A 72,089-nucleotide genomic window follows, 5' to 3' on the forward strand; every position below is an offset into this window, starting at 1 on the left:
CGTGTTCGTACTAAACGTGTTTTACTGTAATCTGACCTTGACTTCTGATATTTAAATATTGTAAAAATACCTTTTTTATTTACATGTAATTTAATCTCAAAAGTCTTCAATTCAAAATTTTTTTGGCTCGCTTCGCTCGCCATTTTAGAACCAATTAGTATTTAACATGCATTCTCTGTAAGCACCAAAAAATCTTGGAAACGACATATCTCCGATTTTGATGAAATTTGCACCACAGGTGCACCTTGGTACAAAACCAGCAAATATGGTGTTAGAAGTTTCCCACGTGCACCCGGTTGCCATGGAGACGGATCCATTGAATTTGGCCATTTTCGGCCATTTTTGACCAAACAAAAACATGAAAATTGAGGAAATATGAATGCATTTTTATCTTTATGTAGTGAACTCAAATATAAATCTTTGTATCATAAGAAAACATCAACTGTTAAAGAATACAGGGCATATAACCAGTTATTCCAGAATTGACCCCACTCTTAGAAAACGGTTCTGCAAAATAGCATAGTTTCTCAAAATGTGAGAAATGGAAAATTTGGCATTTTTTGAGAAATTTAAGGTTAAATAAAAAAAATTGTCTACGGAAATTTTTCAAATCATATGCGTGTCGTCAAACGTCAGTATTAGTAGTGTTCCCTCATGAAAAAATTGGAGTGGGATCTCAATGCTATCTTTAGTAACATGTATCTAAAAATAGACATATTTCAGAAAAATCCAAAAAATGAAATTTGGGCAGAGTTTAAGATGCCATTGCTAGGTAATTATGAAATATACTGTAAACCTCAATATGCTAATGTCAGAGACTGGACACCAATAACTACCATGCATATTATTTTCAGGGATTTCCGTTTTCTATTTATAGCTTCAAATGCCTAAATATAGACATGTCTCATAAAATGATGAAAAATGTCAATTTTCCATCATTTTGAAGCTCCACTGAATCATAAATAATAAAAATATGGATCTCTCCAATATTTCATCAATAAGAACAAGGAATAGTATAATATCTCACAAATTATTGAGGACAGGCTCTCATCTCTATAAATAGTACAAATATCTAAAAATAGACACATATGAAATTAACTGTTTAATGTTGATTTTCTACCAATTCTCAAATTAGAGATGGGAAATTTACCGACTTTCTGTCATTAAATGTAACTGATATTATGTGACTGACAAGAACAAAAGAACATTCAATGGAATGCAGCATGATAAGCAGAGGTTTCCATTTCTATTTATAGTAACACATGTTTGAAAATATACGTAATGCGAAATATCGGGAAAATGTCGTTTTTTGTACTTTTTTCTAAAATTTTGGATGAATAATTGCTGACTATCTGTTTTTAACTGCTATTGGCATATGGTGACCAACAAGTAAAAGAAAGTCTTATATCAAATACAAAATGAGAAGCAGTGGTTTCCATTTCTATTTATAGTAACACATGTTTAAAAATAGACGAACTGCAAAATATCGGAAAAATGTCGTTTTTTGTACTTTTTTCTCACATTTTGGATGAACAATTGCAGACTATATGTTTTTAACTGCTATTGGAATATGGTGACCAACAAGTAAAAGAAAGTATATACGAAATACAGAATGAGAAGCAGAGGTTTCCATTTCTATTTATAGTAACCTGTGTTTAAAAATAGAAGTACTGTAAACTATCGGGAAAATGTCATTTTTGACTTTTTTCTCTCATTTTGGATGAATAATTGCTGATGATTTGTTTTTAACTGCTATTGGCACATGGTGACCAACAAGTAAAAGAAAGCCTTATATCAAATACAGAATGAGAAGCAGAGGTTTTCATTTCTATTTATAGTAACATGTGTTTTAAAAAAGACATACTGTAAACTATCGCAAAAATGTCATTTTTGTACTTTTTTCTAAAATTTTGGATGCATAATTGCTGACTATCTGTTTTTAACTGCTATTGGCATATGGTGACCAACAAGTAAAAGAAAGCCTTATATCAAATATAGAATGAGAATCAGAGATTTCCATTTCTATTTATAGTAACATGAGTTTTAAAATATACTTACTGTAAATTATCGGGAAAATGTAGTTTTTTTCTACTTTTTTTCTCACATTTTGGATGAGCAATTGCAGACAATATGTTTTTTACTGCTTTTGGCATTCAGTGACCAACAAGTAAAAGAAAGAATATATGAAATACAGAATGAGAAGCAGAGGTTTCCGTTTCTATTAATAGTAACACATGTTTGAAAATAGACATGCTGCAAATTCTCGAGAAAATGTAGACTTTCGCACTTTTTTCCTAACATCAGGGATGGTCAAAGTGCAGACAAACGGCTTTTATTTGTTATTGACAAAATATGACTAACGAGTATGAAAGAAGCTTTAGCTAAAGTGTAGAAGAATAATGTTTAGGGGTATTTTTACATTTCTGCCTATAATAACACATTTATAAATAATCAGGAATATAAAGAATCGTTCGTTTTTCTCAAATTAGGGATATGAAATTTGCGGTCAAACTTTCATTAGCTGTAACTGACATGGCTAATTGTATTCGGCGCTCCAACACGTCCACCTCATTCCAGTACATGTATCACAAAAATATATTCTCCCTGCATTAAAACACTCAAATGACAGCGATTTTCTTAATGAATTAAGCATTATCGTTTATATTCAGGTCGACAGCCCGAGCCCGATTGAATTTTTTTTGTTAGGTGCATCCAGAAAATTTCACTAGGAGGCGGTGAATCAAATCACTATGTCAGTTTAAACTAGAACTGTCAAACGGGACTAAATACCCCCGCTGGGTTTTTCCAGAGGTGTTAAATCATGAATATTTAATGGATCTTAGAGAAAAGTGAAATGCTAAAACATTTTAATGCAAATGTAATTTCTCATAATATTTTCATAAATGAAACGAAGGCTCATCCTTATGAAAAAAAAACCAGACTAAATATACGGACCAGACATGAATTATGAACTTTTTCTGTCAGTGACCTTGGCCTTGCATTAATGACCTTGGATCAAAGTCATGACAGAAAATCAGATAATAAGCAAGGTTTGTGTGAAGTAGTAGATTGAGGTTTAGCCATAAAAAAGATATGGACCAGACACATATAATAAAATTTTTTGTGGCTTTGAACTTCCCATAATGATTTTGCGTCAAGGTCATGACACACTCTTAGGTCATGAGCAATCTTTGTGTGAAATAAGAACCTACCAAGTTCATCCGTAAGAAAGATATGGAGTGGACACGAATTATGAAATTTTTCTTCAATGACCTTGAATTTCCCAAAATGACCTTGGTTCAAGGTCATGACATACCCTTAAGTCATGGACAGTCTTTGTGTGAAATGAGAACCTACCAAGTTTATCCATAAGAAAGATATGGACTGGACACGAATTATGAAACTTTTTCAGTGACCTTGAACTTCCATAAAAGACCTTGGGTCAAGGTTATGACACAATCTTAGGTCATGAGGAATCTTTGTGTGAAATAAGAACATGCCAAGTTTATCCGTAAGAAAGATGTGGACAGGACACGATTCAAATTTTTTTTTCAGTGATCTTGAACTTCCCAAAATGACCTTGGGTCAAGGTCATGACACACCCTAAGGTCATGGGGAAATTTTGTGTGGGGTAGTAGATTCTAATGTTCCTCATTAAGGAAGATATGGACCGGACACTTTTGCACAGACAGATGAACTGATGGACAGACGGACAAGCTGATTCCTATATACCCCCAAACTTCGTTGGGGGGTTAATAAAGTTGAATATTCCAGGGATTCAGATCACCTTTGATCCATGCATGCTTTACCAGAATTTGTTCAAAAGAAATCCGAAATTTGCCCAAATGTTTTGAGTTGGCTTACTTTCGATTCTCTCTCTCTCTATACATGCATATTTCTCTAGAATTTAACTAAAGCATTTAAAAATATTTGTTGTTTTGGTTTTATAAATTTATTTTACGTATAAACATACATGTAGTTGCTGAAACCGGGGGGGGGGGGGGGGTTTCAAAGATAGACATCATATAGGTAATAAACATTTGGGAGTAGATTTAGCCCCCCCCCCCCCCTTTAAGCAGGCATGTTGCAGTGTAGTCGAATTAGGGTAAGTGGTAGTGTTTGAAAGAAAAAAAATGGTACTGAAAGAAGTTCGATCCCCCTCCTATGAAATAGGATTTCATGTTTGGACCCCCTCTTCACTTTTAATTTGCTTCCGACACGAATTTTGTTATGACCCTAGAGTTTTATCTCCTTTTTTAAGACTTTATTTTCATGTGATTGTCATGGCAATAAGCTGTCATACATTGGTATCAGTGTTTGAAAAAGATTCCTTGTTACGTTTTAAAATACTACTACTACTACTAAAAATTAACTTGTCTTTATGAGAGGATGGGGAGTAACTTTAGTTACAGAAATGGCTTTGATATTAATAAGTGTTTAAACAAACTAATATTGATCAGAAATATAAATTATTAGCTTAGTGAAAAATCGAACAGAGAAAAGGTATTATTCCTTCATTCAAGGATACTTTGTGGCAAGTTAAATTGAAATTGACCCAGTGGTTCTTGATAAGAAAATGAAAATATAAAAAGTTTACAATGAGAACGACAACGACTGACAAGGCACAAATGATCATAAAAGCTCACTTGAGCCTTTATTTTAAAACATATTACTATAAATAGAAATGGAAACCCAGCTTATTATGCATTTCGGTTACTGCTCTTTTGTACGTGTCGGTTACATTATGTCAGTTACAGCTAATGAAAGTTTGACTGCAATTTCCTATCCCTAATTTGAGAAAGTAGAATGATTCTATATTTTCTTGATTAATTGCTGGATGTCTATTTATAACTATACGTTATTATAGGTAGAAATGGAAAAATACCTTTACACATTATTCTTATACATTTTTGCTAAAGCTTTTTCATGCTCGTTAGTCACCTTCTGTCAATAACAAATATCAGCAGTTTGTCTGCACATTATCCATTCCTGATGTTACGAAAAATGCAAAAGTCTATATTTTCTCAAGAATTTGCAATATGTCTATTTTCAAACATGTGTTACTATAAATAGAAATGGAAACTTATGCTTCTTATTCTGTATTTCATATATGCTTTCTTTTACTTGTTGGTCATTGAATGCCAATAGCAGTAAAAAAAACATATTGTCTGCAATTGCTCATCCAAAATGTGAAAAAAAAGTAAAAAAAAACTACATTTTCCCGATAATTTACAGTATGTCTATTTTTAAACTCATGTTACTATAAATAGAAATGGAAATCTCTGCTTCTCATTCTGTATTTGATATAAGGCTTTCTTTTACTTGTTGGTCACCATATGCCAATAGCAGTTAAAAACAGATAGTCAGCAATTATGCATCCAAAATTTTAGAAAAAAAGTACAAAAAATGACATTTTTCCGATAGTTTACAGTATGTCTTTTTTAAAACACATGTTACTATAAATAGAATGGAAACCTCTGCTTCTCATTCTGTTTTTGATATAATGCTTTCTTTTACTTGTTGGTCACCATATGCCAATAGCAGTTAAAACAGATAGTCAGCAAGTATTCATCCAAAATGTAAGAAAAGAGTACCAAAAAAATGACATTTTTCCGATATTTTGCATCACGTCTATTTTCAAACATGTGTTACTATAAATAGAAATGGAAACCTCTGCTTCTCATTCTGTATTTCGTATATACTTTCTTTTACTTGTTGGTCACCATATTCCAATAGCAGTTAAAAACATATGGTCTGCAATTGTTCATCCAAAATGTGAGAAAAAAGTACAAAAAACGACATTTTTCCGATATTTTGCAGTTCGTCTATTTTTAAACATGTGTTACTATAAATAGAAATGGAAACCACTGCTTCTCATTTTGTATTTAATATAAGACTTTCTTTTACTTGTTGGTCACCATATTCCAATAGCAGTTAAAAACAGATAGTCAGCAATTATTCATCCAAAATTTTAGAAAAAAGTACAAAAAACGACATTTTCCCGATATACCGCATTACGTCTATTTTCAAACATGTGTTACTATAAATAGAAATGGAAACCTCTGCTTATCATGCTGCATTCCATTGAATGTTCTTTTGTTCTTGTCAGTCACATAATATCAGTTACATTTAATGACAGAAAGTCGGTAAATTTCCCATCTCTATTTTGAGAATTGGTGGAAAATCAACATTAAACAGTTAATTTCATATGTGTCTATTTTTAGACATTTGTACTATTTATAGAGATGAGAGCCTGTCCTAAATAATTTGTGAGATATTATACTATTCCATGTTCTTATTGATGAAATATTGGAGAGATCCATATTTTTATTATTTATGATTCAGTGGAGCTTCAAAATGATAGAAAATTGACATTTTTCATCATTTTATGAGACATGTCTATATTTAGGCATTTGAAGCTATAAATAGAAAACGGAAATCCCTGAAAATAATATGCATGGTAGTTATTGGTGTCCAGTCTCTGACATTAGCATATTGACTTTTACAGTATATTTCATAATTACCTAGCAATGGCATCTTAAACTCTGCCCAAATTTCATTTTTTGGATTTTTCTGAAATATGTCTATTTTTAGATATATGTTACTAAAGATAGCATTGAGATCCCACTCCAATTTTTTCATGAGGGAGCACTACTAATACTGACGTTTGACGACACGCATATGATTTGAAAAATTTCCGTAGACAATTTTTTTTATTTAACCTTAAATTTCTCAAAAAATGCCAAATTTTCCATTTCTCACATTTTGAGAAACTATGCTATTTTGCAGAACCGTTTTCTAAGAGTGGGGTCAATTCTGGAATAACTGGTTATATGCCCTGTATTCTTTAACAGTTGATGTTTTCTTATGATACAAAGATTTATATTTGAGTTCACTACATAAAGATAAAAATGCATTCATATTTCCTCAATTTTCATGTTTTTGTTTGGTCAAAAATGGCCGAAAATGGCCAAATTCAATGGATCCGTCTCCATGGCAACCGGGTGCACGTGGGAAACTTCTAACACCATATTTGCTGGTTTTGTACCAAGGTGCACCTGTGGTGCAAATTTCATCAAAATCGGAGATATGTCGTTTCCAAGCCCTATAGTAAATTTTTTGGTGCTTACAGAGAATGCATGTTAAAATCAAGAAATACTAGTAAATCAGTTAAAAGTATTCAACAGTTAGAAGAAGGTAGGTGTTGAATGCTTTGTAAAGGAAAAGTTGCTACCTAAGGTACCTTATATTTAAACCTTTTCTTGGTCTTTCTTGCTTATATATGCAGAAATATGCTGCTTTTTACCTGCATATGGTTAACATCTCCCAACTTATAGATACACAAGGGCATACTCTGATTATTTACATTTTTATTTTTACTAAGACCGGATTCAGATAAATAATTTGAATTTGCATGGATTTTAACAACATCACCCAAAGCCAGCATTCTGAGAATGCCAAAATTGTTATATTGACTCTGTAAACAAATATAATTTTCTATGAAGGTTTCATCCTGGCTCTATGGCCTTTTAGCTCAACGGAGCCAAGTGAGCTTTTCTGATCAAAATTTGTCAGTTGTCTGTCCTTGTTTTAAAAATCTTCTCGAAAACCCCTTGGCCAAGAAAGATGAGACTCATGTCGAAGCATCCTCAGGTAGTAGAGATTCATTTTTTTTCTTCAACTCATGACGCCCGGGGGTAAGGTTGGGCCACAATAAAGGATCAAAGTTGAAAATAGAAATACATATGAAAAATTAATTCATTTAAAAATCGTCCCAAGAACGACTGGGCGAGAAAAGATAAAACATGCAGAAGCATCCTGTTGTAGTGTAGAATAAAGTTTGTTCAAATCATGAACTCCAGAGGTAGGGCGGGGCCACAATGAAAAAATCAAAGTTGTACGTAGGAATATATAGGAAAAATGTTTTAAAATCTTCTCCTCAAGAACCTCTGGGTCAGGAAAGACAAAACAGCCTAATCTCTTCGCCAGTTTTTCCTTGTTCAATTGGATGTCAGCGGATTTCTGCTTTGGCATTTCCAGTAAGATGATCCATTACGAAGTCAGCGCATCCATCTTTTGATGTTGTCTCTCATCAATGCCATCCAGTCTATAACATCCGGATTTGTCTCTCTTTGTTGGTACCCACCGAACTTTGGGAAATTTCTTTCAGATTTTACGTACAAGTACACTATATGTGTGGGTTTTTCTTTCAACTTTAAAAGCTTTTGATGACAAATCTTTTTCTTGTAGATTTTCTTGTTTCATTCTCCTGTACATTTGGTCTTTTCTAGTCTCCAAAATTTTAATTTTATCAGTGATGAAGAATGTTTTGATATTGAAGATGTAGCTGGGTGTGATATGGTTTATGGAGTTGAGGAGCCAGAGAATGAGGATTAGACATCTGAATACTACTCTGGTCCAGGAAGCACCCTAATGCTGACAATGGAAAGGTCAGATCAAGTTTTCAAGGATGAAGAATTTGTGGCATATGAAGGTCAACTCCTTACGTTGGCTTAAACAAAGATTGACGAAAGATGTTAAGTGAAAGGATCGATTCTCAGAAATAGATATAATTTCTACTAAATATGTTGGATCTACATGAACATGAACATGAACATGAAATATTAGCCTTTCATAATACAATTGTGTGGTGGATTACGCAAGTCGCTTGCTGAACACACCCCCGTGTCTGCCAAATATGTGCAGCTAGCTATCATAAGAGACAGTGCCTAGAGTTTAAACAACGTAACAAATTTCTGTCACAACTCCAGGCAAGGCTCAAACACCAGTACTGAATCAACAACCCCTGTTAAAGAGCTATGATTCTATTGTCACTCCTATTATATAATGTTCAACAAATTTAGAATTATATAGCTGGATATTATTATTCTATCTCACTTTTTTTCATAGAAGGTTCTCAAGGTTTTGAAATCCCTTATATGGGGGAGCGTAAATTTATGTCTTCTCGGAACCAATCTTCTATCATAGGCAAAGAAAACACAATACAAAATTAAAAGGAAAATCGAAGCCAAATGAGTCTCTGGTCCTTTTCTTAATCACCACCTCAAATTTCCCCTTCAGGCTTGGTCCCTAAAAAAACCTCCATGGACTCCAGGACGAATCAGCATTTGTCTTACCCGGAAGTGGATTCGATCAATTCCCAAATCCCTAAAGAAATGCCTACAGTGAGTTTCTATCAAGTGACAGTCATCGCAATCATCAATCAAGTAGACGGGGGGGGGGATTGTCTTCTAGCAAAGACTGACGTGGAAACGCCAACAAAAAATAAGCATAACATGAATGTTTTTCCTAAAGTCTGTGAAAATGTACTTAAGTAATTCTTGGTATTTTTGCTCGATATGGACATAGGGCTTATGAAAGATGCTCTTGATTACTTGAATGGCGTGGAGGAAAATAAATATTTCGAGGTTTTATCACATGTGAAAATCACTTATTAAAAGATTGAGGGACAATGTGCAATATGAAACCCATCTATCCTTATATTTGGAAAAGAAAATCCATAGTTAAATAGAGTATAATTCAAAGAAATTAAACAATATGAATCCGAAATATTCATGACTGAATATCGGGCTAGAGAACACAAGAGTGCTAAATGATCCCCAAATCTTTGATGTCTGCCAGAGAAGTAAATTGTCCCTCTGATTTATTAGTAGGAAAACCATCCAAAGCTCCCAGTGAAGAATGCCCAATCAGATATGTTGAATGGCTAAAAACCTCTCTTGTAAATGCTTTTGAAAAAGCCAGTGAAAATTTAAAGAATCAGCAAAATGACAGAAAACCGATCATAACAAAAATGCAAAATTTAGGGAAATTAGTGTAGGAAAATGGGTACGGAGATAGAATCCTCCCTTTACAAATGAAAAGTTAGGGTTGGGTTGGATAGGACCATATTTAATCATGAACAAAATTTCAGATCTGACCTATCGAATTCAGAAATCTCCCATTTCAGAACCAATTTCAGCACACATTGTAAAGCATATTTGGGTTTAACAAAACCTCAAGCCTGGAATACACATGACATTAATGTGGAAGTTTCCACTCCAAACTCGGAAACATCAGAACCAAATGACTCTGTAAAATATGATCCCTATTTTGGCTCAACTGAAATTTCTACATGCATTACGCCATAACAAAATGAGTTCAGAAATAGGGCAGGGAGATTGATAAAGCGAAAACAAATTTTAAGTCCATCTTAGTTGAACTAGTATTACTAGTCGTTTTTAATAAATTGGTGTACATAAATGAATAGCTTCAGTACTGACAATCAAAAATAAGGATTGATGGAACTGAAAAAGTTCTAACTTTCTAAACAAGTTAAATTATGACTTGTACAGTTAAACTGGAAAAAAATTCTATATTTTTATTTGTTTATGACCTTTCAAATCAAAGATCATTTAATTAAAGTCCATTTTAATCATCACCTGGTTACAATTCCAAATACATGTTACATAGGTTACACGATTAATGTGTTATTTCTAATGTCATTGATGGAGATTATCTTTATTTTTAAGTTATTAAAGATGGATGTTCTTGAACTGGAAGTCCCAATGCAGGAGATCCACACAATAAATCAGGACATAAGACCACAAAGGAAGGAAGGAGGCATGACGTGTGAGGCTCCACACGCCAATAACACTTTTACAACTTTCCGTTCTTTCATGAACCATTGGACCAAGTTTCACCAATCAACCAAGAAAATTCTAAAATGTTCTATCTGTCACAAACTTGTTCAAACGAAACAAAGTACAGCAAATTAAAACTCATGCCTCCACAGAAAATGTCAACTTCACTTCTCTTCAAGTTCCAAACAAAGCGTTATTAATCCATCCAGCATTCTTCCTCCTAAATTAAAACCACTTTCTCGGAGAAAAATAGCACAACTAAAAGGAAAACTTGATGTCGAACAATCACTCTCAACTACTGCAATCCTTTCAGAAAATCTCGATCCAGAAATTAATAATTTCAGAGACGAGAAATTATACATTCTAGAATCTTCAACATATACTATTAGTCAGTAATTAGAGTCATGGGGAGATTGCTAGATAATGCCCTTAGTAAATTATCATTAGCAGCTGTATACTGTAGGGAAGAGATTCAATTCGAGTTGGAGAGCTGTGTGGTATATATGCCAGGATAATATGGGAAATTAAGAAAAAGCTCATTCTGTGATTATGTGGTGTTTATAGTAATGCACTGAAATAAAATATTTTGTATGACTATACGGTATTACTTTGATGTTTGAAATGCAGAATGATGTTTCAATATTGTAGGTTGTAGACTAAGATGTCTGTTCTACAAATACAATACACAATGACATGTATATATAAATAGAGAGAGTAAAAGGTCTATGTACTTTGCACATTCCAATTTATATACACATGATACATGCCTACTGTACAAAAATGTGATCAGCATCACAACAAACAGCTCCACTGAAATGTATACACATCATTACCTGTATCAGAGTGTACGACTGGTTTTTAACACATCCACAATTTAGCCTTCGACGATGTTGTCACCTTCAGATGCTGTGAGGGATAAATGGCTTCGAAACAAAGAACGTTCTTCTGGGTGCGTCTGTATACAACCGCTAAAAGTGATGCTGCTGAATGATGATGCAAGTTAATAGTTTCGCATACTTTCCACGCCGGTATTAATAAAAAAACATCCTCTGAATGTTACACAGGTAGAAGAAATAAATAATGATATTACATACTTTTAAAACCAAAATATTTCTGAGTTTACATAGAATCCAAAACCACACTCACACAAAATTCTGACGCCTTATTTCGATTTTCATTTTGGTAAAAAACACCGACAACAAAGTGCAGAGAAAAAGCAGAAGGTAATTGTGAGCTTCAAAATTTGTTAAATATTTTTTAATCGGTTTATAGCTACTGTACGGTTAGTAGACTATTGTTATGTCAAAATCAGATAATTTCAACGAAATCATGGATGATTCGGGAGATGAATACCGTCCCCCAGCATCCGACTCGGGGAGCGAGAGTGGCACACCTGAACGGGAGACGACAAATTATCGAATAAACAGCGCCTGTCAACTGGGATTAGAGCACGATCCAATCCCAGGTCTAGGCCCAGACTGAGCAGAATTGTAGGAACCCATATTAAAGAACAAGATAATTTCTCTATTTTTACTTATTGTATTTAAAAAAAATGGAGTGGTGCAGGGTGAGTTATGAGTAATATTACAATGCAATGGTGTAAAACTATTATGCCACCCCCTAAAAAAAAACACCATTTTCATTCCAGTTGTCATTTGCTTACAATTTGGACACATAATCCATAAATTAATATCTTTGATCATAACAATGAATGGAGGTAACTGATATGGAGAGGGGGGGGGGAATATGGTGTAACATGCACGTAAATATTATTATAATAGATACAATTAGTTTTCAATTACTCCTTATATCAAGACCCAAAAATAACTAATTCCCAGGCCGGAGTGGAATCCAGAGGGAATGAGCTGCCCTGTGCCAAAATGTAATACGAGTATAACATTTGCTACCTTCAAGAGATGCATGACCTACTGGACAAAGACACATGTTTCCGTTAAAAAAAACTCCATAAGTCCTCCATATGCCACCAACTTATTCAGCTATAACACAAGAAACAACTTGAACGAAAACACCCTACTGTTACATCTTTTGAATTCATCACCATATCGGCCCCCAATAAAGAATACATAGCTCCTGAATCCGCCGTCCCTCCAAAACTCACCGGCAAAATTCCATCACTTCCTTTCTCTCCAACAAAAATCGCACAACAGAAAAGTAAACCTGAAGTCCAAAGATCATCATCAACTACAGGAATTTTATCAGAAAATCTCGAACCGTAAATTAACAACTCCAGAGATGAAAAATGATACTTTTTTAGAATCTGAAACCACCATAATTGTAACAAAACCACAAAAACCCAAGATATTCCAAAGATAAAGAAGTGGAGCCCCTTAGAACAAGGAAACCTATCCAATATTAATTTGATGACATTTATTTTACCTTTTATAATCTATGTTGCATTATTTTTGGGTGATTTTTTTTTTACATATACCCATGTTTTATGATGATGTAAGTCACTCTGTTGTTGCTACTATACAGAAATACCCGATTGATTCATGTCATTTTGATGCATATTTTTATGACTACTATATATTTGACATTATATTTTGGTCATCGAATCATGCATTATATTTTTGCAGTTTTCCTTTGATTATTATATAACTACACAAATGTTAACACATTTGTTTCCTAAGGAGGGAAGAATGTAGGAAAACTGGTTTTTGTTCAGCCAGATTATCTACCTCAATTATCTTCACATCTTTATACTTGATAAGTATTGGTTTACACTTAATTATTTTGATGCTTTTAACTCGTATTTAACTTAAACACAACGCGAACGCAAACACGTTTCCCGGTGTATTCACATACCTTAGTAACACTATATTGTAAAATGAAGTCGAGAAATAAAGAAATAAAGAAATCTATACTCAGTGGTCACATTCAAGATGTCAGTGGATTAGCAAAGTTATGGCCACTAATGATTAAAAGATTGTTGGAGTCCCACTTTGCACTTTCAGAGAATCTTAATTGCAACTTTTGCAATTGTGAACGGACTAGATCCGGAGACTTTTTTTGCATTGAGTACAATTGATGCATTAAGGTAGAGACTGCTCAAAACCATTTCTCAGCCTTGTTCAGGTAAATTATGTCTTAAATCATGCATAAACGGTGTTAGTAATTTGTTAATAATTGTTCAAGTAATTAAAATATATAACGTTAAAAGGAATAAGTAATAAATATTAACATTTTCAGACTCTTTGAATGGGGAGGAACTATAAGCCGTATGCATGAAATGTTGCCATGAAGCAATATCAATTCCTCGATTGAAGACCAAGGAAATATGTTTCAAGAATTAAAAGAAATAAAAAAATTATGCACTTTATTATTCCCTTTATTATTCCTTTCTTTTCCTTTTTAAGATTTATGTGTGTATTTTTTTTCTTAAAATCTTAGATCCGCTGGTACAAAGACGCCCTGGGTGCATTTGCATAAATTGTTTTTCTTCGTTAGCGAGTAATTGTATGTCATTTTCAATCACGAGAAATCATGTGCTAGGTGTGTAGTATTTAAAGCAGTATTTCACTTTACGAAATCTGTACATGTTTCAACATTGCTAAAGTATGGCCGAGTCTAAAAAAAAAGCGGGGGAAACTTCAAAGGGAGGAAAACGGAAAATTTAATGGAGATGACACCCGCGGGACTTTAACAATCCATGGAATTTTAATTCCCTCATGATGCTACCAGATTGTCAAGTATACATGTACCATTCCATGCAACATCAAGGAATGCGAGGGAGATATGGTACTAAGGTCATCTTCTAGAAACGTCGGTGGTGCCGTGTTTAGATGCCTCACCAATAGAATACATACCAGGGCCTGTAGAGCCAACTCCTTATTTGAGAAGAGCAACGTAACGCTTCAAGATATTTTTATTAAGACGTACTTGGATGGTTCCTCCCTGAATCAATGAGCCAGATTTGCAGGGGTGGCGTTTACATCAACAGCGGTGAACTGGGGATACTTCATCCGAGAGCTGTTCAAAGAGGAATTTGAGGTAACCATAAAAGCAGACAACTGTCAGCTAGGATAGAAATTGACGAGTCGTTGTTTAGTAGACGGGTTTAACATCATAGAGGAGATCCAAATAGAAGACTAATGGTAAGATTATTCACACACTATGTACATTGTACATATTATTTATATAGATATTTACTTCTGCAGAAAATTACAATATTTACAGTTGAAGTATTCAAGCTATGTACGAGTATAATGGTATTTAAATTTTCATATAATATAAACAAATGAACCTATTTACAAAATGAAATGTTTTTTTCCTCAGATTTGCAATGGCGGAGAGGGAGACCAGCACCTTGAAAATATATCCAGTGGGAGACAGGGGCCCGTTTTACAAAAGAACTTACGACGAAGACCAAAAACTTCAGATTATTGTAAAATTTTGCAAAATAAATATTACCCTTTGAAATTGTTTGTGTTAAAATATCTTACCCCATACCTTTTAAAAAGTTTAAAATAATTTTCGATATAATGTTAATTAAAATGTTTTATAAAGAATTAAATTTGGTCTTAAGCCATAAGTTCTTTTGTAAAACGGGCCCCTGAAGTGAGGAGTTGCTACTTCCGTATTGAACGACATGTAGAAGTAGGAGGCACCACCTTCAGCGACGGGTGGCCATCATATTGTAGTTGAATGATCGATTGTGTGATCATTTTACTGTAATCCACAAGTATGCGTTCAAGAAGACGCATATCACACCACGACACAGGAGGAGTTAGATGTTCATACGAATCGAATTTAGGGCGCATGGAAACATGCCAAGGGCCACTGCAAGTACCACTGCAAGAGAATGCCTGGTACGAAGATAACTCAGTTCGAAGGACACCTCTCAGAAATCATGTGGAGGTCAGCTATCAACTCGAATGTTTATTACTCCTGTTTTGATCTCGTGAAGACGGTATACCCTGTTGGCAAGCCTGCCACTTGCGTAAAAAAGACCTCATTGTTTGACACATGGGCCTGTCTCCCAGCCTCCACAATGAAAATTTTATTGTCCACTGGAACTGCCTATTCCATACAAGAACATTATATATTCTCTTGATGAAAAGCTAAGAGTCAAAAAATGCTCAATTTCAAACTATATACTGCCACCTTCCTCCAAAATTAATTCTATCATGACTGTTGAATCAAAAGTTGGACTAACTGTAGAACTGTAACGTTATGGTATTATATACATGCATTAGTCTTTGACCATAACGCTACAGATCTCGTAATGCAAAAAATGTGTAATTTACGACAAATACATAAATCCATAACGCTACAGTTCTACAGCTAAAGTTGGAACTGAACATACAGGATGAATTCTTTCCTGTCTGCAAAAAAAAAAAAACTGATGACTGTAAGTACGATAATAAACAATGCTGCTATTTCTACTCATCCTGGCTACACTTGACTCACACTAGATCAAAATTCTAATGCAGTTTTAAATTTGGGTGAACAAAGTGTTTATGACGGACTTCCTGTGTCAAATACCAATTCCGACGACATTGAACGAAATACATTTGAACCATCAGCTAGAAAATATAATCACTTTCTCTACTTTCAAAAGAGTAAAACAAAATATTTTGAAACTTTGGCAGATGCATTATTTATAGGAAATAAAATTCAAACAGCTGCAATGAAATTTAGTTCTGAACAGGAAGCAGCAGAAGCATATGCATTTAGGAAATAATGTCTTCAAAACCGGTTTTCTTATCAAACCATCATGATTTTATTGAAGGATTTCATCTGACAGGGAAGTTAAAGACCCTAGTGCCATTCCAATGTATAGGTTACTAGAAATCAAATGTCAAAATGCAGACTCAATCACAAATTTTAAATTTTTAACTCTGGTGAATAACAGTAACACACTATAAACGAAAGTGTTCCCATGAGTATTGTTACCAGATAATGGGTCAAATGGATTTGACTGGCGCTCTGTGGTGTGATTTGTTCGATTGGAGTCGAGAAGACTACCATCTAGAAAGAAATAACTTTGTACCCGGAAAGTGGCAGGAAATGAAAGAAAAACTTGACACACTTTACTTCCATTACTATTTACCAAAATGTGTTCAATACTGAATAATAATAAGGGATCACAACTGAAAAAGCAGTGCATGTGAGTACATGCATGCTGTTATTTTTGTTTGTTTGGATTGTTTGTTAAGACAGTCCAAAAGTTCAAACAATCAACTCTTTTTGGAGAAATCAACAGAGGGAAGTAATCCATCAGATGGAAGTCTAGAGTATTGTTGCTTTAGGTTTTTAAAGCATTTAGAAAATATATTTAGAAAAATCAAAATGTAACAAGGTTGAATATAGTTGCCGTATATTATTTTATACAATGTAGGAGGTAGGTGGCAGAAATGACAGCCCTGGGCACTCTGCACAATGCTACACGTACACCGTGATGGAAAATTCCACACAGAAGATTGTATCCATAATCACTTTGAATAAGGAAAACTGGCAAGAGGAATACAAACATGGAGAAAGCATGTTTCATTAAAGCGATGGAAGAGATTCATGATAATCTGAACGAAGAAGTTGTCAAGGAAGCATACCTGCAAATAAGAGCACTGCTGAGTAAGCAGACATTTCATTTATTTCAAATCAGCTCTTGACTACTAACAGACCAATTGAAAATTGCAATAACTACAGTATTTAAAAAATAAATTATTTAAACAATACAGTAACTTTATTTTCCAAGACAAAACTAAATAAAGCATTAGTTATAAGTCACAGCATATCAAGGAAATCAATTTGATCCTGCATTTCTAATATGGTCATTACTCAATTAACTTCTTGACATTCTCTCCCCCCCCTTCTCTCTCTCTCTCTTTCAAAATATATTTAATTTCATTGCACTACCATTACATATGGAAAAACAAAAAGAAAAAAAAAATATGCGAAAATGATCCGTTGAAGGATTCGAACCCATTCTCTGATAAAAGTACTAGCCGGAAGCCCACCAGCATATCCACTAGACCCAATCTAATTAAAATTAGTTCTTTGATCCGCTTCAATTTTATCGCTACACAAAGATCTAACGAAACCCCATTTGTATGTCAAACCCAGTAACCTTCCGGACCTGCACATTTATTGTTCAGATTAGCCAATCAGAGAGCTTTTTACAAACGCATTTCGTTGAGAAAATGGCGGCCGACGTAGAGAATGCTACTGAGAAAGTATTGCTATATTTCAAGATTCAAACGTTAAAGGAGGAGCAAAAGGATATTTTACTGACAGCTTAGAGCAGTACATAAACAATGAGATATAATACGTATATACAAGTATTTGATAGCAATATGTGACAAGAATAGGGCAACTGTAAACGTATTGAAAAATGTTTAACTTAGCTTTGAGAGAATATAAAAAATTCTGAGGGGCTTTTAAACATAAATATTTTATCTTGTGAATTTTTAACATGAACAGAAATCAGTGTTGGAAATTAAATGGACAAGCTATAGCAAAAAAAAAATTACTGTTTATAGTCATTTTGTATCTATTAAATTATGTCCAATACAATAACATAAAGGTTCTTTACTCTGACAAGGAAAAGCACCTAAATTTAACATATGATTCTCATTTGATACTAGGGGTATGTTCTAAAATGTTTAGCTCCTGGAGATCCTGAAGAATTTTTCTGACATCCTGTTTGTAGGAAGGAAGCTGATGGAATCCCTTCTTACCCTTAATGCTACTTATAATGTCATAGTGTTTTGCAATGTAAATAAGAAGTGGATACTCTTTCGAATGCTGAACAATACTGTCCTCTGTTTCGTGCCCCGAGCAAATTACTTCGCTGTCTCCATTTTGCATCTCGACAAATTCATCCAGAGCTAGGTTGTTATTTGGACCACCTTATAGATTGATGAATCTGTTTGCTTTCAGTCTTTCTTCTTGGCTTGCAGGGAGTAAGCCAGATGTCAGGGCTGTCAGATGGATTGATCCAATGCTGTATTTTGTCTTATTGGTCTTGTTGTATATTGGCAGTTCATACTTGGTTGATCTTACAGATCTTTCCCCATATCCCATGTCCATAGCACTGTCAAGATTCTTACGTAGTATCACAAGTTTGAAGAGCATTAACACGTAGTCCTGAAGCTGATCTGCTTTGGTATCTTTCTTTCTGGACACTTTGGACTGTTTTGCTAGGGTGACGTTGTGCACTTTGCTCTCGTGAGCTTCTAACGAGCCTACAAAAGCATATGTTTTTGGACAAAAGTGACATCGGACTCGACCATCTTCAAAATTTTGTACCCATTAGTTCTCGGGATGATCTGGATTCCCTGTAATTTCACGCAATTGTTCACAAACATCTGATGAGCCATCAAAGAAATATTTCTTCAGTATTTTACTGCAAATTTCATTCAACCACTGTATTTTTTCATCATTTGTCATGTTGTTGAAGTGGCTAGACAAGGGTACATCTGAATTCACATCAATATTCAATTCTTCAAGAAACATTAGAAGACAAAATTGCATCCAGAATTGTGTAGTACAACATCTTGTGCGGACGATATGCACTCTTTACTTTCCCTTTCACGTCTCTTGCATTAAGTAAATTGCAGTAGTAGTAAACTGTTCCTCTGTCTTGTGCACTTTCAGTTGAGAATGTCAATTTGTATATTGCCTGAAAAATATTCACAAATAAGAGCAGAGCAAACACGGACCCCCAAAACATCAGAGGATAGATCAGGTGCCAGATTTATCAGATATATCCGATTTCACCTGGTTCAATTCGTCTATCATTTTTTGTTATCTGAATATCAACAGTCTCGCAGGAAAGTATGAGCAAGATTCAAGACTGTAATCTTGTTGATATGCTGTTCCTGGCAGAGAAGCTAAACTCCTGATGCACAGTTTGCAACTGACAACTACATCTTATGGCGGGCTGATCGAAATAAGCATGGTGGAGGAGTGCTAGCATACTTAAGATCTGATGTAGAAGGAGACCGTAAACCCACCCTTGAATTTAAAGACAGAGTCCCAGTAGTGCTAGTGTATTGAGTGAGCTTGGATTCATGTTTTTGTGACTATAATCGTGTGAGCGATGATTACCTAGATTTCCCTTGCAGACATGATACGTACAAAGTTCTCTAGCACAGACAAGTCACCATGTGATAAGGCGAACTTACATGGAAAGGGTGGAGATCCTTGCCGTACTATTACTAAGCGACTTAATAATGTATGCTCTCCTGTTCCATTGAAGACATCGTCGTTAACAGACGCTCGTTCTAACACTGGATGAATACACAGACGTCGTTTGCAAGCAGCAAAAGTTTATCTGGATTTCGTGAAGAAAATGAGCCAATACAGATGGTACTTGATATATAAAATAAGATACATGAGTAGATTGCAGTCGCAAACCAGTCTATGGCGGAGGAAGATGATAGCTCAGATTTATCTGACTTGTTCCACCTTAGTGTTGACGCCTTCGTTCGTGATCTTTAATTTTATGATATGATGTGGAAGTATTCCTCACAACAAAGGCCAGAAGAAATAGGGACCACAGAAAAATTGAATGTTTGCATTTAAGGATGCCAAGAACCGAAGAAGTGAGATGAAGTTTCTACGACCCGGGCCAAGTGATGTCCAGTCAGTAGACACCTACATGGAATCTGTGTCAGATGACCCAAATTCAAAATTATACAAAGTACTTCATCAAAAAAGACTGCTAAATTGTGGAACAATGCATTTAAAGAACACTCACGTAAGTTCCACTGTGAAGGTCCACTGGACTGGATCTTTTCCATCCGATGTAAATAGAGCCACTATACCAGTCACCGAGAAATGCTTTACGAAGAGATAAGAAGATCTGGCAGGGGAGAGGAGCTACAAAGCTGAATGTGGGCATTACTACTTGTCACTTGGGTGTCCGTCTTAAAACAGAGGGTAAGCGTCGTATGCTTCATGGTGCAACAGAGTGGGGAAAACTATAACCGATGTAAATAAAAACAGTGTGAAGAAAATTCGGCAGAACATTCAAGAACTTAATGAAAAAATTTGGACTTCCGGATACCCCCTCAGACCGGGAGGAGATGCTCTGTTCAATACCACCTTCAGTACCATTGGGAAAACCCCATTCCATGCTGCCACCCAAGTGACTTAAACCGTAAGTGTGGGAATAAATTATGTAAGAAAGGCGCACAGCTACGAAGCAAAGGAAAGGACGTTACTTGCCCAGGACACGAAGACTGCACTGCAATCATTCCTCAGGAGACCAACATTGGAGATGAGAAGAGATAGGCCGCTAATTGTGTTGGTGAGTTACAAAGTTTTAAGTTAAATTACTTGAAACCAAACTTACAAATAATGTTTTAGAGGTATTTGGTGGTCAGTATTACCATTTTGGAATCATTTCAAGTCTTTTGAACAAAATATAATCTTCTCCCCAATTCATACCAGAAGGATTTTGTTTTGTAAAAATTCAACTCAACATCGATGGCTTACCACTCTTCAAAAGTACAAACCATCAGTTTTGGTCTATACTTAAACAACTCCAAAATGTTGACGGAAAAATGTCAACTTATTATTGGCCTTTTTTCTGGCATGAGCAAGCTAGATACAGTGTATTTAATATTTAAGGCCTTTCATTGATGAATATAATGAGTTGAAGAGAAATGAATTTGAGTTTGAGGGAAAACAATGGAACCTAAATATACATTCAGTCATTTGTGATATTCCTGCTAGGGCATTTGTAAAGAAAGTAAAAAGTTTTTCTGGTTACCATGGTTGTGACAAGTGTGTTCAAAATGGTGAGTGGATAGGGAAAATGACATATCCAGAGATCAATGCAGGACTGAGAACAGATCAGTCATTTGTCCAAAGACTGGATGAAGATCATCATGCAGGTCAGCCCCCTTTTGCTAACATTCAAATAGGAATGGTCAGTCAATTTCCAATAGACTACTCGTATATGCGCCTTGCGTGCCTAGGAGTAATGAAACGTTTATACTTCTGTTGTGGATTACAGGTCCTCTTCAATGTAGACTAATTTCAAGAGTCATAGAAGACATTACCCAGGTTTTGCTGAATTTGAAAGGTCACATACCAAGTGGGTTTGCAAGAAAACCTAGATCACTTAAAGAAGTTGACAGATGGAAGGCAACTGAATTTAGGCAATTCTTCTATATACAGGACCTGTTGTTCTTGCTCAATTATTACACTAAAACTTGAACAAAAACTTTTTATTATTGTCTGTAGGAATTTATTTTCTCATAAACAAAGGCCTTTGTCAAACATTCAATGGTTATGCAGAGCAATTACTTAAAACATTTGTGACTCACTTCTGTCAGATGTATGGTGACGACATGGCTGTCTATATTGTTCATGCACTAGTCCATCTTGCCAAAGATGCTGCTAAATATTGCAACCTTGAATGAATTTAACCCTTTAAATTTGAAAACTTTCTGTCAAATTTAAAGCACTTGGTTAGAAAAGCATATTATTTTCCTCCTCAACAAGTTATCAGAAGGCTATCAGAGCAGATAAATGCAGAGAAGGACCCCAGAATATTTCCTGTATTGAAAGGGGTTCATAATCAGGGGCCTCTACCAGATTCCTTGTTAAGTGGAACCCAACATAATTGTGTTAAAATTGAAAACAAAGTTTGCAAACTTAATCAGAAAGACAGTTGTGTAAGGATACAAGGGAACATGTGTATAGTGCAAAATTTTATACCTGACGAATCTGAAGTACACATCGTCTATAAAAAAAATTAGGCATGCAGAAGACTTCTTCACTGTTCCACTTCAGTCTAGTCTTGGCATTTTGAAGGTACAAATGTATCCCAAATTAGCGACTGAAAACATACAGCAAAGCTGGAGGATATACAAGCAAAGTTAGTGCTCCTTCCCTATAGAAGCAGTTACGTTTCACTACCTTTTTCTGATGCTGTGTGGTAGGCGTATTGGTATTTCTTTGTTTCAGCGTTAGAAGAATTACCAGATAATTTACTATGAATTGCACATTGGATAAATTAGATGTTTATATATTTGCTGATTTTCATTTATGTACATTACTGTGAGCACAAGGTCAGCATTCCCAATTTTGGTTACAATTCAAGTTTTTCTAATCCAGAACCAATTAAATTTATTTTTTTTCAGTTAAATTATTTAATTACTTAGCCCAGGACTGTGTATAGGTATGCAGTTGTTGAGTTTACTGATGAGAAGGAGGTGGAAGTGGTTTACAGTGGTTGACATTGAACCATAAACAGTGTTTCTGGCCAGTTCTTAAGTCAACAACAAACGTCACTATGGCCATCAAACAAATAATGTACCAGACAGGTATGGCTGCATTTTTGAAGGGTGATTCCTATCATTTATTATAAATTTAGTCTTAAACACATATATATTTGTCAAGGACAAAGCGGCCTTAAAATTTTTTTAAAAACCATATTTTGTTGTGCTTGTTCTGGGAGAAGGTGCTACTTAATAATGATTTCATGTGAACAGTTTATTTAGTTAAAGTATTTCGGAAAAATAAATGAATCGTCCGGGAATCAAACCCGGGACCTCTCACATGTAAAGCGAGAGACAAACCACTAGACCACTGGGCCGCTCTAACAGGAAGTAAACTATATGCAATCATGAAGTCACATACATGTACATGTATGTATTGACGTTCAATATTGTCCACAATGCTTGGTGTCTAATTTAGCCTTTATCAAACAATATTATTATAATAGATGTAATAAGGATATGAAGTCCGCCGAAAAACTGTTTTATACGTAATAACTCTCCTCATGCCCCTGTGCTAAAAATAACGACATGTAATACAATAAATACTAATAAAGCAAACGGGGCGAGACACTTTGAGAGGGGTGAGAGAGGTCTTACGGAGTTTTGTATTAAATTACATTTCAAAAGCTCAAAAGCTACTTGAAATATCGCCCGGAAACGATAGTGTTACACATAGACAGAAAGTATAAATTTACGACCTTGAACTTCGACCTTTTGATCTCAAAATTTACAGGGGTCTTCTTTAGGCCACAGGGAGTTGATATGTAAAATTTCATTGCAAAAGTTCAAAGGGTTCTCGAGATATCGCGCGGAAACGAAAGCGTTATAACGGACAGAATTTGCGAATTTTTTACCTTGACCTTTGGCCTTTTGACCTCAAAATCAAAAGGGTTCTTCTTTAGTCCATGGGGAGTTTGCTATGCAAAATTTCATTCCGAAAGTTCAAAGGGTTCTCGAGATATCGTGTGGAAACGAAAGCGTTACAGACAGACAGAAAGACGGACGGACGGACGGACAGACCCAAATAAATATCCCCCACTTTTCAAGCGGGGGACAAAAATGTCTTATTCAAGTTCGCTTTAATTCTTTTTGTGTAAATAGATTTGTATGTTGCTGAAGTGTTGTACTTCACTCCTACCCAACGATTATATTTTGGACGATATTACATTGTAAATTAGTTTACATGTTCTCGTTTCCTTTCCCGGATGCTTCAGTTCAGAATTTCATCAATCAATTACGTAATGTACAGTGTTAAGTAGAGAATCATTGTACATTAGATGATTTAGAAGCAATGAAAGGTTTCAAGAACAGCAGGAGAATGGTCAACATGTGTAACGCTCTGCCAAGATTGTTATCGCCAGGGTTAGGGGGTTATACGCACCCATTATGTGATCAAAGATCTTCCCATTGATTTCATCATTTACAACCTTCATTTTATTCTGTTTTTTGAATAAAAAATCAGTTAGGTCACTTAACATATAAATCATTACTTGAAAAATGCTGATCCGGGATCTTGAAAGATCTTAAGCGTAAGTCGATCAAAATCTTTATTTTATAATAAAATGTTGTAAAAGTCAAGCAGACCAGAAGGGTTAGGGTTAGGGATATTTTTAATATTGTTTCACAGATATGTTGTAATGTGCAAATGAAGAAATAAATTCCATAATTAATAAATACTTTATCGGCGATTTAACATTTCACTTAAGTCTTAAATTGTTTCATGATCCAGGAGCTTCAATTTAAAGTTCTTTGTACATAATTGTATGCAATATTGATCACGCATGGTCTCTTGAAGAATATATTAACGAACAAAAGAAATTATATATATAATATGTTATTTCTTTCGGCTTTATAAAGCTTTTTAGGAAAGCTAATACTTGTAATGTAATAGATTTAAAAATACAAAAACATCAACGATTAAAAGGCGTCTCAATCAGTTCCCGTGGGAATTTTCATATGCACAAACTAGTTTAACGATTTGTAAGTAGTAAATGGCAAGTCGTACTTAAAATATTTCGATTTCAGAGGTCTGGACACTGGTATTGCAGGGCCACAAGCCACAGAAGCGTCTGAATTTATTTCCTTCTTCAATATGTTGAACATACAAATAAATACAATGAACATACGAGAGTGAGTTATGCAGAGTTAATAACCCACCAAATGAGTTTCCAGATCTCACAGGATTAGATACGACAGTCTGCTGGGAGGTACCTAGTGTAACCGGAATTCGCTATATGGTATCAAGGCAAGTTAGGAAATTCCACGATACCAGTATAACGAAAATGACCGTATGAAAATACCTCTTAAATATCACACACTCTCTTTATCAATGATAGTACAATATTTCGCGTTTTATACAACCTTCTTACTAACCAATTAACCTTTTGTATCTCTTATAGTAACGAAAGTGACTTACTAACCCAAGAATTTTATTAACAAGAGTTTGCAAATTAACAAGGATTTATTGTGACGCGGTCTCTGTTACGGTTTTTAAGTGCGGAAGCTGCAATCAAAGTACTTATCCCACCAGGAGGTCCCATCTTCCCATTTAGCCTGCTTGCTAAGATTCCGGCTGACCAATACACAGATCTTATCAATGCAACTTTTGTGTAAAGCTAGGATTATATTCTATCTTAGAATTAAGATTGTTTTGCTTACTTAATGTCTAACAAAATTAATTATAAACTTTTAAAATATTACCTAAGTTTTATATGACTGTATAACAATATTATGGCAACAAATTGTGTTTTATTAACAGCACAAAATATTTACATTTATATATTTACAACGAAAACTAATGGACTAACGACCTTCTTAATTATATACTTGTGGGCCTCAATCAAAAAATTGGTGCCTATCTAAGAAATCCATCTTACCCAGTGCTAGGTCCAAAGGAAAGTAACCCACCCCTGGTTACATTATATCGTCACCCAATGGCGGCCGCAGCAGACGTTGAGGCAGCCCTTGTACTATGCGCGGTATACACACACGTGTCCACGCCACTCTGCTGTAGAAAGTTTCTTAACCATCGCGCAAGGGTTGTCAGATGACACCGCCGCATGTGTTTTTTTATAACTAATTAGAAGTTGATCAGAAGTTCTTAGATTTGCTGTCTCTTTAATATACCGTGTTAAATGTGAAATAATACACAAATTCCTATCTTCTTGATAACATGAAAAAGACACAGCTTGTAAATGATAACCCGGTCGACTTTGTTTCCGTAATGTTTGTATTCGAAATGCTGCCGTACTGTCTGTAATTTGCAAATTGTCAATTCGAAAACTTTATAAAGTTTGTATCCTCTGTCCTGATAGAAGAGCAAGTAACATGACTAGTTTCCATGATAACAATTTCAAACAAATTCCATTTAGGTCTATATTCTTCATCCAATTTAACACTTAAGATACATCCCAAACTTCACTGTATCGTGGTAAAAAAGTCTTTGATTGAATATGCCATTCAAAAATCTTTTTACAACAGGGTGTTCACCGATTAACACATTTAAGTTATCAGCCAAAGTAACTGTATTTGAAGGAGCACTTTTAGCTGTGTTAATGCCAGAATAGCCCACACCTTTGTCCGAAAGTTCCGTAAGAAAAACCAAAATGTCTGTTAATTTGCACAAAACGGATTAATCCTCCGTCCACCACAGAAAACTTGCCATCTCCGTAATTAGCTTTTGTATGGTTTATATGTAGATGATCTCCATGACGTTAAAAGTATTTTGGTAACGTTTTCCGGTAATTGTCTACTTTCAACTGATCTCCTGATAAAAAGCAAATCAGTAGATCTATCTTGTCCCATATTTTGTGAATTTGTTCGGAATTCGAAATCTGCAACAATGTTTTTCTTTGGTGAACATACAACGGATGTGCAATGAGCATTTTCATAACAGTTGAATAATAATGCTGAGTTTGCCAATTTGGTAACACAACTATCCCTGTAACTCTTTCTACTGACATCTTTTGTAATACTGCTGGTAGGACACTAAAAGGAGGAAAAAGGTAATATTTTAGATCTGTCCATGAAATAGAAAATGCATCAATGGCAAACGATTCGGGTTCTGGCGTCCAAGATACATATTTTTCAACCTGTTTATTGACTCTAGTTGCTAATTAATCGCATTCTGGTTCAAACTCCAATTTCTTAATAGCACATTGTAAAACTTCTTTATCTAACATCCATCCATGATCGATTTTAAAATGTCTACTTTCATAATCTGCATCACAATTATCTTCACCTGGAATATGTGATGCTGATAACTAAATATTTTCATCATAAGCCCATAACCATATTTTTCTGGCCTTCTGGCCAATTCATTACATTGCAAAGATTTGCTGCCCCCAGTTCTCTTTTGTAACCCACAGCTGTGTTGTTGTCAATCAAAATTTTCACAAGAGAATAATACTTGTCCCGGCCAAATTGAACAATAAAATCTATCCGGTCAACACCTTTTCCATCAAATTTGTCAGGTTCTTTTTCACGTATTGTCATTTATGATGATCTGCGAACCGGCACTTCGGGTGCTTGATAAAGATATTCACTTGCTCTAGAATCACTAGAAGACATTGATTGAGAAAGGGGGGTAGTGGAATAGTAAGACATGTGAGAGGACTGAAAAAAGGGGGCTATATATTGTAGAATAGCTAGGGACGTTTGAGTAATAATTACGCGATACCTGTATGAACAAAGGGCTGGTTTGGTGTAACTCTTGTAGTGTAGATGGGGCTTATTTTCAAGCAAATAATCTGAGACTGTCGTAGAAATAATTCGATTTACGCATTAGACATGCCAAACTTTGATTATATCCATGTACAATAAAATATTAAATATTATTTTTGCGTGTAGGTTCTTGAGAAGGTGAAATGAAAACACGGTCATTAATTGTATCGTCATATTGACGTAGCAAAGTCATTCTATCTAATAAGCCTTTGCATGGGGAAGGTGGAGAATTGTGACCCTCCGTGTCTGAAAGCATGTTATTGTCACGCATGAAAAGAACCTCTCAGGTGTTTGACTCAAATCGTAACCACCACTCGCGCCCTCACTCGTGCGTGGCTGACTAGTGACTTTGGGTTCACCCCAAATTACCCGTGATTTTCGTTTTGTCTTATTTGGTAACATTGTTGTAAACAGAAATAATGAAAAAAATTACTTGCAATATTAAACAGTTTTATTTATTTTTTCCATTAACAATAACCCATGCTCGTCCCTGGAAGGTTAAATACCTATCAAAAATAAGAATAGAAAAAAAACCTTCAATTCCAAGGACCCTCACGGCACCAATGTAACCGGAATTCGCTACATGGTATCAATGCAATTTAGGAAATTCCACGATACCAGTGTAACGAAAATGACCATATGAAAATACCTCTTATATATCATACACTCTCTTTAAAAATAATAGAACTTCGCGATACCACTTCTTACTAACCAATAAACCTTTTGTATCTCAAATAGTCAGGAAAGTGACTTACTAACCCAAGAATATTAATAAGAAGAGTTTGCAAATTAACAAGTATTTATTATTGCAACAAAGCGATTCAAGTTCCTTGGGTCTAAACAAATTCTTACTTTTCCATTGGGTTTTTCTACAATGACAATCGGGTTAACCCATGCTGTTGGTTATTGTCCCGCTTGAAGAGTAGGGGAAATTAATTTGGGTCCGTCCGTCTGTCCGTCTTTCTGTCTGTCTGTAAAGCTTTCGTTTCCACACGATATCTCGAGAACCCTTTGAGCTTTTGCTATGAAAGTTTACATAACTCCCTGTGGCTAAAGGAAGACTCCTATTGATTTTGAGGTCAAAGGTGCAGGACATAAATTCCGTCTGACTGTTCTAACACTTTCGTTTCCGCGCGATAAAGGTAAAACAAGAAATCTGTGAGCGAATGCTCATTAGTAATACCCCCGCTCTGATGTATACACAATATACACAAGTTCAAGTACAGACAGATGCACAGAAAAATATGAAGTTGACATCAGATTCATATCAAAATTAATCCCACCATATGGCATGCCACAACACAGAGTGTAATAAAATTTCAAGCATCTGCTTTGAATAGTTAATGGGAAAACTGCGACGAAGATTTGTTATGTATGAAACGGACAGACGCACAGACAAACAGGAAGTTGATATCGGATCTAACTAAAAATGTATCCCACCATTTGGCATGCCTCAGAGAAGCTAGATTGTGTTAAAGTTTCAAGCATCTGTGATGAGTAGTTGCTGAAAAAACTGCGCCGAATTTTTTTTTTAATATATGAAATTGACAGACGCACAAACGAACAGAAAGTTGACATCGGATTTGAACAAAAATGTACCCCAATGTATAGCATGCCCCAGAGAAGATTGTTTTAAAATTTCAAGCATCTGCGATGAGTAGTCGCTAAGAAAATTGCAATGAAAATTTGTTAGGTATGAAACGGACAGACGCACAGACTAACAGGAAGTTGATACCGGATCTAACCAAAAATGTATCCCATCATATGGCATGCCTCAGAGAAGATTATGTTAAAATTTCAAGCATCTACGATGAGTAGTTGCTAAGAAAAGTGCGACGAAAATTTGTTATGTATGAAAAAGACAAACGCACAGACAAACAGGAAGTTGATATCGAATCTTAACAAAAATGTATCCTACCATATGGCATGCCTAAGAGAAGATTGTGTTAAAGTTTCAAGCATCTGTGATGAGTATTTGCTGAGAAAACTGCGACGAAAATTTATGTATGAAACGGACAGACGCACAGACAAACAGGAAGTTGACATCGGATTGGAGCAAAAATGTATCCCACCATATGGCATGCTTCAGAGAAGATTGTGTTAAAATTTCAAGCATCTTCCAAGAGTAGTTGCTGAGAAAACTGCGACGAAAATTTTTTTACGGACGGACACACAGACAGACAGACAAGGGTAAAACAGTATACCACCCTCTCCTTCGGAGCGGGGGTATAATTACTCATTGGGAAAATTCAAGAATCCTTAACCACATGTTACAGCACCAAACAGTACTTTGGATGTTTGTTCGGCTGGTGCTGTTGGTCTTCCAACAATCTTGCTCATCGGAACGTCTAACATAAAAAACATTAAAGAAGACAAACTCACTGCTTTCGCAAAAAATAATTAAAAAAAAAATATAACACTGAATGAAACATACCAATACATTGAATCAAACTTTGAGGTGATGACATCAGATTTAGTTCACACATACCGGTTTATATTACATAAAGAGGTATACATTTCATAAGAAATTTATCGTAAAGATACGTTATACCGATAATGATGGAATAGATAAGCTCTAAAGGTGACCAGACGTGTTTTTACAGTGCTCTTCCTTAGCAGTAATTACCCTTGCTGATTATCATGGTAAACAATGGAATCTATTAATCTGATTTAAAATACAAGTCTCATTAGATCTATTTTGGATACTTATGTATTTTAATTTTTACACGGTAAATCCAATGCTGATGATCAAGATTCTTTTAATGATGTACAAGGTTTTATACCAGTGAAGTTCAACCAACAGTGCATCACCTTGAAATATGATGAGGATAGGACTAAAGACATCGTAACCACTCTAAACAGTGAACTTTGTTTACCAAAACTGGAAATATCTATAAATATATATAATAGCAATATTACTGTGACGCTATACAAATCAAATCAAACAATCCATGTTCAAGGGAGTGAAAGATTCACTTGCTTCTAGAATTCATTAGACAGTTGAAGAACCCTATCATCAAGAAAGTTCTTTAATGATAATCGAATATTTAAAGAACAATCAGACAAGACCCTTCTAACAATTTAAAAGCTACGTCGTTCTTAAACTCTCTCGTACAGACAATTACTCCCATTGCTCCATCATTTGCTACATGGCAACGGTAGACTATGTGACAAACTTCCAACAATAAAACGGCCAATATTGAAAGATACTTTATATAGAGCAATAACCACAATTCGCGAAAATTTTGTCTCGCTAATTCAGAATCAATGACTATCTTGCCAAAATCAGGTATCGCTAAAATTGAGTGATCTACAATTTACATTAACTTTACAATAGTGTAGGCATAACTAATCAAAAATGGCGTGATCGTAACCAAAACCTTGACCCAGATATTCAGCTGATAAATCTGTATGCCAAATTTCATTTCAATATGTGCAACCTGTGTGAAAAAACAAGATTTGTTTAAGCCAAACTTCCATCCTTAAACCCAGTGTATTGTAGCGAAAAGTTTTTGGTTCGAGCCTGGCATGGGGCGTTATTTTTTTTTTTCATGCAAATAACCATTTATTTTGTCAGTTTCACTTTATGTACTTATGTATTAAAATTCTGAATTAGATAAATTTTGGTTCAGTTTGGTTCTCGAGCAAAATCAATTCAGAATCTAATCTTCTATTCTATAATGTACATGTATCATGCATCTATGCATTAAATATTTTAGGTTTTTACTTTTTGTGAAACATTAATATTTTACAGTACCCCCAGAAAAAAAACGGACATAAATGTTACAATTTCACACGGTCTTTCAAACTAAATGGAAAAAAACCCTATGGACGTGCTTGAAAAATCTGACCAGCTATGTTATGCCAACCAAATCATGGACATTTAAACCATAAATGTTTCGTACAAATGATTCCTGCAGATTACTCGCCAAATGCGCCCACATTCTTTAATCATACAAGAGTCAAAGCATAATGAAATATAATATGTATTATGTATGGCACACCAAATTCACAAAAATGAGCAAAACAGTTTCACAATCGATAAACTAGGTTTATTGGTTTAAACTATAGTTTACGGACTGTAAACTATGTTCAACAAAGTTGATCTATAATTCACGCCTGTAAACTATAGTTAACGCGATAATCTATGTTTCACAACCATAAACTATACTTAACACGAAAAACAATCATTTGCGATTGCAAAACATAGATTATCTGATAAATACAGTTTCACGATTTGTAAATTATGGTTTACAATTCTTAACTATAGTTAACGATCGTAAATTATAGTTTACAGACGTGAATCTATGTTTATCACCAAAATCTATTGTTAACTTTTTATTACACACAGAACATATTAGCAATGTTACACATTAACCCGTGGGGGGCCTCTCGTTGCTCTTCACTGTATGAAAATGCCAAAATCTCATAGGTTTAACTTTAAAATTCCTAAATCAGCTATTAATAATGGGAAAAAATCATGTTGTTATCATTAAACAATGTATTTACTTAAAATTCATTCATAGTTTCGTTGCACATATTGCAACCGAAACTGTGTGCTTACCTCTGCATCCATATTTGATGGTTGACCTCAGTTGACCCCGATTAGATTGACGTCACAAAATTGGCTTTGACGCTTCATTAGATCACGACATGTCACAATACTAATTCGAGTCTAGAATAATATTTTGTGCTATTATTTAATTGTTCACGGATGTTACTAAAATGATTATTTTTGCAGGTTTAAATCATATATTATAAAAAAAAAAACGCAGTTGAGATGCAGCTTATATTTCTTTGAAACAAATGCAAGGCAATGTGCCTTAAAGGTTAAAAGGACATGCACATTTCTTGTTTTGCTCAAATACTTTATTAGTTGTCTATGAATGCATTGCTCTGCTTATTTTTGCCATTGCTTTGCATGTTATGTATGTTAACAATCAACAACAAATTATTCTTACTAGAAAAAATTTTAAAAATATGTTTCGTTTAATAAATAAATAAAATGGATGTTCTTCAGTGGATTTGAACAGGGGTCCTTTGGTTTGAAAGTGAACCAGTAATACTTCTTTGACACAAGTTTCCTTGCCTTTAGAATCACTCGACGCGAGTCTGCGCTCAATGGAAAGGGGTGCATATCGAAGGGTCGACCATCAACGAAATGCTACTTCATACAAGTTCGTGTTTCTTCACGTTTTCCACACATGGCACCTGAACTCTTTGTGATTGCACTGTGAATATTCATTAGGCGCAAATCACGTTTCCTAGTGAAACTTTGTTTTATCATTTGTCACCACATCTCCTTGTTCCCTAAAGGAACTATCATATTACCTTTTCTGCTTTTTGATTGATTGATTGATTGTATACTGTTTAACGTCCCTCTCCAGAATATTTCACTGATATGGAGACGTCACAATTGCCGATGAAGGGCTGCAAATTTAGGCCTATGCTCGACACTCAGGGCCATTTGAGCAGGGAGGGATCTTTATCGTGCCACACCTGCTGTGACACGGGGCCTCGGTTTACACGGTCTCATCCGAAAGACCGCCCCATTTAGTCGCCTTTTACGACAAGCAAAGGGGTACTGAGGACCTATTCTGACCCGGATCCCCACGGGGCTTCTGCTTTTTGAGTTTTAAATGCACTTCCTTTCTTAACACTTTCAATAGCATGTTGCTTTGAAACACTCACCTGAGTAACTTTAGCCCTGCTCTTCTTCAGCTTCCCCTGTAATACTTATTGTGGCCTCATCCAACCCCAAGGGCTTTGATTGGAACAATTTCTAATTTGCTCTACCCCGGAATGCTTCCATAAAAATTTTATCTGATCTGATGATTATGAAATAGATTTTTAAATATCCATCATATTTTGGCATTTTCTTGATTATCTCCTCTTGCAAAGTGACTTCATCCTTAATTTTTTCCAAGTTTAACTCCACTTCACCCAACCATGCCTTATATCAAGTACGTATTAAATTGGGAAAGTGGTTCTTGATAAGAAAATGAATAAAGTGCCCCGCCACAGCATGATACGCCCGACAAATATTCTTCAATAATCATAAATTGGTTAGGATGCAAGAAAATCAGGTTGCCTTGATTAACAGATTGACACAGATTTCAATTATCTAATTTCCATTTCTTATTATGCATCTCTAATAGACTTGCAGTGTAGGGATTGATTATAACAAATAGTACATCATATAATTCTAAACTGCATGGTTGTGTTAGAGCATAATAAATATCCATCTGCAGCTTTAAATTGTTTAGTGCATATTTTATGAAATAATGGAAATGCTACAGTCTAATAAAGAAATCAAACATAAATTATTCTTCAGATTATAAAATTCTATGTGAGACATGACTGAATTTGTCGTAAATATATAAAAATTGAAATATAATTTTTTTTTTCAATAAACACATGTATAATTAGTTTTAATCATATTATACAATACTAATTTAGTTTTAATCATACACTAACATCAATTTGTTTTAATTACATTACAGGAATTGAAAGATCTTTATCTGGACTAGCCATCAAGAACTCTTAATTAACACAAGCAACTATGAGGCCATTTCTTTTTGCCCAACTCCCAAGAGATAAATTAAGATAACATCTGCACCAGATCTAGAGATGCTCTTAGCTCCTGACAGTAAACTCATTAATTTCTCTCTAATATGACATGCAAATTTCTGCTATCAAAATTCTTCTTGACCAGTGCTTGATAATTATACCCATGGGACAAACTGAATTCCTCTCAAAGCATAAACATTTGTTGCAGATTGCTATAAAGTATATAATGAAAAAAATAAGCTTTTACTTAATTTAACATTTTTTTAATAAGGATACAACTCTATTTTTACATTTTATAGGATTATGCAATTTAAAATTTAAAAGACTTAGTTTTTTAAAACAATTACTTTAATTAAAGGTCACAGTGACGTTGAAATAGGCAGTGACACACCTTCTACTTTAGATGTATACTTTTGCCAAGTTTGAAAGCTCTAGGTCTAATAGTTTTCTAGTTATGAGCTGGACAGGATTTTTCCATATTTAGCTATAGCATCTTTATTAAAGGTCAGAGCGACCTACTTTTTGTGCGCGACACACCGTCTACCCAAGAAGTATAAGTTTGATAATCCTAGGCCTAATAGTATTCAAGTTATAAGCCGGACAAGAATGGACAGACGGACGGACGGACGGACATGAAGCCTATAACATAATACGTCCCGTCTTAAGACGGGCGTATAAAAATGTACATAGAAGGTTTACAGAGAGACGGACAGCTAGACAGACAGATGGACAACGGGTGAACAGAAAAGCTCACTTGAGCTTTCAGCTCGGGTGAGCTAAAAAGTGAAAGAAATGGCAAAGCAAATGAAACACTTGCATCTATTCATAGTTCTTTGACTGGTGACAAATGTGAAATTTGAAGAAAATATCTTGTTTTTAATTTTAAAGTGACCTGGTGTTTTGTTGACACACTCGTTTCCTTTGACTGTATTAAAAGATAATCTGCTAATATGCAAATGACCGACCGCCATAGTCTGGTCTGGTTGATGAATTTCAAACACCCTCAAAATTAGATCACTTGATGGCTGGAAGACCTGAGTCAATATAATATGCGGATCCTGCACCGCCTGGGAAAGAAACATGTCAATGCTAATGCGCTATCACAGTACATACCCGACTCATGCCAGGGATATTCAAGGAAAATTAGGGTCTAGGTCTTACTCATATCAAGAGATGCCATAACCCCCGGGAAAAGCCCGCCTATCTTCAAAGGTTACCCATAGATTTGAATGATGGATGCTTCAAGGGGCACCATTCAGTATCTAAACTGCACTGTGAGACAGAGTTCACAGGAGTGAAAAACAAGTTCATTGATGCAGTTATTGGGAACATAAAACAAAGGTGAAAGTGCATTACAATAAAAATTGAGTGAATGGGAATTTTATTTATTACGGTAATTTCTTGTAAATATCATTAATAACTAGGAAGACTTTTCGTTTATAGGTTTCCGGAAACAGATTTCCTTTGTTATTTTTCTTTTCTGGCTTTGAGACCTGTAACATTTCTCGATGATGATGGATTTGGCTGACTGGGGGAACTCAGAAATAAAGAGCCTTACTGAGTTTTATGGCACTGAGCAGTCGCAGAGTTTCAAGGATCCTGAAACTAATTTGCAGAAAACAGTTATCTCTGAGCCACTCATTGACAAAGAAGAAACAATGGTATCTATAATTATATAATATTATGATAATCAAAGTAAAATAATATCACACTGTAACTCAATGCATTAATCGTTGGAGAGTGTTATTTGCATGTGCATTGATTTTCAATATTTCAGACGGAATGGTTGACTCTGAAGAAAATAGTAAAAGCCCAGCAGTATCCCAGACCTTCCATGGCTTCACTATGGTCCCTCATATGCCAATATCATTCGGAGCAGTTCTCCAACTTGAGAAGATTAGCTGCCATAGCTCTTGGCCACCCTATCCATACAGCAGACTGCGAACGCTCTTTCAGTTCGCAAAATCTTGTTACCACTAAGTTGAGATGTCGCCTTTCGGGTGAACATATTGACGAGCTTATGCGAGCTTATGCGAGTCATCTTGGAGGGACCATCCCTTCAAAATTTTGATTTTGCTTCAGCCTTAACTGACTGGAGAAATGCTAAATGCAGAATCATTTTCAACAAATAAATTTCATGAATGATACCCTCTAAAATGTTTTTATTTACAGTTTAAAACACCCCCAAACCCATTTTTTCAAGGGGGGCTTCGCCCCCCTAGACCCCCACCGGGCCGTTCCTCCTGGACCCCAATGGGGGCCTATGCGGCCCCCATACCCCCTGCATATGGCCCATGGATTTTCATGGTGATGGGCAAATGGCCCATCACCATGAAAATCCAGAGTGATCCCTGTTTCCAAAAAAAAAAAACAACTCGTCCTCCCAAATTTTAAGAAATTTGTTTGTTTTATGATCTAATAAAAACTTCATACTCTATTCATTTCACTAATATTGAACATGTTCAAGAAGGAAAAAAAACATCGGACATCACATAGAAACAAAAAGTAAATCAATACTAAAGACATAATTTTTTTTTTTACACCTGATAACAAAACTCAATGGAGTACTTCATAAGAAATTTTAAGTTTTACATTCCACAACAATGCACTTCATTTATCATTAGGCAGCGGGAGGGAGAGAGAAATTCCCATACATTCAGGTATATACGTATATTCTGTTTTACATTTCGTTCTTAGGTATCTAAGAAAAAATTAAATCTATATATCTATATTTCTACTTATTGCTATCTCTAAGTCCATGATAGAACCTCTTCCCCTTTATAATGCACGTAATTTCTATAGGAAAACAGGGTCATTATTCACACAATAATAATTCTTAATAATTACAATATGTGATGTAATCAATATCCAACTGAAAGTCTGGTGCAAATCATGCAATTTCCTGGTTCAATCATTTCTACAAAAATTAAAAGATATCATGCTTAACATTGACACGTCCAAGTGCAGCTGGTAAATTAATCAGAGATGAAAGTGTGTTTAATAATGCTCCTTTTTGATACTGGTTCCGAAGATAGAATACCTTCCGTTTTAACACATTTTCAGAAACAAGAGATGTTTGTAAAACACTTATGCCCCCCTCCCCCCAAATTTGAATTTTTTTGTAAGTCCAAGGGGGCATAAATCTGTCAAAAATGGCACGATTGTATCCAAAACAGAACTTGACCTAGATATTCATCTGATTAATCTGTATATTAAATTTCATCTCAGTATGTGCAATGGTTGCAAAGAAAATGAACGGAAACTGCAAATAATTGAAATTTTTCCAAACTCCAAGGGGCATAACTCTGTCAAAAATGGTGCGATCTTACCCAAAACAGAACTTGACTTAGATATTCATGTGATATATCTGTATACCAAATTTGATTTCAGTATGTGCAACGGTTGCAAAGAAAATGAGCGGAAACTGCAAATAATTGAAATTTTTTCAAACTGCAAAGGGGCATAACTCTGTTAAAAATGGTGCAATCGTACCCAAAGCAGAACTTGGCCTAGATATATATGTGATATATCTGTATACCAAATTTGATTTCAGTATGTGCAACGGTTGCAAAGAAAATGAGCGGAAACTGAAAATAATTGAATTTTTTTCAAACTGCAAGGGGCATAACTCTGTCAAAAATGGTGCAATCGTACCCAAAACAGAACTTGGCCTAGATATATATGTGATATATCTGTATACCAAATTTGATTTCAGTATGTGCAACAGTTGCAAAGAAAATGAGCGGAAACTGCAAATAATTGAAATTTTTCCAAGTCCAAGGGGCATAACTCTGTCAAAAATGGTGCAATCGTACCCAAAACAGAACTTGGCCTAGATATTCATGTGATATATCTGTATACCAAATTTGAATTCAGTATGTGCAACGGTTGCAAAGAAAATGAGCGGAAACTGCAAATAATTGAAATTTTTCCAAGTCCAAGGGGCATAACTCTGTCAAAAATGGTGCGATCGTACCCAAAACAGAACTTGGCCTAGATATTCATGTGATATATCTGTATACCAAATTTCATTTCAGTATGGGCAACGGTTATGAAGAAAATGAACGGAAACTGAATGGACCGACAGACCGACAGACCGACGGACCGACAGACCGACAGACAGCAGCAAAGCAATATGCCCTCCCTTCTTCGAAGGGGGGCATAAAAAGTAACATTAGCTCGGTTTGCTTCACAAAAACAATCTATGTCATCCCTATGTACTGTTTATACATGTACTAAACATTCAAGGTGTTATTACCTATTCCTGTGTAGCACCTATGTATTTTCTTTCTTCTTTAACAATGTGGGGACTAAATGTCAGATATGGTACAATGGTGTTCTTGTATATAAAAATTCAACTTCGTCAAATGTACAACATCGGGTAGTATTTAAAACACTGTGCGATATTACATTGACATCACTTTTTCACATTACGAGTCTATTCTGTCATTTCCTACACTTCAAGAGTAACTCATTTATCATTTTGATGGACCACTGATGATGCAGAGGTGGATCAAACGTTTCCTGTCAACGTGGGACCATTTAAACATACCAAAGGGTTAGTGTGTATAGGGCAGTTGTATTGACATGTCTACTTCATGCCTCCAATACTTGGACACAAGAACACTATACCGCTTCCATACAGTTCGTCTACGGAATTTATTGGACATCACAGGGCGAAACAAATTCTAAGATCCAGAGGTTGTCCTTTACACGCCTTTACTGCCTTTTAAACTTGCGTCTAAATGCATGAAGTGGTCGACTGGGGTTTCCCCTAACCCTGCAGAGTGACAGATATTCATCATGGAGCACTCCTTCAGAAATTTCTGTTGGCATGCTATTCTTCAATTCATACCGAATCTCTAGCTCTGGTCCTGTCCATCTGATCCTTATACTGGCGGGATGATGTGCAATGGCTTGAAAGGTGACATTCTCCTCGCCAGTATCTGCTACCTCGAACATTCTGCCGTGCAAAACAGATTCGTCAAACAAGTCATCTGATGGCTCTTCCATTCTTTCGCGTCTTTGGTCCCTAGCAGTATGTGGTGCTTTGGCCATTTCCAGTTTCACAGTGATAGTGTGGTGCAGGCGAAATATTTTCTTAGTACCGATCAAGCATTGATATGTGGAGGCCAAAGCATCAAGGTCCTTGAGACGGTGCTGAGGAACAGGCAGAGATAATTCTAGTTTCAGCAGTTCCGGATACGGCAGGTACCACCCTTGCTTCATCAAGGCCACACATGAACAGAAAAGCAGTGTACTGTCTCTGCTAACTGCTGACAGCTCCAAATTTCTCAGCTTCTGAAGAATGGGCTTCATCCACGGGAATGAGAAATTAGGTCTCTTCTGCATGTCCTTCAACTTACTCTGATGGATAAAACCTCCGGAAACTAGTTTCTGATTGATGACCTGGGTGCAGCTTTGGCAGTAGGCGTCATCCACTTCAGGAGTTGCAGGGCTAAGCTGGATTCTCCAGAGATGAAATCCATTCCAGTTCAAACAAGGGTTCCTGTTGTAAACATAAGATCGGACTGCTGGGAAGAATTTAAAGGCACTGTACTTTAAAGCTTCCTCCAACGGCTTCTTTGCTGATTTCCCGGCCTTGTCTAGCATTTCCAGCGCCCGTCTGGTTCCTAGTCTGGCCCTGACTCCCTGTGTTCTGGTAATCAGGCCTGTTATGTTGGAGAGATTAATGAACCCTGTACACAATCCCCATGATGGTACGGCCTGACATCTTAGATCAGTTATGGAGGAGGGCAGAAGGTTGGCATGGTGAAATAAATCACTCATGAGTATCTTCAGGAATGTCAGACCCAAATCAGTGGGATTACTGATTATCAGATCTGAAAAACCGTACAGGTTGGCCATCTCTTCTGCAACCCTTACCGATTTTGTCCAGGTTGATAAGGGCGGTGGAGGGTCAGCTAATCGGGCCGGAATTACGCTTTCAAGTGCCAAGAACCCTAGCGTGTCTGTCTTCGAGTTGGATGTAGGAAGGATTTCAGGCCCAAGTCTGATTGACCCTTGGTGGTCCCGAGTAGAGAGTGGTCGCCCCCAGAGAAACTTCTCCATTGCCAATTCACACTGGTATGCTCCCCAGGTCAAGGAATAACTTCCTGTAGACTTCCCATCTTTATAACACTCTTGCAGCTTCCGGGTGAGAAAGGTACCTATCTCCCGAAGTGGACTGCAAAGGACATCACTATCCATATGAAACGGAACAATAAGTTCTCTGTCATTAAGCAAATCCCCTAACCTGGACAAACTCAACAGGTTTCTGGCATCTTTGTTGGACAAGAACTTCTTAGGCGCGACCACGTACTCAATTCGGCAACTTAGGCTTCTTAAGTTGTAAAGATTGTCCTTGCAGGTGCCCATATAACTGACTGCTTTTTCTCTTTTTGTCGCATGGAAAAGTCCACCATTAATCACTGCTGAGACGGGATGGAGATTGGTCTTCGGTTTCAGGTGTGGTGTGTCTCCATACATCTGTAGGAACTGTATGGAGAAATCCTCTGCTTCAAGATTAAGAAGGGCAGGGTGTACATCAACCATGCGTCCGTCTAAGTTGGACTGAAACTTGGTGGCCTTTCTGAAGGATAGGCAGGTTGATAAGGTACCCCTTGCACCGATCAGTTGCTGTACGCCTTGCCGCGACCGAAGAAAACCAATCCCTTGTACTCCATTCAGTGTACAGGCCACATGGATAGTCTGATCTAGAACGAGGCTGGAGTCAAAATCAAGCTGGACTCTTTTACTGTCTCTTTCGCCAAAACAGAAAAGATAAAGGTAGGGTTTGAAACCCGCAGGACTCTTCTGCTCTCTAATGGCCTCATCGAGAGATATCAGGATGTCTTTCTGATCACCTGGCAATACATGCATTTTGGCTAAATCCGAAAGAGCATTTCTGGAAAGTGTCTGCAGGCATCTACCTTCCGTCACCATGTGGAAAACACCCCTTTGAAGTACTCAGCTGATAACAAAAACACATCCCGGGAGGTTAAATGGTTCGACACTGCATCAGGCTGTGGAAGCAGACAACAATAACACTCCCATCCAAACTCATAAAAGAGTTGTATTTCTGCAGAGTACACAGGGAATCCTTATACGGATGGAGATTAATGTGCTTCTTCAGGGTGGGAAAGACGGGCTTCATTGACCAGAGGCTGATTGGCAACAGATTAAGGAACCGAACTGGAAATTGGACTGCTGCCAATGAGGCAATACCCAGCACAATCCCATCCACATCTGGGACTACGTTCAGACTTGGACATATTAGTGTGCCTGGTGATGATGGTCTCGTCCCGATGAAGAAACATCTCATAGCTACCATGTCGGTGAAATACCCTGCAGAAATTGTAGGTATTCTTTCTGGCTGTAATGAATATTGGTTGCCTGTCTTCATCCAAAAATAATTATTATGATGTGAAAATTTCTTCTTTTTTCAAAAATTAAGGATTGACAGAGTATTTTATTACATACTTAGTTAAAAAAGAAAGGACAAGATAGGGTATTTAAGACCAGTATTTGGTCCCTTTTTCTGGGATGCCTTTCAGAATGATCCAACAATTTATCCATAGAAACCTGTTGTCACCCATACCGCAAAATGGGTATTGGTTGTAAGACTGTCACGCCCTGTATCAGAGGTGCTGCCATCCCTGTCGTGCCAGTTACACCTACTCTTTTTCCATTATTTTTCATTGTCAGGGCTATTGTTTTCATAACATAGCTTTTGCCAGTGCCAGATGGCCCAAGAATTAGAAGGTTGTGGCCCTCTGTCGCTATCTCCATTTTCCCCGTACTTTTTAATTCGAGAGTTACTTTGAGTACGAGTTATCTACAGAAAGCGACCAATCAGAGCGCAGCTTTTAAATTACTCCGGAAGAACATATGGAAAGAACTGTCGCCAGATCCAAATGTCGAAAAAGAGGTTAGTTATATGACTAACGGTAGGCGTTGATTAGAATTTGACTGAAGAATATCAAAATTGAATCTATACTCCACTCACTCCTACTTGGTTGGCAACGAATGTCGCCCAGAAACAAGATAGAAAGTCCGGTCAAAATTCGAGGTAGCGAATTTCCTATTTTTAGATTCTTCCCTTGTGTATTTTTATAGTAGGGGTAACTTTATTAAAAGAAAATAAATACTTCGTAACAAGCCCCTGTGATTTTATAACAATGTATACATATATGTCGATCACTTGCCAGATAGTAGCACGGTCAAAATAAGAGTTATTGCCCTTTTAATTGTGCTTATAGATAAAACATCAAGAGTTGTCTTTCTTAATCAATAATATGTACAAAGTGTAAATGCTGGAGTTTATAGATGAAACAATAAGATCAAATTGTATTGTACTCTTCCAGAATAATATAACTATATGGACAATATTCAAAATATATATACATCATACCTATATGTGATATAAAGCCCGTACACTTCAAATATACAATGATGAGTGAACTCATTCACTGATCTGTATATAAATAATACACAACTTTACTATATTCCTATCACAAATATAAAATACACTGATATATGAAATCATTGCTTTTCATTATTTACACACTCATAAAATAATCACAAAGACTGAAACTTCATACTTTATATCAGAAAATTTATATTTAGGAATTAAATAGATAAACTATTATTTTAGGGATGGCAATTCTTAACCTGTTAATCGATTAATCGGTCGGAACGATGCTAATCGGTTAGAAAATCCGTAATCGGTTAGTCGGAAAAATAGAAAAAAAAATATGTTAATTTGAACGCAGTTTTCATCAAATTCATTTTTCAGAAAAGAATCCTATGCATAAAATTTATTTAATAAAGATGTTTTGGAGGTAATTACTTAATTATGGCTCTCCAGAATGAAATCGCGAGGCAAATGGCCAGTTTTTTAAAGTGTTAATTACTGTTTTTAAACTCCTATCGTTACCTGTATATTTTAATGATATTAAAAACATCACCGTTAACCCTTTTAATTAGCATGTCTATATTTTGCCGTCATCTTTTAAATTATACAATTAGAAAGAACATTGTAAATAAAGTTAGAGTTCAGACATAGTTTTGATTATGGTGACAATGCAGAATTAATTAACTTCTTTAACTTCTTGGAAAATTATCCATGCCTGATTCAGCAAGGCACGATTCTTAATTTTCGTAATATTTTCTTGTCTATTGAAATAAAAATAAAGTTTAATTTCCCCGATCAACATGATCAACAGAATAAAACTCCTAACGTCTTTTATAGCCTACTTGTGTATTTGAAAACAAGAGGCCCACGGGCCTTATAGGTCACCTGAGCATTATGCAACAACTTTCCAGTTATTGAATTTGATTCATGTTTTAATCCAGATGCTATATGGCATTCACAATTTTGAAAGAGGGACCATTGATCGTCATAACAATACACTTAGCAGTTGCTTAGCTTGGTTACTGAATACCCATATGCAGGGTAGGGGAACAATATTGCATTCCAACTAATCAGTAATATTCAGCAATACTCAGTAGTGCCCCTAACACTGTGACATAAACCCCTGACCCTAGGTCCACACATTGCACAAATTTTAAAAAGGCACCCCTAAAATTGCCTATCAAAAAATAAATAAATGTTTTATAAATATAAAGAAGCAGATTTCAAACAATTAATTCATTTTCAGTATATAAGTAGAGCCCCCCCCCCCCCCCCCCTTGGGCCTTGAATTCACAATTCTGCAAGATTAGGGCCCTTGCTCATTATAACTATTTAGGTATTTCATCTGCTTCATACCCAGAGACAGAGAAGAAAATTTTCAAAGATTTAATGTATTTTCACTATATAATCAATAGAGCACCGCCCTAACACCAGAGCCCCTGACCCTGGGGCCATAAAATTCATAATTTTAGAAGAGGCATTCTTGCTCCTCATAACTATGTACTTAGTTAGTTTATTTAATTCCTAGGAGCAGAGAAGATTTTCAAAGAATTCATGTATTTTCACTATATAATCAATAGAGCCCCCCCCCCCCCCCCAACACAAGAACCCTTGACCCTGGGGCCATAAAATTCACAATTTTGGTTGAGGCACTCTTGCTCATCATAACTATGCACTTAGTTAGTTTATTTGATACCTAGGAGCAGAGAAGAAGATTTTCAAAGAATTTTCACTATATAATCAATAGAGCCCACCCCCAACACCAGAACCCTTGACCCTGGGGCTATAAAATTCACAATTTGGGTAAAAGCACTCTTGCTCATCATAACTATGCACTTAGTTAGTTTATTTAATACAAAGGGGCAGAGAAGATTTTCAAAGAAATCATGTATTTTCACTATATATAATCAATAGAGCCCCACCCTAACACCAGAACCCCTGACCCTGGGGCCATTAAATTCACAATTTTGGTAGAGGCACTCTTGATCATCATAACTATGTACTTAGTTGGTTTATTTAATACCCAGGAGCAGAGAAGATGATTTTCAAAGAAATAATGCATTTTCACTATATACTTATTTAGCCCCGCCCTAGCACTAAAACCCCTGACCCCAGGGCCATGAATTTCACAGTTTTGGTAAAGGACTCAATGCTGATTACAATCATGCAAACAGTTTGACTGCTTGATGTCCAGGAGTAAAGAGGAAGATTTTTTAAGATTGCATTAATTTTAGTGGTTTTGGCCCCACCCCTCAGGCCCCAGGGGGGCAGGGATCATGAAATTCACAATTTTTGTTCCTCTTCACCCATAGATGCTTTGTGCCAAATTTGGTTGAAATTGGTTCAGTGGTTGCAGAGAAGAAGCTGAAAATGTTCAAATGTTAACACACGACGAACGACGCCGGACGAAAAAGGATAGCAATAGGTCACCTGAGTTTACTCAGGTGACCTAAAAATGTCAAAATGTATATCTTGATACGACTAACCGGTTAATCGGTCGGAACGTCTTGCGGTAAACCGATTAGCAATTCTGCAATCGATTTTTTATGAAGAGACTTTCTTTTACATTTGACAGCTGACTTTTACATTTTAGTGATTGGAGTTTGTCTATGTTTAAATTGTAAAAGTAAGTCGTCAATTGTAAAAGTAAGTCTCTTCATAAAACTCCTATATAGAGATAATGGAATTAGTAAAAAACAACTTACATTCTGTCCAGTCCTGGTCATGGTCATAAATCAGTCAGAGACAAAGAAATATATCAAAAAGCAGTATGTCTGTTGGTCAGACCAAGTACTCAAACAAAAGTAATTAAATAAGCTAAAGCCAAAAGAGAGGGAAACCAAACCGACCAATTAAATTCAAGTTGGCCCTGACACTACACAAATTATAAATAGAAAAGGGACATGGGGTTTAAATGACCACCGTGATGTCATACATCTATAAATAAGTAAATGAACACAGATTGATATAATTCCATGTGGATTTATTCATGAAATGAAATGATGAAAAGAAATAAATATGATAATTCAACTGAATTAATTTAATCCTTAAATATAATAATAAACATAAGAAATAAATCACCCTATCACATACAAAGAACGTTAAATTTAAGCCCTGGCTCCAAGATCATGAAACAATATAAGACTGAAGTCCAATTTTGGATAGCTGATAAAATATATATTAATTATGAAATTTGCTTCTTCATTTATACCAACACCTCTGTGAAACAGTATTAAAAAATTATTTTAATTCTGGTCTGCTTGCATGAATTTTACATTTTATTATAAAATAAAAATCTTGATCGACTTCAGCTTTTGACCGGGCTTGGTAGCCTATTGGTAGAGCGTTCGCTTCGTGATCGGGAGGCCCGGGTTCGATTCTTGTTCGCGGCGCCGCGTCATACCTAGTGACTGTTGTAACTTTTGAAAACTTTGGCTTTCTATAGTGATCAAGTTGACACTTTGAACAACTTTATAGAAAAGTTTAACACTTTAACGATAGTGTTTTTGATAGAAAACTGCTGATATCTTCACACAATTCTGCGAGGTGTAATGGGTTTCATCATTTGTACCAAAAAAACAGACGTTGGAAATTCTCTGTGTATCTTTCAGTAAAAGAGTTCTCGCAGCATGCCTACCATCCAGCTGCAGTCTATAGCAAATTGGAGATACCTATCGGGAAAACCTGAAGTCAGTGCTTTGTATTTTAGAATATACGGATTTAATTTAATAAAATCCAAATAATTTTGGAGCTCTTCGTCGTAGTTGTCTTTGATTTGCAGGTTGAACAACATTTTGTTGACACAACTGAGTTATTTTATGAACAAGATTTCTATATATATTTACAACAATTTCTTTTGATTTTGTCAGCATGTCTTTTTTAAAAATAATCCATTGTTGCCAAAAGAAAACCTAAAATGAAGTAAAGTTCATTGTAAGTAATAAAATTAAACTGATGATTCAACTGCTTGCGACAACATTTGAACTCTTTCTGTAAAGGCTGGACGAAATTGCTGACTAAATCTTCTTCTCATTAGTCTATTAATATGTGGTGTCATAATGACCATGCACACATGAAAAAATGGAATGACAAATCCAATGACTGAAAGCAATATGAGATATAATGTAGAAATATGTATCCATCTCTGAAACATCTTCATACAAGTTACTTTGAGTTTCAGATGGATAAAGTTATCTAATGAAAAGTTTGAAAATGTATGATTGGATGGTCTGATAATGTTAGAGGGAATTTGAGATATTTTCCTTTTATGATTAAAACAAAATAAAATAACTGATATTATTAAAATGATCACGCTAGAAAGGATGCTTATGATACTGATCAATGGAATAAATATAGAAGAATTCTTACAGATGATGATTTTAGATTATGATAGGTGCATGGTTCAATGATGATAATCTCGAGGGTGATAGATGGAGACTTGAGTCCTGTCTAGACATGGAGAACTTGAGTCCTGTCTAGACATGGAGAACTTGAGTCCTGTCTAGACATGGAGAACTCGAGTCCTGTCTAGACATGGAGAACTTGAGTCCTGTCTAGACATGGAGAACTTGAGTCCTGCCTAGACATAGGGAACTTGAGTCCTGTCTAGGCAGGAATCAGCTGACCAAGTGGAGGACGTGGTGGTGTCCTCAAATTGGAAACCATTTATCATTTATAAAAATATGAAAAAATTAGTATTGATTACATGTATTATTGTTACATAGTCTGAGGGTTAAATTCTCAAGATTCTTAAACAATTTAATCTAAAATACTTGATTCTTCTCACACTAAATTAGACCTCTTAACATCAGACCGGTAATTCGGATGAGACCGTTTAAACCGAGTTCCCGTGTAGCTGTAAGTTCTGGCACGATAAAGATCCCTCCCTCCTCAATGGCCCTGAGTGCTGAGTATCAGACAAAATTTGCTGTCTCCATATTTAGTAAACAATCTAGAACTGTCCAAACGGAACAAAATACCCCCGTTGGGTTTTTCAGAAGCAAGTTCTTCCATTATAAAGATATGTATCAAACATGAATAATGAAATTTTTCTTCCAGTGACCTTGAACTACCCCAAATGACCTTGGGTTAAGGTCAGGACACACCCTTGGGTTATGGGCAATCTCTGTGTGAAATGAAAACCTACCAAGTTTATCCATTAGAAAGATATGGACCGGACACGAATTTTGAAATTTTTCTTCCAGTGACCTTCCCCAAATGACCTTGGGTCAAGGTCATGATACATCCTTGGGTCATGGGCAATCTTTGAGTGAAATAAAAACTTACCAAGTTTATCCATAAGAAAGATATGGACCGGACACGAATTATGAAATTGTTCTTTCAGTGACCTTGAACTTCCCCAAATGATCTTGGGTCAAGGTCATGACACACCCTTGGGTCATGGGCAATCCTTGTGTGAAATGAAAACCTACCAAGTTTATCCATAAGAAAGATATGGACCGGACAGGAATTTTGAAATTTTTCTTCCAGTGACCTTGAACTTTCCCAAATGACCTTCTTGACACATTCTTGAGTCATAGGCAATCTTTGTGTGAAATGTGAACCTTCCAAATTTAACAATAAAAGATATGTCTCAATCATGATCTATGACATTTTTCTTCCGGTGACCTTGAACCTCCTCAAATGACCTTGGGTCAAGGTCATGACACACCCTTGGGTCATGGGCAATCTTTGTGTGAAATGAGAACCTACCAAGTTTATCCATAAGAAAGATATGGACCGGACACGAATTATGAAATTTTCCTTCAAGTGACCTTGAACTTCCCCAAATGACCTTGGGTCAAGGTGATGACACACCCTTAGGTCATGAGCAATCTTAGTGTGGAGTAGTAGATTCTAATGTCCCTCTGTAAGAAAGATATGGACCGGACACGATTGCACAGACAGACGGACGGACGGACGGACAGACAGACGAACAAAGTGATTCCTATATACCCCCCCCCCAAACTTCGTTTGCGGGGGTATAAAAATTCAAGGGACGATAAACAACACACCAACAAACAAACTTCACCAATTTGCCTGCCCCAGGAGAAAGTTGAGGAAGCAACAGTCATCTCTGCACCATCTAACAATGCTTTAGAAGTACCAGTCCCGTACGTGGAAGATAAGCACCGAGGTAGACTAAGGATAAGAAAGGAAAATCGAGAAGTAGGAGCAACAGTGGTTCGCGTAGGGATATAGAGAGAGTACGAAAGATTAAGAGAAAGACCACATCAAGGTCACAGACCCGTCTCCTTGATGACGTTGTTGGACACCTGTTTAATGTGGGACGTGGATACCGGTCCTTCGGATGAGACCGTATAAACCGAGGTCCCGTGTCGCAGTAGGTGCTGGCACGAAAAAGATCCCTCCCTGCTCAATGGCCCTGAGTGCCGAGTATAGGACAAAATTTGCAACTCTCCACCGGCAAATGGTGGCGTCTCCATATGATTGAAAAATTCTCGAGAGGGACGTTAAACAATATACAATCAATCAATCTTGTTTGAAGAGGGTAACGGAATCAGCCGAGGTGTGCCGAAAGATCTCGGCCAGCCAAAGTTTACAGAGATGACCGAGCGACAACCGTGGTGCCAGTAAAAGCTAATGTAGAAAAACAAAATCAAGAAATTCAAAAGAATAATACGGCCTGTTAGGTGTAGATCAGTTTACTGTTTAAGGTTGTTACTTAAGACGGTAAGCTTTTTTAAAAAGCTCTACTTGTCTTACATCAAAAGTTAATTCAATGACACGGGGACCTGGTTTACAGACGAATGCGAATGCTGTTAGTAATGCCGAGAGTCAACTTGGCCAAGAAAGAACGTCCGCGACCACTACTACTAGTTCTCGACCCCGGAGAACAACTATACGTTTGACACAGGTTTTGCCCGCATTTCAGCATCAACGGCCGGCGCAGCGGAACAAATGACGGAACTCCGAAGAACCCCCTTTGGATTTTCGGCTAAGTCGGGTCCCTTCCTTTGGTGGAAATGATTTCACCGCAACTTCGTCAACAAATCACAGCAGGTAAGGACGCCAATTTAGCGTCACTGTTAATTCCTTACTACTCACCTCCGATGAAAAAGAGGAAAATAAGAAGCCTGATAAAAGACTTACGTTCTCTTACTATTGGAGAATTTATCCAGGCTTTTGGGATATATAAAAACATTATGGGCCAAGCATACCCCCAGAGAAGACAAGAGCTAAATTTATACGAATTTTTTCTCCCTTTGTAGATCTTATGTTAGAATGTATGTTTTCCTGTGCATATTTTGGGTTTCTTGAATGTGAACAAATTACCTTCAGAAGGCTAATTCTGAACATTTTTTTTAAATTACAGATGTCAGTTTTGGAAATGCTGTTGAGAACTTCAACAAGAGGCCCATGGGCCACATTGCTAACCTGAGAAGCTTTGACCATTCTGTTCTTTACCAGATTTCCCCCTTGTAATACATTTAATTATCCAACTGGAATTTCCTAGGTACACATCAATGGAATCTTTTAAGGATTGTAATACATGTATAAACAAGCAAAAGCATTATCCCTGTTTAAATGACTCAAAGACAATTTTATTTTTAACAGCTTAGGAAATTAATGATGTTTACAAGCTGAAAAATAATTTACATTGGAGCACAATTCAATTTGATTGTATGTTCATGATTACTAGTTCATTGTAAGTAAACTAACATTTTTTATTAAATCGACAGATATGTCGCTCCACAAGTTCTGACTTTGGGACATGTTGGTACGAGGATGCAATTGGGGCAGGACAGTTCACCATGGCAGCCTCACGACTCTTTCTGGACTCACTGTATGAACCAAATTCTAGCCTCACTTTGATCACCTCTTGCATTAAAACCATTGCATAATCTGTAAAAAAAAAAACAACAGAGAAATAAATTATAACAGATCTAAAAGGAATAAAGTTAACTTAAAAGACAAACTAATATATACTAAATGTATTAAGTTATATGACAGTTTTATAAATTTTACTTACTGTATGTTTGTTTAACTTTGACTTCCTTTGGGATGCCAGCTCCATTTCTGCCTTTGGGATATGACACAGAATAAATCAGTTGTCCATTTTTGTTCACAGCTTGATCCCGGCTGGAGTTCTCGTTAAAGTGAAGGGTTGCAATGTATATTCTGAAAAAGAGAAGAACAGTGTCATTCGTGATTTATGATTAAAATCTTTAAAAACATTTTTAGCATTTGAGTTTTGAATAAAAGGAGAAAATACTTACCTGGCCTTCATTGCACCATAACAGAAATGCAGAGCTTTAGATGCAAAATGACACACAACATTGTGGTATGCTTCCAGGGCTGAAGTTTGCTCTGCATGGGAGAGTTTCTTGATGTCTTGTACCAAAAGTCTGCCATTAACAACCTTTTCCATCTCCTGGAAAGCTAGGCTACCTGAAATAAGGATACAATTTAGTAGTTTAGATCAATAGTGCTTCATACTAATGTACTAACTTATAATGTATATCTGCAAACTAGGGACTCAGAAATGTTTTCGTTATTTTTCAAACCCATGCTTACAAAGTTACCTTTCTTAATCCAATCTCTGTCCTCCAAGTCACCATGTAAGCACTTGGGGATTCGCTTTCATGACCCTCGTGAACATTAGTGATATGGTTGAGGATAGACAGCCATTTCTCAGAAACTAATTCACCATCTCCTTCGCTAGATGCCGCACACCAGTATAGGTGGTTTGAAACTGACCGTGACCAATCACCCACTTGCTTGTACTTTTTTTTCTTCCCAATAGCCTCCAACTTTTTAAACACCCCTAAAAAACCACAAATCAATTATTTAATGATAACTATATAGAGTTATTCAGTTTAATAACTTCAATGAGGAATACCCAATGAATTTTAGATTGTATGAAACAAAAGTGTATCATGTAAACTGAGTTTACCTTTGGCCATATGCCACACATCAAACCAATGGTTGATATCACTTCTTTCTTTTTTCATGTAAGCTTTAATCTGGGGATGTCTGTCAGTAACGAGGTCACTAATAACTACACCCTCCTTTTCCACTTTCTTAAGGCACCTTGTCAAACCCTCCATTTCCATCCAATAGGAGCTTTTGACTTCATTGCTCTATACAAGTTAAGCATATATTGTTTTGAGAACTCGAACCATATTAACACATTTTAAACATAACATATTCAGTGCTGAATGTTGAACTAATATATGCATGCAAGTGCAGTAAAGTAAAATATAGCAAACAGAGGTTCTGCATTCTTTTTACCTGAACTAGTTGAACATCAAGTATCTGTCTCAGCTCCAGGTCCATCAAACTATATGATCCATATTTAGCCGTCCTGGTGAACAGCATCTAGCATCTCCTCCGACAACTACAGCTACGTTCTGTTGTCTTATTACATCAAATATTGCATTTTGATGTGCTCTCCAAACCCTTTCAACAGCTGGTACAAGATAATGCTGTTGGATGTTGTGATAGGTTCTCTCTGAGAAACAGGATATATTGGCATGTTGAAACATGGTCAAACTTTGATTTATGCTGCTGCCACTAATCAAAATTGCTGCTGCCAAAATCAAGTTTCCAGTAGGAATGGATCCAGTCAAGGGTTGTGATCCCCATGTGAAAGTCTCCCCACAGGCACATACCCTGGACAAAAACAACAGAGTTCCAACTATGGTTTTCTTAATGTCACACTTACGTCCGCACATTGTACAAATCTGGAGAAGCTGGTCTAAACATTCTTCAAACACAATAAATTTTCTGCTATAGTGACTTGGAGGAACATCATGATGATCTGTGTTATTGTTTTCATCAGTATCTGGTGGAATCCATTCTGAAACTTCAGAATCTGTGCTGACCAGTGACTCAATGCTCTCATCAAGGTCCGCAGGTGCATCCCATGTAAGCAGTGTTTCAGTTTGGGTACCACAGGATTTTGTACTGGGTTGAATCTCTGTCTGTATAGAGACATGCCTGCGTTTCTAAAATTCATGAAGTAAAGTAAAAATAAGACATTTACAAGTGAAAAAAATTATTTAATTAAATAATTGTAATACGTTGATAAATTCAAAATGTTCTATGCCAAGTGGCAAATCAATACAAATGTAACAGAACTTACCACCAACCCATAAGTAGTTTGTGAAGACATTTCAAAAGTCATTGTGTCGCTTTGACAGCTGGTTTCTGTGTTTAGAGTTTCTGGACTGTCCTGAAACTGGCTAGGAGGAGGAAGAATAATCTCTGCATCTTCGTAAAGGTTCTGAGTTTGTATAAGATTAAAAAATATAATTAAAGTTTACCATAGTGATTAATTTTTCAGTACATGTAACTATTAGGGCTGGGACGATACAACTTTTTCTATATCGATACATATCACGATATTTGAGCCACGATACGATATGTATCACGATATGTTTGATTGCTGATAAATTCTTTTTTTGCATTGAAATAAACAAATTATTTCTTTGCAAATAAGAATAATTTATTCAAAATAATTGTTTATATATTGTAAAACAAAAATATTTTGCTCAAGTGGTGTTAATTATTATTTATTTCATATCTATATTTATATTTAGCTTATTTATTTTATATAATAAACCCCAAATGTTAAATAAACAAAGAAAAATAGAAGTAAGATTTTTTGGGGCGATATTCCGATATTTCTTCATATGTATCGATATGCGTATCGTCCTAACACGTATCACGATATATCGATATCTCGATATATCGTCCCAGCCCTAATGTTCGGTGATGCAGGTTCCTCCTCCCTCTTCAATCCTTGACTCAATGTCAGCATAAAAATGGCAACATTTGCATTCTCTTGCAGTTGGCATAGAAATGCAGTTTTTACAGGAACACCTGCACCCAAAAATTAAAAATGATTCCCTCACAACAAGTGTGTAAATTAAGATTACCTTTCATTATGTTTAAATTATTTTTGTAAAATCCCTTCACTTTGTTTAAATACTTATATTTTGTTCAATCTAAATTGTTTATACAAGAATTAAATCACCACATATATCTTAAATGGCTTTTTCAACTCTTAAGTATTTTTTTTTTTTATTTTTGTCCTTCGTCGCTGTTCAACAGCCATCCTTTTGCTTCTTTTTCATTGTATACATGTGTATACAAATACAGGGCAATATGCTGATATGCACATGTACGTTACATGATAAACTCTTAATCCTAGAGTCAGCATACTTAAATCTATTTCTAAATACAATATTCATAGACTTTTTCTGTTAATAATTTCAAAAACTTTTAGCTAACACTACGTTAAGATACATGTATGACTTTGTACCAGTGCATGTCTGAAGGTAGGTGTTCATCGTCGCTATGGACGCTGCCTTGTGCCGACTGCCCCGAGTCACTTTCATCATCCAGTGGCTGTCTTGCTGTCTCTTGTCTTTTAACTGGCTCGTATTGATACGGCTGCAGAGTCATTTTAATAGTTAAGTCGATTTCTGGTATGCTTTCGTCCGTGTCACTTTCGGTAGATTCGTACAGCATGGGCGACGCCATGTTCCACTAAAGGGCAGATAACTCATATCGGACCGATCTACCTGAGTTTCGTATTTGAGAAATTTTACCTGTGTATCACCGGGGTAAAAAAAAAATAATCATGGTACAATTTTTGTTTAGGTATCAACTCCCCAAATAATAAGTTAAAACAGGCTTTAAGAACCTTTTCAGTTGACCTTTAATTTAAATGATCCTAATATTGCAGCATTGTTAAGGCCTAATTTATAGATAGTTTTCATATGACCTAATTTTAGCAAAAGTTAGCTCCCGTTGGCCGCCATACTGAAAGGTCCAAATGCTCATATTCCTTCATTGTTCAACCAATTTTAAATTTTTATATTTGCGATTTTGAATTAGGAATCATTATTTTTTTTTGGAAGTATATAAATTTTTGGAAGCCTCCTTTATTAAGAAAAAAATATTTAATAAAAAGATTTTCTACTAAATATTTCTGCTATTTTTTCTTAAACTTGGTAAGACAAAGAGGAAAACTCACCGTGTCGACCTCCAATATGGCGACCGACAGGAGGTAACTTTTGCTAAATTTGGATCCATCGAAAACTATCTATACGGGAAAAGTTTACTGTGACGTCACAAAAAATATGACTTTTATGTATTTCTCATAATACCAGAAAATGAAATAACTTGCAACTTTAAATTGCTTAAGCATAATAAACAATAATAAAACTTATCAATGGATTTTAAAAAGTTGCTAGTTAAATTCCATACAGCTGGTCATAAACAGATCACTGATCTCGATGAACTTGTCAATCATGATATCATTTTGGTAAAAATGACGTATTTCATATGCTGTGAGAGGCAGATTAAGGAATTTTTTAACAAAGAAAAATGTGTTTTATTATAAAACAGAATGTTATTTACAGGTTTTAAATAGGCTACTAATACCAATATATATTGTTAGTTCAGTGCGATTATTCATTAATTATCGAGAGAATGTATTTAAATAATTTTGTCGTGTTTTTAAGTTCAGGTTAGGTATATTTTACATCGAGGTGCATCATTAAAGCGTTCTTTCGCAAGGGCATACACTAAATAAATCTTAACCAATTTTGGATTTTAAACAAAGGATATGTTCCTTAACTTGAAAAGTGCTGCTGCTTTCTTTAAATCGAGAGTGTAACTTTATAAGTACACAAAATATTTGGTAAAATTCAAACACATTTCGACATGGGCCTATTTACTTGAAATTTTAACTATTAAAACGCGAAATCTATTCAAAGCAGCAGCACTTTCCAGAAAGTACAAAGTATACAAAAACAAAATCTTGAATTTTTAATTTCAAATAGGGTATGCACTTGCGATATTGAAATTTGTTAATGACCTACATTCAGTATACGTATACTCAATTCTCATTATATCGCGGGTTTCGTTGTATCGCGGTATGTTGCAAACATTTGGATACATAGCCATTATTCTTTTTATTGAAGGACACTATGTTTATGTTGTCTGAATGTTTACTTTTTTGATGATTAAGAAGTATGGAACATCCGTTTGAAAAAAATATAAAAAAAAACACGTAACTTTACAGATTTCCAGTCACGTTTTTATTATTTTTAACCATTAAATTTATAACTAGTAAAAATTATACTATAATTCATCTTTTAAATGTCATAAGTTTGTATATTTGTTTACTTTTCCTGTAGAATTACATCGTAAATTCAAAAATAAAAATTGAGGTCCATGTCGTCTACAAGTTTCCATGTTTTCCCATACCGCGATACAATGAGACTCTCCAATTTAGGAGGTAAATAAGACTTCCTGTTTTAAAAATAGACAATAACTTAAACGATGCAAGCTTTGGAAATAATTTTACACTAAAAAGTTAGTCCATAGATTGGTTTATGAATATTTTTTTATGAAAGTTAAAAGTAAAAAATTGGAATAACACTTTTTATGCAAAAGGATTAAGTACCGCGATATAATGAGACACCAGTATACTATGCATTCATCACGTGACTGTCCATCGATGGGACCAAACTTCGTACAGTACAGAGTTGGATATACTATGCTATTTTCAAAAGTATTTAAGTTCTTTCATAATAAAACAGCTGAAAAAAAATAAATTCAGTTTTAAAAACAAAGCCTGTTTTTGCACTTCTATTTTTCGTTGATTTCTCATAGTTAGCCTTAACAGTGTAGTGATATATAGACACTTGTGTAGACAATATCCATTAAATAAGATCTATACACACAAATATATGAAGTCACTAATACCCAGATGTTATCAAATTTACATATCATCAACAGCATCAATATATGCTAAACATTCGATATTCTGAAATCCACCCACCATCCCAAACTAACATATAACCCATTAAAAAACATATATACATTAAACCTAACTCTTATCACACCTGACTACTGTGGATTTAATCTTTAACAGGTCTGGACGATTTCTAAATAAGGAAGTCAAGAACGATATCTGTGAATTGCTATTAATACACGGAATAAACAAAGTACTAATCCTTCTGACCAATCAGATAACAGCATTTAGACAAACCCATTAGAAAATAAATAAAACACGTGGTTTTTAAGTTTTTTGCTCAAAAGATTTTTTAGAACAAACTTTTTGTAAACTTTATGCGCATTTGGGAATAATATAATATTTATGACAATTCTACCGTGAACAAACACGACTTGAAAGCCTAGAATACGTTTTAAATGGGATAAAAAAAATCTGTCTCTAGGAGGTAGCAATCCCAAAAGTTTAACTTACAAATGTACGTGAAAAATTAGATATAAATACGGTAAATTTTCAGTTTTTAGAGCCTGACATAAAAATCTTATCGAAAAGATGTCAGTCTTTATCATTTTTGAATGTTTATTACAGAATAGTCCATGCAGTTTCTGATATGCGAGGTAATATATTGGGATAAAACGCATTCATAAATAATTACAGGATTCTCTTTTCTCCACGTTATACGCCTTTTCTTATGCCCATTTAAAGTTTGCATAGCTAAGTATTCGGCGCTCATGAAACACGTGATAATTCAAAACTATATGTGTATAGTCCATACGATATAAACACTTGTGTGAGTTGATCTATACACGTGGAATTTAAAGCATTATCGATGAAAATCGGACGGCTAAACAAAATTATATTTACCATCATATAATATATTGTGGTAAATGTTATAACTGAACTCGATAAAAACTTCTTGGTGCAATCTATTCCTCTGTAAACGATTACATTCTATCGTGCATTATTTTTTTTTCTTTACCGAGATAAAAATGTCATGGTTGTTCACGGTAAAAATGTGGGGAATACCTTATTCTTCAAAAGTTTTCATCTTACTTCTACAGATTTTTTGTTAAAAAACTATATGTGTATAGTCCATACGATATAAACACTTGTGTGAGTTGATCTATACACGTGGAATTTAAGCATTATCGATGAAAATCGGACGGCTAAACAAAATTATATGTACCATCATATAATATATTGTGGTAAATGTTATAACTGAACTTGATAAAAACTTCTTGGTGCAATCTATTCCTCTGTAAACGATTACATTCTATCGTGCATTATTTTTTTTTTCTTTACCGAGATAAAAATGTCATGGTTGTTCACGGTAAAAATGTGGGGAATACCTTATTCTTCAAAAGTTTTCATCTTACTTCTTAAGATTTTTTGTTAAAAAAATCTTTTTGAGGAAAAAAAAAAAACAAAAGCACATGTTATCTTTTTGTTCTTTTAAAATATGTTTTGGGGTGTGCAAAAATGCTGTTGTCTGACTGGACAGAAAAATAATTACGTGTACTTGATGTACATTTATAGCAACTTTCGGTTATCGTTCTTGACTTCCATATTTAGAAATCGTCCAGACCTGTTTAATGGGGAAACGGATCTGGACCGTGATCTCCTGAATAAGGTGTCTGCATGCTCGTGTCGTTCTTTCTCTGCGTCTCTCTTCTGTCTGGTTCCTCCTGAATGATGGGGCCCTGCCTCTGGTATTCAGGCGCGGTCGGTACCACCCTCAACCTCGGAGTGTAGGCCTCCTACGAGATCTCGCACGGATGGGCGTTGCGGGTCTATCTTCTGGCTTGGGGGTAAGTCCTCTCTTTGGACCGCAACTATAAGAGTAATCCGTAAGCGTTTTCGTCAACTAGCGTATCGCTGTGGTCTGTTCGTTTATCGCCTCAACCGACTTGCATTTCTTTTATTGCATCCACCAACTCTGACTTTCCTACACTCAGTCCCGGCTCCTCTTCACCCAATGGTTGTGGTAATATGTCCACCACCTCTGGAGGAGGGGGGGGGGGGCTCAACACTGGTGTGGGGTGGATTAAATCCGCCGCCTCCTCCAAGAGTGTGGTCAGTGGGGTCTCCTTTTCTTCAGTGCAGTCTTTCTTGGTGCTCATATTGATCCAATAGGCAAAGGAAGTTGCCTGCTCCCATCGAAATAGGAGGTCACCCTTCCAGACGAATTACTTTGTAGCCCTAAAGATCTCCATCTGCACGTCCGTCCCCTTGTGTGGACCGTACCACTTGCCGTGGGATAATAATTCTTTCTCTGTCACACAATCACAGAACTTGCAGGTAAAGGGGACTTCCCCTTTAGCTACATGGCTTTTTAAATAATGTTTTAGAGCGTACTTCTTGATCTGCTTAAAGTCGCATGGAGTACATTGGAACACTCGTCCCTTTTTCTCGGCCTTAGCCACATCCATGATGATACTGCAAAATTACAGACAAGTATTAGGTAAGTATGAATCTATTTTCTCATTCTAAAAGGTTCCTTGCCAACCCGTAGAAGTAGTCTGTTTCACGAAAGTAAAAGTATTATGTACGCTAATGTATTAAATTTTTTAGAACTACATAGAGAAAATACGTGTATCGACTGGTATTTGTAAAAAAAAAAAAATATTTCTGCCATTCATCCATCCTTCATTCTTGGTTGAGGATCAATATCGTTTCAAGTTTATTTACTAAAATTATTTTGTATTTATATGTATGGTATCTCTTCTTTCTTTGAAAGTTGGTATATTTCTTTATTCAGGTATAGGTTCAGCTAATAGATGCACATGTACATGCTGCATTTAGCGAAGCAGTTCAACCAATCAAATCTATGAGGAGCAAGTCTATTGATATGGAGGAAATGGTATGGCTTTATAGGTAGCTCATAATATTTTGCTTGGAAAGCAAAGGTATTTTAAATTGAATTTACTCCTGTCGTCTCTAAGGTGAAATGGTATATGTGTCAAGAAGGAAAATCATCAAATTTAAATTAGAAACATCTCTAGATAATCATTAATTTCTGATAATTGTGGATTAAATTCGGATCGAATTATCACACAACACAAATCAGTGCCGGTACAAACTACGAGCCCGGAAGCCAGTACCTTAGTCACCACGCCCACATCAGCGAGGGAGACATCCACTGAGGGAAGTGAACAACAGCCTGCTCAATCACTCCTCCAAGAGATTACAGGTATCTCATCATCTGTAGATACAAATGAAACCTCAAAGCCTAAACAAACATCAGTACTATTACTTACCTTGGGTGTGGATGATAAAACTCGATTCAAATTTCATGCTGGAGAGTATATCTTGTTCTCTACGTTGTTGCCCTCTGGTTTGAGCTCACCAACCACAAACAAGTATACTTCAGTAGATCAAGATAAGCAATTGATTTTCCTCACATCTAATTACAAAAGATCCCATCAAAACAATTGCAAAATACCTGAAGCGTACCAAATTTTTGCGGCTATAATGGCGGAAAAATGCCCTCAGGAAATTTGCAATCTAATGGTTTATGCTCAGACAGTTTAAAAAATTGCTGAGTCATGTGGCGATCAAGCTGCTCTCCAATATGATTAACACATATAATGTTACGCATACAACAATCATGGCACATGCCCAAAGATAATGCATGCTCCCACCCACAAGTATGTCAAATATGTGCAGGTAAACATTGTCACAAACTGCCCAAATTTCAAACATAAAGCAAAACCGATTTCAAGGGACAACAGCGCAAATTCCTTAAAGCCATCCTCTCAAATTACAAAGTAAAATATATAATTTCTCCTATAAACTACACGATTCTAGCGGACTATTTAGAAGGATACAACCATACTTTGGCAAACTTCTTCATCGAGGGCTTTAAATTCGGGTTCAGAACCCCATATCAAGAGCCTAGACAATTTCGCCTCTTTCCAAATTTGCCTTCTTTTAAAGAAAAAAGAATCAATTCTGGAACAGAGAATTCAACAAGAAATGCAAAATTTTCGCATAGCAGGCCCATTTACAAGACGCCCTTTTCCTAACATTCAAATCTCATCACTATGCTTTGTCCCTAAAAATTTAAAAAACACCAGGGGAATACCAATTAATATATCAACTTTCTTTTCCAAAGGGAGGGTACATTAATCACCATATTCCACGAGAATTAATACTGTGCAATACTAATCAGTCCAAACAGCTAAAGAGGTCATAAAACTATTAGAAAAAGGTGCTCTTTTAGCTAAGAGGAAGACTGATATTGATAATGCATATAAGAAGGTTCCTATACACCCTGATGACTTAGAACTTCTGGGCTCACATCTCACATTGGCCTCAAAAAAGCACCGAAAACTTCATTTTCAAGCCAGGGCAGATCTAAAAGTTTGGGCTGTGTTTTTAGCTCTACAAGTCAGAGACTAGAAGAGATTATGCGATAGTAATGCGTCCTGCGTTCGTCCGTCCGTCTGTAAACAATTTTTCAAACTGCTACTCCTCTTACAGTTTTGGTGTGATTTCAATATAACTTTGCACACAAATAGACTACACTACGATACTGTAAATCACTTTTTATTCGCGAGAACTTTATTTTCGCGTAATTACGCGTGACAGTGAGCACGCGAAAATTTCATTCTCGCGCATAATAGTATTCCTTAAGAATAACTAGAGAAATATTGACAAGTCGTGAAAATTATGTCTCGCTTATAAAGAGTCAATGAATATCTCGCGAAAATAAGGTATCGCGAAAATTAAGTGATCTACAGTACATAATTCTGTTTACTTGCATCAGTTTTTGATTTCGATGAACGGTGTTGCCGTGGTTACTAAAAATAGAAATTTACCACTGGGCTATCAAGGCCGATACCCACAGTCCCTAAAGCCCAAACTTTCCACATTCTTCCCTCCTCGAACAGTCTTCGACCTCGAAGATACGATGTTCTAGGGTCCTGCCAGGAATTTCTACTTTACACATACACTGTTACCATTACAATAACGTATTTAATGATTAAATATAGGCCTTTCATCTACCATATGACATGATAAAGGACATGATTTAAGGATATGATCATTCGAGGACGTTTTGGAGTTGGTCCATTTGTTGTTCAGGGAGACTTGTGAAAATGTGTAACAATTCTATATATCATATAAATATATCTATAAATCACTTAGCAGCTAACAGCTAATATTAAAAGAAGGTTATTAAAAGAGATGAGATGTAATTTGATCTAGAACTGTTGTTTCACTATGACAGTAAAACTGTCACTACCCCCCCCCCCCCTCCTTTCAATACGCCTACATTTTGCAGTGAGTGTCGTTGGATAATTCCTATCATGACAATAAATTATTGCACGATAACACATTAACTTAACATGATGCTGTTAGAGCAATGGAAAAAGCACATCACAAGTGAATTTCACTTCAGAGAGAGTATCCATAGTAATATTTGCAGTCAAGTTTCAAATATAGGAAAATTCAAAAAAGGGAATTATCATGGGTTTAAACCAAAATATGTGCCTCACAACAAGAGAAAATTACTTAATAAAGAAAAAAAATCACCAGCACCATTCACAAGAGTAGACCGGGAAACTTTGGAACTGGTCAGACATCCGCCCTCTGTGCAAAAAGTAGTCGCCCTTAATAAATGGGATATGAAGGGAAGATGCAAGAAATTGGTAAATTTTAATAAATTCCGGGGGGGGGGGCACCAAACCCAAATAACACAGGAATTCAGTGCGATGGGATGTATAATTACCCCCCTCTACTCTGGGGTGGAGGAAATCCTCTTCGAGACAGCTACCCAGACCGTCTTCTCTCATGCAAATGTGAGCAGTCGTCTCGAGATAGTATCCCTAGTGATCAAAAACAAGATATGTCCTGAGGGTCAGCACCTCAAGAACCATCCAGTCCATGTGTGCACTGAGCAGACATGTGCGGCAAATATACCCATGACAAAAAACATTGATGAAGAATTCACATGGGGCAGAGAGGGCATAGAAGACCTTCTCAAGAATGATTTAAATGTCAAGGACATTACATCTGACCCCGGTAGTACAATATTCAAGGACGCAGAGTCTTAATGTAAGGATATATTGGAAGTATAGACAAGATGACATGATCAAAATAGCAAGATCTCACGTGCATGCTTGTAATCTTTGTCGACACTCGGCATCTTGATGCAAATGTCAGAAAGGCCACAAGAAAATTATGCCCAAAAGTACTAAAGCTGAAGAAACCAAACTGCTGCATAACTTTGCTATAGATTTTACAGGCAGATGCACTTATGAAGCACAAACTAAATGCACAGGTCTTACAAGCAAAATTAAGAAGCATTTCTCCTATGTGAGTGATGCAATAATTTGCTGCTACATAGGTGAACATGCTTTATGCAAAAAAAACTCTAGTATGCAAGGGTGGAAAGAGAAATTGCCTCATTTTAAGTGTTAACCTTGATGGAAACTTCAAAACTCCATACTTCAGGGCCAATCTTGGAATTCTTCAGACCAGCGTCAACAGACGGCTTGCCCGTTAATCCTAACAAGTCCATTCTGAATACCAATACACAGACAGTGGAGAGCTTCTATAGGCGTCTAACGTGGTCACTGCCTAAGAATGTTACTTTCGCACGTAACTTCCACGGTCGGGCGCACAGTGCAGCTCACAGTACATATAATCCATCAATGTGTGAGTGTGGGTGCCCCCATCCCAGAAGGGGGAGGGTTAGTCAATCTCTGAAAAATATTCAAAATACTTATAAAAGGCAAAAAAATATATCAGAAATAAACAATATAGAAATATTAGAGTAATCAAAAGGAAAAAACTGTACAAACTTAATAAAAAGCATCAGGAGGAAGTAAACTATAGAAAGAATATGATGTTTTTAATGTCAGTTGAAGACCAAAAATCTCAAAAGTTAAGCAAAACAAATGAGCACAGCTATTCAAAACCCGTGACTAAATGAAGTATAACACGTAAAACTATAGTTACACAAAATGCACCAGGGCAAGTGTGACTTGCTGCACAGCCCCCGAGACTGGCAGTGAATCCTCTCCTAGTTGACAGATTGGGACTCTAACACGATGTGCTGGGGGTTCACTCATAGCTTATTGTGAGACAGGTGACTGCACTGTACATTGTCAAGCGGAAGCTGACTCCGTGTTTGTTTCCTGTCTGCCATAAGGACTACTTTGTGTGCTTTTTCCACCTTTCTATCCTCCTCTAGCCAGTAAACAGTTTGTCACCCAGAGCAAGAGGAGAAAATCCCAGCCCTCCAAAACAACACACACACGTGTCCCCCAGGGGTGCCCCGCTCACTTTTACGATTCAACTTTCCTTTTAAAATATGAAAAACTGCATCCATTTTATCAAAATGACAAATGGCGCTAAAAATGCCTTATTTTCTTACACTTACCTCTTGTCTATGTATAGGATAAACACCACCAAATGTTTTTCCCATATTCTTCCAAACAAATTCCAATCACTGTCACTTATTTATACAAGAAGTCCACGGGCCTTTTAGGACATCTAAGTTTCACGAAGCAACTTACATACTTAACTAAATACCCAGGAGAAGAGAAGATTTTCAAAGAAATAATACTTTTTCACCATATACTCTATTGAGCCCCAAATTAGCACCTAAGAGCAACAGACCCCAGGGCCATAAATTTCATAATTTTGGTAGAGGACTCAATGCTGATTACAATCATGCAAACAAATTTTTAAAGATTGCATTAAATTCAGTGGTTTCGACCCTACACCTCAGCTCAAAGGGGGGGGGGGGGGGGGGCAGGGACCAATTAATTCACTAATTTGATATGGGCAGTATTATTCAACACAACTATGTATTTGGTTTGTTTCTTAAATACCCAGAAGTAGAGAAGATTTTCAAAGAAATAATATAGATTATTGAAATGAATATGAGATAATCTCATTTAATTGTGTGGAAAGCATTAAATTATAAGACATAACTTGGTACAAGTTATCTAGTTCATGGAAAGTCAGCTTCGAAGGTGGCAGAGGATAGTTTTTTGGGTACCAAAACATGTGCCGAGGGGATATATCTGTGTGCCAGGCCATTATATTTACATAATAGATGTACTAGTAAATAATTTTTTTTTGTAATCTACATGAATAATCTTCATATGAATATTGCACTTAAATTATGCATACAAATTACATGTAAGTTGTCTACTCTAGTATATATGCACTAAACATGACCTGTTAAACCCCCTTCACATAACCTTTTTTTCATGATTATAGCCGACTTCGGATTCACACAACATATAGCAGGCCCGTACTGTGCACACGAGCGACCGTGTATTTGCATAAACATTACCTGTATAACTGTAAAAGCAACGTGAGATCAGGGGTCAACCACCTACTTTCTGAGATATCCACACAACTTTTGACCATGTGGCTGCAAGACAGAATTTCCTCAAAAAAAGTCAGCATGTGTTAGTTTCGGATTTGCACTCTATACAAGCTAGGCATTACAGTGATAGTTGCATGCTGCATATCATTTTCTTTAAAACATCTCTGCTACACTGGAAATGTAACCTAAAATTATTATATTTATTTAACTACTAGTAATATCATGTCAAACACAGGGTATCTCATTTTTTAAAATAAATTTGACCGGTGCTTTATTCGAACCTATCCTCTGCCACCTTTAAGTTTTAGTGAACTCTTTAATGTAGACTTTATCACGTGGTTTTGAAAAATTCATGTAATTCTGAGTAAAAGTTGACTTTCACTAATGACCTATCACCTAAAATGTGTTCAAACTAAAGAATCTTCATAACACCTATTTTGTGTGTACAATACATGTTTACTTATTTTTAGTGTAAGGTAAGGTATACATTTGAGCTAGTTGCATTAGAATCAATAGTACATGTGTGTATTCTTTATGTTATAATTGACCTGAATTGTTGCATGACTTAATGCAAAGACAATGTTTATGAAAACTTGGGAGTAAGGGAGAAGACTGTAAAGAAACTGGAGAAAACAGATAAAAAATACCAAGAATTTGCTCACTCTTCCTCTCTAAAGTTCTACATTTTTCATAAAATGACATGAGATATGTTCCAATTAGTAAGGAAAGTCTCTGACAAGATTATCTAAACAACTACACTGCTAAATGTCCTGTCAATTTACTCTTAATGATGACTACAAAAGATGTTGATCCATAGGTCAAAGGGAGGTAATTTCAACAAACATCAGACACAGTGTAGGCAGTAGAACTGAAATAGCTTATCTCCTAATCACTTGATTTGAGAAAATGTGTTTTGAAAAGGACAGGCAAGGGTCCTAAACTCTGAATCTGATGCAGCTTTTATCTGCATATATCATTTATAAAGCAAATAATCACTTAGCATGCCCATAACCCCAAAACACGGGTCTCTTAAGTAGTCTTTACACCATTTGATAATTACAACCTTTACAATGAAGACTTGTAGCTACAAAAAGAACCGAACACGAAAAGAGAAAACCTACTTCAAGATAGGCCATAACTACATTCCTCTCCATCAAGACTCGAAAATTACAAGAGCAGCTGAGTGCATGCGTACCTGTAACTTGTTTTGAAGGAGTTATCCGCCGTCCAAGTCAGGATGAATACTGTGATGCAGTGTGTATGTCGAAGAGTGATGACACTCTCCCCACCAAACTAAGACCTGCTAAGCTTACAAAAACCAATATTAAGGATGAAAACTGTATCAGTGAGAAAAACATTGTAGTGAATATACAGTCAATTAGCAGATTATTACCTATGCACCAAAGAATACCACGTGGGCCAGGAATTTCACTGCTACATGTATGTGCAATTCTGCTGTCCACTCATCTTCACATGAAAGTGGTAAGTCTGCAGTTATGCTTGAAGGAAAAGTCGGACTGAAATGGGAAAAAGTGAACCATTCCATAAGACCATGATGCAAAGAGACTCACCAGTGCCAGTGCTTACCATAAATTGCGTAAACAGAGTCCTCGGTACAGAACTGCACGATATTTGTGGAGGAAAAAGAAAAGGAGTAAAAAACTGCGAGCAATGCCCCTGTACAATACTGCCCATCCCACAACATCAAAAGAACACTCGTATGGGCTTAACGTGTTCCCTCATTGAAACAAACATTGCTTGTTCACACCACCATGACCAACACAATAACCATCCAAAGAACATGTCCTCCTTGCATTATTCGCAGACTGTGGTTCCATGATCAAATGATTTAAATTGATGCAAAGTTTATTATGACACAAATGAGATATATGCATGTCGGATATAAATGTTTCTGAATTATGTAAATAAAAATAAAGTCTGTGCACAGTAGTCTTAATTTGTTTCCCCCTCAGTAGTGAACAATATACGCCATAGCCATCTTTATTGATAGCACCTGTCCATGTATGAAAAAATGAAGATTTGACAACTTATTTACTTATGGCAGCCTTTAAAAACTATTTTCTGATAAGTCAGTGAGCAGGCGCGTAGCCAGGCGTACGTTTGTACGCAAAAACGTCCACATCATTTTAGGGAAAAAGGAGAGAGGGAGAGGCAGGCGAGATTTTTAGGCTATTAAATCATTTTCCAAAAAATAAATACTTTATATAAAAGAAATGTTTAGAAACAATTTAATAAATGATAAATAATAACTGACATTAACAGAACCAGTTTTAGAGGATAAAATGATACTGTACATGTAGTCAGCATATCTATTTCTGGAATCATTGGATTTTCCTTGAATCTGGTTTACGACTTTACGTATTGCTGATTTTTTTTTCTCTAAGTGCATTACATTCTCATATACATGTACCACTCCAACCGATAATAAGTATTTTGTCTTTTCAAAATTCTAAAATTGTTTTAAATGGGCTCTTCATATAACATTAACAACGATACAATGTATTGCGCATATCCTTTCTCATGTTAGAGTGTTTGTCCATATTTAAAAAAAAACAAAACAACCCCCCCCCCCCAAAAAAAAACAGACCTCGAAAACATGGGTGCATAGCAAACTCAAAAGTTTAAGAAAATTGCGATCAGGGGGGGGGGGGGGGGGGGGGGGGGGGGGGGGGGTAATATGCTCATTTAAATTCAATAGCCGTCGGGGGATCGGCTTGTGGATCCTCACCAGGGTTTAACTACGGATCCATAGGGGGATATTAGGCCCCCAAACCCCCTGCCTACTCTTGCGTCCACAACATTAGTGGCCTGGCTACGCCACTGGTGAGGTTTCATAAACTTTAGACATAGTCAGTGTGGTGAGACCTACAATGTCTATTTTGCCTATATATGACATGTAAATGAATAATTATGTACTGGAACGTTATTGTTGACAAAGCAATCGTGTAGAATCGTTCGTGCATCGTGCGTGTAACAGACTCAATCATTTGCGGTTTTAATCGTGCGTGAACGTACGGTTAGAAACGTGTAAATTTCGTTTAGTAAGTTTTTATCGGAATGTTATCTGTGAAACAAGTATTTCGTTTTTATTTTATTTTTTTAATCCAAATTAAAAAAAAATTGAGCGCAGTTTACATAATTGAATGTAAGGAACCGACTATTACTTGTAAACAAGCAATACAGTAAGTCGTACTATATTATGTTCTCGTCAAATAGCGTGATTTATTGTGATATACCGTACTAATATTTTTCTGAAGATCCTTCTTGTTTGCTGCTAATTGTGGCAAGATTTTTTTTTGATTTTTCAAATGATCAAAAACAAAATATTTTTACAAATAAATAAATATTTTTCAAAGCTAACATAAATGTTTGGTCGGCGAATTTACATGTACGTCAGGCACATGATTTTTGGGGTTTTGTTTAACAGTGTTTATCTCTGTAGCTTATTTTTAATTAATTTTCAAAGTAATTGATTCATAAACATTTTGAAGTAATGGAAACATATAGATATAAAGTTAAGTCATTCCATGCTGCCATTTTTTCCCAATCATTTCCCCTATTCTACATACTATGAAATCAAATTCAATCAAATTTTACGGTCCACCTACTATTATTAAACCTTACCAATAGTTGATAGATGAGGCAGGGTCCCATGTGCCTTACTTGATGGAATGCAACTGATGAATTCAGATGAACGGCTATCTGTGGGGTTCCTGTTGTAGTGACACTGACGAATTCGGATGAATGGCTTTCTGTGGGGGTCCTTGTTGTAGTGACACTGACGAATTCAGGTGAACGGCTATCTGTGGGGGTCCCTGTTGTAGTGACACTGATGAATTCAGATGAACGGCTATCTGTGGGGGTCCCTGTTGTAGTGACACTGACGAATTCGGATGAACGGCTAACTGTGGGGGTCCCTGTTGTAATGACACTGACGAATTCGGATGAACGGCTATCTGTGGGGGTCCTGGGGGTCCCTGTTGTAGTGACACTGACGAATTCGGATGAACGGCTATCTGTGGGGGTCCCTGTTGTAGTGACACTGACGAATTCGGATGAACGGCTATCTGTAGGGGTCCCTGTTGTAGTGACACTGACGAATTCAGATGAACGGCTATCTGTGGGGGTCCCTGTTGTAGTGACACTGATGAATACGGATGAACGGCTATCTGTGGGGGTCCCTGTTGAAGTGACACTGACTTATTCGGATGAATGGCTATCTCTGCGGGTCCTGGAGGTCCTGTTGATAGACTTGTCGGCATTGGTGTTGATGACATACCTAAAACATAAAAAAAAAATCTGTGTAGCCATTATTGAAATATAAAAAAAATCAAGGTTTTTGTGAGCGTTAGTTTATCTTAAGAAATCTAATGTTTACTGATGTTTTTGATGATTGATTGATTATTGTTTTTTTACGCCGAGTCGGCAATATTTCATCCATATTTCGGCGGAGAAATTTAACATCCATATTTCGGCGGAGAAATTTAAATACTGTATGAACGGTTTTGAAAGTTTTGGGTTTCTCTGGCGGCCCTAAGTGAGCCTACTCTTTTTCGAACTCAAGAGAAACGAAATTTTGCGTGCCAAGGGGGTTGTTATCCTTGACACGGGGCACCATTTAACGTCCCATCCGACGGACTTTGAATTTAAAAATAAAAACAGTTCAATACAAATATAATAATGTTTATAAAAATAATGACATTTGAATCTTATTGTAAAAGTCTGTATCCTGCAGGTATTGTAGAATTGCGCTAGGAGTTACATTTGCAAAAAGATCATGAATCGTTTTTACACCATTAAAAAGTTTATTTCGAACAAGTGTGAAATCAGAACATTCTAAAAGAATATGATTTAAAGTTATGGCACAGTCACAAGATATGCATTCAGGTTGATGTTCCCCGCTCATTAAATAGGAATGGGTAAACCTTGAATGTCCAATTCTTAATCTTGAAAAAATAACTTCGTCCTGACGTTTCAAACCAAAGTCGGATGATTGATTAACTTTGTTTTGTATTGAATACAATTTATGACCATCACTAAAATCCCAATAGATTTGCCAAAGAGAATTTACATAAAGTTTCACAAAGTACTTAAGATCTGTGTAGGGAATTTTAAAAGGTACGATTTCATATTGAAGAGCTGATTTTGCAGCACTGTCAGCCTTGTTATTACCGGGAATACCAATATGGCTCGGAATCCAACAAAATTCGTCATTTTTACCTTGTTTAGCAAGATGATAGAACTTATTTAATATATCCAAAATGTACGGATGATCACTGTTCATGTTGTGTATGGACTGTAAACACGAAAGCGAATCTGAAAATATTGTAAAAGAGTTTTCATCCGAGGTATTAATATATTCAAAATCAAGTTGTATAGCTTTAGCTTCAGCCGTAAAAATTGTTGCTTCGTTTGGAAGTCTCACAGAAAAAACATTTTTATTGACAATTGCAGCGGCCGCAACCCTGCCTTTATCCTTTGAGCCGTCTGTGTAAATTTCTACTGTTGAAGATTTAGAATCTTTTATTTCGGCTATTTTCTGTTTAAAGACGAGGGATTTGTCTCTGATTTTTTAAGTTCGGAAAGGAATTTATTAACTACGGGTTTACTTAATTTCCACGGTGGTATTTCAGATAGAGAAGTTGATTTTACTATATCTAATGGTAGTTCAGAATCTCTAATATGATTTTTTTTAATCGCTAACAAATTGTTTTTATGCATTTCTTGTTCTTATCATAAAAATGTACATTTTGAGGATGAAATACGCAGTCATGAGCAGGATTGTCTGTATTCGCTTTTAATTTAATAATGTATTGTAAAGCTAGTTTAATTCTTCTTAAGTCCAGAGGTGGCTCATTTGCTTCCACATATAAACTATCTTTTGGCGAAGTTCTAAAAGCCCCCAAGCACAATCTAAGACCTTGATGGTGGATTGCGTCAAGAGCTTTGATATAAGAAGTCCTTGATGATCCATACACAATACATCCATAGTCTAATTTAGATCTAACAAGAGAGCGATAAAGTTTAAGAAGGGTATTTTTATCAGTTCCCCATTTTGTGTTTGCTATAACTTTAATAATATCTAATGCTTTTAAGCATTTCTCTTTAAGCATCTTTATGTGTGGAATAAAGGAGAGTTTATTATCAAAGATTACACCTAAAATTTCAATTCTTTAACTACTTTAATTGGATTCCCGTTTAATTGCAAATGTGGATCATCATGGGTTTTCCGTTTTAAGCAAAAATGCACACAGGCTGTTTTATTCTGTGAAAATTTAAAACCATTAATGTCGGCCCAATTTTGAATTTTGTTTAAGCATGATTGTAGTCGTCGCTCAATAAAATCAATATTTTTAGATTTAAAACAAAGAACAAAATCATCAACATATAAGCTACCAAGCATATCATTTTTAAGTACTTCAACTAAACTATTTATTTTTATACTAAATAAAGTGACTGAAAGGATACTTCCTTATGGTACACCCATTTCTTGTTCAAAATTGTCTGAAACTGTAGAACCTAACCGCACTCTAAAATTACGATCATTTAAAAATTCCTTAATGAAATTAGGTAAATATCCCTTGAGACCAATATCATATAAATCTTTTAAAATACCAAATTTCCATGTAGTATCGTATGCTTTTTCTAAGTCAAAAAATATAGATACAGCATGCTCTTTTTCAACAAAAGCATCTCGAATATACGTTTCCAGTCGTACTAGCTGGTCAGTTGTACTTCGGTTTTTCCTAAAACCACATTGTATGTTTGTAAGTATGTTATTGGATGTTTTCGAATTTAACTGACGAGAAAAGATTCCGGTTTTGACACGTTCCTTTTTATGCGTAAAACAAACTTGAAGCTAGCATTGACCTAGGTTGACAGATGTTTGAAAAAAATCAGTTTCTGTACGCTACCAAATCATCATTGATTTTACATAAATCAGCGACAATGTTATCTCCTGTGATGTTTTTTAAACGTCTCCTTAAAGTCGATGACTTCCCTTCAAGCTGATTGTAAAGAAAAAACAAATCAACAATGCCATGTTTGTTTTGATCATTTCCGGCGTTGACAAAGGTTAAGTGAAGCTTGTGTATCGCGACCTCTGGTGAGAGAATATGTAAACAATTATTCTGCATTATGGCATAACATGGCATTACATGAACAGAAGTTCCCTTGCTAAAATTAGACTCGGTCTTTGCAAAAATTAGACTCGGACTTTTCCGTTTTATTATACCCCCCGCAAACGAAGTTTGGGGGGGTATATAGGAATCACCTTGTCCGTCCGTCTGTCTGTCTGTCCGTCTGTCTGTGCAATCGTGTCCGGTCCATATCTTTCTTA

The 72,089-nt window shown here is 36.0% G+C and overlaps 1 protein-coding gene and 3 pseudogenes across 1 annotated transcript; 2 read left to right on the forward strand and 2 right to left on the reverse strand.

Moving 5' to 3' along the window:
* Positions 1-14,399: 14,399 nt before the first annotated feature.
* LOC134272781 (uncharacterized) lies at positions 14,400-15,717 on the forward strand (annotated as a pseudogene).
* Positions 15,718-21,429: 5,712 nt separating this feature from the next.
* On the forward strand, positions 21,430-36,263 carry LOC134272785 (uncharacterized; annotated as a pseudogene).
* Positions 36,264-50,257: 13,994 nt separating this feature from the next.
* On the reverse strand, positions 50,258-51,908 carry LOC134272782 (uncharacterized; annotated as a pseudogene).
* A 1,427-nt stretch (positions 51,909-53,335) lies between these two features.
* Positions 53,336-54,262, reverse strand: LOC134272786 (uncharacterized). The gene is made up of 2 exons (XM_062754959.1): positions 53,899-54,262; positions 53,336-53,456 (listed from the first exon to the last, which is right to left on the reverse strand). Exons 1-2 carry the CDS (start codon positions 54,117-54,119, stop codon positions 53,336-53,338), a joined length of 342 nt encoding a protein of 113 aa, XP_062610943.1. The 5' UTR covers positions 54,120-54,262.
* Between the last annotated feature and the right edge of the window lie 17,827 nt (positions 54,263-72,089).

Source organism: Saccostrea cucullata, unplaced genomic scaffold (genome assembly GCF_032062105.1).
Source record: "Saccostrea cucullata isolate Sc308-1 unplaced genomic scaffold, CSIRO_AGI_Scuc_v1 ctg2612, whole genome shotgun sequence".
Lineage (NCBI taxonomy): Eukaryota > Metazoa > Mollusca > Bivalvia > Ostreida > Ostreidae > Saccostrea > Saccostrea cuccullata.

Coding starts and splice junctions, on each gene's coding strand:
- LOC134272786 (XM_062754959.1), bottom strand. CDS start 54,119: ATGGCGTCGCCCATGCTGTACGAATCTACCGAAAGTGACACGGACGAA. Junction 53,457..53,898: donor CTACCTTCAGACATGCACTG/GTACAAAGTCAT, acceptor TTTTGGGTGCAG/GTGTTCCTGTAAAAACTGCA.